The 60948-nt window shown below is 38.9% G+C and overlaps 1 protein-coding gene across 1 annotated transcript; it reads right to left on the bottom strand.

The window, feature by feature from the left end:
• Nucleotides 1-18246: 18246 nt before the first annotated feature.
• Nucleotides 18247-55464, bottom strand: ADRA1B (adrenoceptor alpha 1B). Its single transcript, XM_001369780.4, has 2 exons — nucleotides 54468-55464; nucleotides 18247-19416 (listed from the first exon to the last, which is right to left on the bottom strand). Exons 1-2 carry the CDS (start codon nucleotides 55414-55416, stop codon nucleotides 18848-18850), a joined length of 1518 nt encoding a protein of 505 aa, XP_001369817.1. The 5' UTR covers nucleotides 55417-55464; the 3' UTR covers nucleotides 18247-18847.
• Nucleotides 55465-60948: the final 5484 nt, after the last annotated feature.

The following is a 60948-nucleotide window of genomic DNA, read 5'->3' as shown; positions in this document are numbered from 1 at the left end:
TACTCACTATATCTAGCTAGAAGGAGACCACCAGACCATGTTTCATTCAGCTACCCAGACTGTTTTGCTATTTACCCTGCCAACCCATCCATAATCCAATCAATATGTGTTATCATTGCTTCTGGAAAAGGAATATATCAATTGAGTGCCCTAAGGATCAATTTACTTTTTTATTTTTATTATTATTTTTTTAATTAAAACCCTTACCTTCTGTCTTGGAGTCAATACTGTGTATTGGCTCCAAGGCAGAAGAGTGGTAAGGGCTAGGTAATGGAGGTCAAGTGACTTGCCCAGGGTCACACAGCTGGGAAGTGTCTGAGGCCAGATTTGAACTTAGGACCTCCTGCAATCCACTGAGCTACCCAGCTGCCCCTTCCAAGGATCAATTTAGAGGTACATCTTAGATAGCTCAGTGGATGGAGTGCTGGGCTGGAGTTAGGAAGACTTGACTGGTCAAATTTGAGCCCAGGACCTCCAATCTCTAGGCCTGGCTCTCGATCCACTGAGCTACCCAACTGCCCCCTAATACCATGCTTGAAAAACTTTTATTAGGCTCTGTTGTTACATCAAGCACCTTATATCTTTCCCCTCTCAGCCAAATTCCTAGAAAAAGCTGTCTATTTCTTGCTTCCACTTTCTTTCCTCTCACTTATTCTTCAACCTTTGCAATAGAGATACCAGTATCTTCTCTCAACTGAAACTTCTCTCTGCAAAGTTATTAATGGTCTTGTATTTGCCAAATCTGGTGGCCTTTTCTTAGTCCTAATTTTTTTTGACTCAGCTGCTTTGTTTGACACTGTTGACCACCCTTTCCATAATACTCTCTTCTCCCTAAGTTTTTTTTATGACATTACTTTCTGCCAGTTCACTTATTAGCTATCTGACTGCTCCTCCTCATTCTTCTTTGCCAGCTAATAATTTTTATCATATCCTTTAAATGTAGGTGTCCTCTAAAGCTTTGTTCTAGGCCCTCATTTCTTTTCTCCTTACATTTAATCTCATCAGCTATCATGAGTTTAACTCTCATTTCTACGCAGATGACTCATGGATCTATATATCTAGTTTCTCCTTATTCTTTAGTTCCAGGTTACTGTAAACCTTTCCCCTTTCCTAACATCTCTGTTTCTGTTAAGGCACCATCAAATCTTCAAAACTTGAAACTTACAAGTTTTTCAAGTTTGTAGTCTTGGCATTATCTGGACTCCATACTCCTTCATATCCAATCAATTGGCAAATCTTGCTATTTCCATATTTATGCCACCTCACACCCAAATCCTTCCCTCCACTCATACGGCTATTATCTTAAGTCAGACCTTTCATAACCTCTTGTCTAGACTATTTCACTGGCATCTCAATTTGTTTCTCATCCTCACTCTAGTCCATCCTACACATTGATGTGAAAGTAATTTTCCTTAAGTACAAATGTGACCATGTGATTCCCCTACTCAACCAACTTCAGTGGCTTCCAATTTCCTCAAAGATAAAACAAAAATTCTCTGTTTAGCTTTTAAGACCCTTTAAAACGTGATCCCAACATATATTTCCATTCTTATTGAATATAACTTCCCTCCTGCATTTTGTGATCCAGCCAGGCTGACTTTTCTGTGTTCTTTACTCATGATAGTCTGTGTCTCATCTTTGCATCTTTGCACTGTTTGTTTGTCATGTATGGGGGACTTTACTTCCACATTAAAATGTCCCTATCTTTTAAAAAAAATGCAACAAAGGCATCATCTTCTTCTGCTTGAAACTTTTACTGATCCATCCCAGCTGCTGATGTCCTCCTTCCCAAACTACCCTGTATTTAACTAGTTTGTGTATGTGTGTGTCTGTGTGCACGCAATACATATTCACCCTAAATGTACACAATGCTTATATTTACATGTAATAGTTATCTATCCCAATTAGTATATAAGTTATTTGTATGTAGGGATCATTTCATTCTTTATATTTGTACCCCCAGCATCAAGCATAGTGCCTGAAACATAGTATTGATTAATTGACAAAACCCTGGAACTTTGCAGAGACTCCTAAATGAAATACAAAATTGCATAAAAGAGTCCATCTGTTAACTGCCCACATAGGGAAATCCTGAAATAATGAAGAATATCTCTTATCCAGAAGAATATCTGCATTTGAGTGTGTAAGCCATAGAGTTGGTCCATCTTTTTAAATGTAGATTTTTTCTTGGATTGACACAGAAGACTGACAAAAAAAGTATGGTCAAGAATTGAAAAGGAAAAACCAGAGGATTGCATTGCACCCAGGAAATTTCACAGTGCTGCAGAGACTATTTCATCTTTTAAAAATCAGTATTCTTCTGATGATACTCTATGGCTGTGAATCCAAAGGAGAGAGTGTGAATCATAATCTTTGAAGAATCCAAATTTGGTGACCCAAAGGTCACCAAAAGGATAATGGCATGATTCATGGTATGCACTAATTGGATGCAGTATAATATCCAAAGAAGAATTTTCTACAAAAAGTGATATAAACATATTATGAAATAGATGTGTTATGAGAAAAGGAAATTGAAGTTAGGTAATCTGAGGAAAGGTTAATAGATATACAGACCACATATTCCATTGATACCCAAATAATGTCAAGAGTCTCAGAAGAAGGTACCTAGAATATTGGGTGGAGTTACTATGGAGAATTTGAAGGAAGAAATGAATAAAAGTCACATAGGATGAGAAGGTCTGGATGGATTGTGAGCAATATTTTTTGAAGGATTGCCCACATCAATGAAACATGTATCCATCAAAATATTGAAGAATTGATTTTTAAAACATTTATCTAAATAATTACATATATTTTTTTCAGTGAACAAAAATCTGCCTTCCCACTTTTCTACCCATCTCTCCAACTTGAGATCTAAAGAACACACATGTATAGTCAAATAAAAACAAATTTCCACATTGTCTAAAAAAAAAAGTCTCATTTTGCACTCTAAGTTCTTTTACCTCTCTATCAGGGCATAGGTAATATGTTTTGTCATTATCTAGTCCTCTAGAATTATGGGTGGTGCTTATGAAGTTCTAATTCTTTCAAACATTTTTGCCTTTATCATATTGCTGTCATTGTATAAATTTTTCTTCTGGTTCTGTTCAGTTCACTCAGTGACAGATCAAACAAGTCTTTCCAGGTTTCTCTGAAGTTATACCCTTCATTTGGAGAATATGTTTCATAGAATCATGGAATTTGAGGATGGAAGGGTTCCTAATTACCAATTGGTCCAATCTATATACAAAATAAATCTAAATAGCAAATACAAGTAGTAATCTAATCTCTGATTGAAAATGTCCAGGAAGGAGAAAACCAGAATCTCAATATGTAACCTATTTTATTTTTAGATAGTTCTAATTGTTTTTTTTTCTGATATTAATTCTAAATTGGCTTCTTTGCAACTTTCACTTATTGCTACTGCTTCTGTCCCCTTGGACTAAACAGAATAGGTCTAATCATTATTCCAAATGATAACACTTCAAATACTTGAAGATAGTTACTATGTTCCCCTAGAGCAGTAATAGTAAACCTTTCAGAGACAGAGTGCCAGGCTCCACCCCCACCCCACCTTCCAGACAGAGTGCTAAGCCTGCCTCCCAGAATCTGTATGCTGTGCCCCTCCCCTCCATTGAGTCCTGCGTGGTTTGCTCCCCCCCTCCCCCTTAACCCACACAGGAGAGGGAGAAATACTTCTATTGGGCTGCTGGGTGGAGAGGTGAGTGAAGTGAGGAATGTCTTCATTGAGTGTAGAGAGGGGAAGTGGCTTGAGCACTCCCCTCCCCCCCAGCTTTGCCAGTTGTGAGTTTACCCCCTGTGCATTCCCATTGGGATACTGGGCAAAGGGGTTCTGATGTGAAAAGATGTCATCAGGCACAGCAGAGATAAGAAGGGGAGCAGCTTCACCTGAATTCTTCTGCCTTTCTAGTAACAAACTCGGGGGGTGCAGAGTGGGGGGAACATGGCCAGGTACCATCACTCTGTGTGCCATCTTTGGGGCCCATGCCATAGGTTCACCATCACTGCTCTAGAGTCTTTTCTTTTCCAGGCTAAATTTGCCTAGTTCCTTTGATCAATTCTCATATGACACAGATTCAAGGCTCTTCACCCATCTTGGTTGCTCTTCTCTGGAACCTCTTTAGCTTATCAGTGTCCTTCAGTTGAAGTTCCTAGTACTAAATACAATACTCTAGATAAAGTCTGATGAGGGCAGGGCTCAGTGGAATTTATCCCCTACCTTATTCTAGATAATTATTTTCAATTAAATTAATTATTTTTAAATGTAGGCCAAGGCCACATTAACTTCATTAAAAAAAAATTTTTTTTTTGAGTGTGTGTGTGTATGTGTGCATGGGGTGGTGGTATTATATCACACCCTGACTCATTTACTTTGTAGATACCACCAGATCATTTTCAGACAACTTCTGCCTAACCATACCTCTCTTGGTGTATTCTTGGGAATTTGGTTTTGTTTTTTTTTTTGTACCCAAGTGCAAACCAAATTTGTCTCTATTGAATTGCATGTTAATAGATTCAGTCCAATGTACTAGCTTGTCAAAATTCTTTTGATTCCTTATTCTCATTCACTTTGTTATCTATCCAAGCTTTGTGTCATCTATAAATTTGATGAGCATGCTGTCTACCTCTTTATCCAAGTCATTGATAAAGTGTTCAATAGCACAGAATCAAGTACAGATGCTTGGGTCATTCTATTGAAGACTTCTGGTCACATTGACATTGAACTATTAACAATTAATGTTTGAGTCTGACCATACATTGAATTCTGAATCTTTCTTATTCAATACATATCTCTCCATCTTCTCCTCAAGAATAGTATGAAATACTTTACCAAAAGCTTTGCTAAAATCTAGTTAAACTGTGAAAGATTTAGTAACTGATGAATACAATGATCCACCACAACTCTCATGAAAAATGCTATCCACCTGCAGAGAGAGAACTAATGAATTCAGAGTGCAGTTTGAAGAATATTTTTTCATTTACTTTCCTTGCTTTTACCTCCTGAAAATGGCAATACATACACACACATATATATATATATATTACATGACTTCATAAATATAATGGGTGTCATATTTCTTGCCTTCTCAAAGGGTGGGATAAGAAATAGAGAGAAGGAAAGAATTTGGGACTGACAATAAATTAAAATAAAAATTCAACTAAAAATCTAGTTTTACTCTATTCATAATATTCCCATAATTTACATAGTCCTGTTAAAAAGGGGGGGGGGGGATGAACTTAGTCTTGTATGGTCTATTCTGAATAAAGATGTGCTGGCCCTTTGTAAGCACCTTTTCTTTTTCTAGATGTTCACTAGTCACCTCTGCAAGGATTCATTCTAGAATTTCCCCAGGGACTGAAGTCAAGGTCAATGGACTATATTTTGTTGACATTTTCTTATCTTTTTTTGGTTGTTGTTGAAAACTGAGATATTTGTCTTTCTCCATTCTTGTGACATCTCTCTCATTTTCCATGGTAACATGTGTTGTCTCTTCCAATTAGAGTGTGAGTTCCTTGAGAGCAGGACTGTCTCATTTTTTCTTTTTTTTCTCCAGTACTTAGCATAGTATTTGGCATATAGTAAATTTTTAATAAATGTTTTTTAATTAATCAATTCAAATATTATTGATAATGTCTCAGCAATAACATTTGTCAGGTCTTTCAGGACCCAAGAATGCAGTTCATCTGAGCCAACTGACATGAGTTTATCGAGAGCAATCAGATGCTTTCTTAATATAGCCTTCTTTATACAGGCTATCAACTTTCCTAGTCAATTTATTTTTATTTTTTACAGTATAAAGGCATGAGGAGATCCTGGATGAGGTACTAAAAAGGAATATAGCATTCAGGAATCACAGACAGCACATTACTCAGATACAGGTCCCTATCCCTTCAGTTCCACAGGCAAACATGTGTGGTAGCTTTGGTATACAATGGGATTCTCCAAGGGAGAGATCTGGGTTTCTGCTCTCATAGCTGATTGTTGCTGGACAGATTCACAGAAACCAAATGGGTAGGAGATCTTAAGGAACAGTTTTTTAGCAGATGACAGATTGTGACTGCCTATCATCAATCATTGTGATTGGGAAAGTTTGCTAATCATCAATTAATAAAGTTTCATAAGCTGGTTACAATCAGAAGAACCTTATATTCCTTACCTAAATTTTATTGTTGTTGTTCAGTCATTTTCAGTTGTGTCAATTCTTCATGACTCCATTTGGGGTTTTCTTGACAGATATTGGAGTGCTTTTCTATTTCTTTCTCTAGTTCATTTTACAGATGAGTAACTGAGGCCATCAGGGTTAAATGATTTTTCTAGGCTCACACAGCTAGTAAATATTTGAGACCAGATTAGAATTCAGGAAGGTGAGTCTTTCTGAGTCCAAGCCCAGTGCTCTCTATCCACTGCATCATCTAGTTGCCCTTCTACATAAAGCTAACTAAATGAATTATTGGATATTTAGGAAATTCTTAATGAATTGGGGTAGGGTGAGAATCAGTCAATGATCAAACCTAAATCACTTATTAGGAACATGGGAACTTTCTGGTACATAAACTAGTCAAATAGTGATTAAACATGGAGTCACTTTTGTCAGTTATGACCCAGCAAAAGGTTAATTCTTAAAAAAGGTCATTGTCTTTTACAGAGGAAATAGAAACAAAATAAGAATTAAACAGCTCTATCTTCTCTTTTTTTTTCAGTTTTTTTTCAGTTATCACCATCCCATCCATTCCAATTTTAGGAAGTTTTTCTTCTCCAGCCCCTGTCCCAAAGTCATTTGCTTTGGGACTGTTTCTTTAGGACTGTTTCTTTATTGGTGGAGATGAATGCCCTGAGGAACTGAAAAAAGATGAAAGAGCTTCAGTTCTTAACCAGGTCCCCTTCAGGACTCTTGAGAGCTAAGCTTCAAGTCTTCTTTCAAGAGTTGAGTTACTTTGGGCACTCCTGACTCCTAGTTTTGAGTGAGAAGATGGAGGAGGCCAATTCCATTCTGGGAAGACACAAGAGGAGCTAGCAGTCTCCACTATGTCTCTATTTCCAACTTGCTACACTAAGAGACTGTACTTGGATGAGATCCAGGACTCTCCCCCCTCCCCTTTTATTTTGGAAAATTTTATTTAGTCAATTTAAAACATTATTCCTTGGTTACAAAAATCACATTCTTCCCCCGCCCCCTTCCCGAAACCAACATGCAATTCCACTGGGTTTTACATGTACCCTTGGTCAAAACCTATTTTCATGTTGTTAATGTTTGCACTAGGATGATCGTTTGGAGTCTACAGCCCCAATCATATCCCCCTCGACCCATGTAATCAAGCAGTTGTTTTTCTTCTGTGTTTCTGCTCCCACAGTTTTTCCTCTGAATGTGGATAGCATTTTTTCTCGTAAATCTCTCTGAGTTGTTCAGGATCACTCTGGCATCAGGGGATGCCACTAATGGAGAAGTTTATTATATTTGATTGTACCACAGTGTATCAGTCTCTGTATATAATGTTCTCCTGGTTCTGCTCCTCTCACTCTGTATCAGTTCTTAGAGGTCATTCCAGTTCGCATGGAATTCCTCCAGTTCATTATTCCTTTGAGCACAATAGTATTCCATCACCAACATATACCATAATTTGTTCAGCCATTCCCCAATTGGAGGGCATCTCCTCATTTTCCAATTTTTTGCCACCACAAAGACTCAGCTATGAATATTCTTGTACAAGTCTTTTTCCTTATTATCTCTTTGGGGGTACAAACCCAGCAGGGCTATGGCTGGATCAAAGGGTAGACAGTCTTTTGGTGCCCTTTGGGCATAGTTCCAAATTGCCCTCCAGAATGGTTGGATCAATTCACAACTCCACCAGCAATGCATTAATGCAGGATTCTCCCTTTTGGTTTGAGCTGAGTTATCTTGTTCTCAATGGGAGAGCACTTTCATTCTGTATTGTCTGGTATATACTCTCCTATGTATATCTTCTCAGATTTCTGTTTTGCTATAGTTTGGATAAATGAGCCACTTTGCTATTTCCTATGTGTGTTATTGTGAAATTGGTATTTGATGAGGAAGGGGTCAAATCTTATAAAGGTTTTAGAGTCTCCTTTTACCTTCAAATGACATGACCAGCAATTAGATGGAATCCAATAATATTCTTTAGACCAGTGATGGTGATTCCTTGGCACAAATGCCAAAGATGGCATGCAGAACACACTCTGTGGGCACTCGGCCCTCCCTTCCTCCAACCTCAGAGTTTGTTACTAGAAAGGCAGAGGGACTAGGGTGGAGTAGCTCCCTTCCCCCTCTCCACTGAGCCTGATGACATTTTTTCACATCACCCATTCCTCTGCCCAGCCTCCCAGCAGGAGCACACAGGGGGTAAGCCCACAAGTAGCAGAACTAGAGAGGAGTAGAGCTCTGACCATTTCTCTCCCCAGCTCCACACATGCCTCTCATGACCTGTCCCTCTGCCCAGATGTCCAAAGGGAGCACTTTCTCTCTCTCCTGCCTGGGCTAAGATGGAGTGGGACATGGCACTCAGCCTAGGTGGTGGGATGGGCAAGGGGCCTGGCACTCTGTCTCTAAAAGGTTTGCTATCACTGCTCCAGACTAACAATATTTAAGGGAGAAGACAGATATACTTCTAGTCCAGCAGCCTCTCTCTAATTCCATACCTCCTTGCCACCCATGCTAGCAGGAATAAAATTCTTCTTTGGAGAAGGGTGGGAGGAGAAGAGGCTAGAGATGTTTATTTTGCTTCTCTTTGAGCCACAAAATGACAGCCCCCCTCTCTACTCATGGGCCTCACCAACTATGTGGGACTCATTCTTTTCCTTACACTTATATTAAACATGAATTTATCCCCCTGCAACTCTCAACCAGTGCTCCTTGTTCTGACCTCTGGTGACAAGCAGAACAAGACTATCCCTCTCCCATATGACAGCTCTTTAAATACTATTATATAGTTCCTCTTTCCTACTCCCAAGTCTTCAGGCTAGATAGCACTAGTTCCCTCATAAAATAATTTTTTTGTTTATGTTTTTGGTATCATATTTGAGAGCTTTGCATTCCTATTGAACTGACTTGTAAAATTTTATTTTATTAGTTTCAACCTATTTTTTCTCTGAATGCTCTGAAATTTAGGATATATGTCAGATAGTGTTGGACTTTCCTCTTCATCTCTACCTCTAACTCTAAGGTGGAATGGTCCCTTGCCCTGAAGGTTCCTATTATTGGCATATTATTAGCCAGTTTTTTTTCTTATTCTTTTGTTCAGAAACAGACAAGCTTGTTTTTTTCTCTACCTTTTGAAAAATGAAGTTATTTTCAAGATAAATCAAGAATAAAGTCCTCCATCACTACTATGTCATATCTCCTTGCTTGCTTTGTGATTTGTCTTTCATATTCTTTGTTTACTTTCCTTTTTCCTTTGAGTGGCCTGTAATGTGCTGCATGACAATATTGCTTCTGTTCTCCATCTTGAAATATTCTCTGTTCAAGATTTTTTTTTCAATTTTGTTCAAGATTTCTAGATCTCCTCACATAATATTATATTTTTAATATTCCATGCTATTCCATCTCCATGCTCCTTTTGCCTCCACCATGCCTTTTTAATAAAAGGTCATATTTTCAGGGTCATATTCTGGTCAGGAGTCCCATCATACCAAATCCTAGTCATATGTGTTTAATTTTCCTCCTTGCTTTAGCATATCTTTGTAACTCTATTGCTCACACTTTGTGCATTTGTATATAGTTATTTGAGGCCATATCTTTTATTGCTAGAACTCTTCTTGTGTATTGTCTCCTGTGAATGACTAATCATACACACACACACACACACACACACACACACACACACACACACACACACCTTCTATCTTAGAACTGATTCTAAGCATTGTTTCTAAGGCTGAAAGATAGTAAGGTTTAGACAATTGGGGTTAAGTGACTTGCTCAGCATCATGCAGTTAAGAAATGTCTGAGGCTAGATTTGAACCCAGATCCTCCCTACTCCAGGTCTGGCACTCTATCCACTGTGTTACCTTATTGCCCTTTGTCTATCATCCTCTCTATGGTATTTGTCTTGGCATATACATCTATATGTATATGTATATATGTGTGTGTGTGCATCTATCTACCTGTCTATGCAGTTTTCTTTCTTCCCCCTCATTTTCAATTTTCAATTCTATTTATCAGCTTTACAAGGCCTCAAGAAAATATATTTTTATGGGCTCTCATTCTATCTTGGGCCAATAGTCCATTATTCTTTTTTACCACCTATGGTCCAGAATTTTATTCTAGGGTATCATCTTCTTAGCCATTTGCAAATTCCTTCTTTTTCTTTCATGTTCTTTAATTCAGCAGTAAGCCCACTTTAAATCAACTGCAGTGATTAAGTATCACCTATACTTCTGCAGTCTTCAGTTTCTTGTCCAGCACCTCACAATTCTTAAAAATGTTTTCTAAGTTTCTTCTGGTGATATCATTTACTCCCAACCTGAATGACCAGTAGTGCATAATGAGTATTAAGCTTGACAAGTCTTGGAGGTTCTCTGTTGATTCTAGATATCATAACCTTAGAAAAACAGCAGACTTTTGTCAGATTTATTTCTTCAATGGAGCTTTGTTCTCACTTTGGGGTTATTTCCCTCCATCTAATAAACACACCGTATGATAGTATCCAAAAAAGTACTCAACAGGCAAGAGCATTGGACTGAAACTACTAAGATGAAATTCAATAGGGAAAAACATAAACTCTTATACTTAGGCCTAAGTAAATCAACCCCAATAGTACAAGATGGGAGGAATGAATGTGAATAAGCATTTATTAAGTACCCTCTATGTGCTAGACACTAATATAGTTAAACTAAAGCTTGTCTGAGAAAGATCCAAAGATTTTAGTGGACCAAATATGAATCAGTGTTATGATGTTGTATTCATAAAAAACTCAAGAAGATTTGGACTTCATTAAAAGAGGCTTTTGTTGTTGTTTATTCATTTTTTGGTACTGTCCAACTCTCTGTGACCTCTTTTTGGGTTTTCTAGGTAATGGTATTGGAGTAGTTTACCATTTCCTTCTCCAGTTCATTTTATAGAAGGGAAAATCAAGGGAAACAGGGTTAAGTGATTTGCCCAGGGTCACAGTAAATATCTGAGGCCAGATTTGAACTTGGGTCTTCCTGAGGCCCTGCAGTGCCTCTATCCACTGCGCCACCTAGCTGCCCATAGCTTTTAAGGGTAGGCAAGTGGTGATCCTTACTGGACTCAGGTCTCATTAGATCTTACCTGAAATATTTTTTTTCCAGTTCTGGGAGCCACTTTAAGAAGGGTGTTAATAAACTGGGTAGGCTCCAGAGGAAGACAATCAGGATGATGATGTGTTTTGAGCTGATGACATACAAAGACTGTTTGAAGGAAATGTTCACATTTAACATGGAGAAGAGAAGATTAAGGAGGGATAAGATATGTGTCTTCAATTATTTGGAGGACTGTTGTATGAAAGATGGATTAATCTCATTTTGTTTGACCCCAGAGAACAGAACCAGGAACAATGATAGAAATAGTGAAGAGGCAAATTTCAACTGGATATCAGGGAAAGTTCCCTAATAATTAGAATTGTTTAAAAGGGGAATGGATTACTTGGAGAGGTGGTGGTTTCCTTCCTAGGGGTTTTTGATTGACTGAAGGAATACTTGTTAGGTATATTTTAGTAGCAGTTCTATTTATGTAATAGATTGGACAAGATCACTGCTGCTATCCCTTCTAATTCCCAAATTATAGGATTCTGTGTAGATGGCAAACCATCCATACTTTTTTATTTTGTATAGTTTTTCTCATCCTCCAATATGCTCTTCAACTAGCTAAGGGTCTTCCTTTAGGTCTTTTAACATTCAGTGAGATTTAGTATGATATTCAGGCTGACCATTTATCATCCTCTAACACTGCTACATGGGTGGCCTAGCCCTTTTTCTGACAAATATTTCATGGATGATACTTTTATTCTATGTTTTGCTTAGAAGTTATTATTATTGCTATTGACACCTGCTCTACTCACTGTATAAATGTAGATTTTGAACCTTTGGACTTCATCCCCTAGAAGTCCCTTAGTATTGCCCAAAATTCCATTTTCCTGCGACCCCACATTTTGTGTGATTGTATTTAAGTGGTTGTAACTCCTCCCTCTTCCTCTCTTGGACCTGTGACAGGGCTGAAGTCAGGCAGTTCTTTTGCTTTAGTTATTATTAATAAAACTTTATAAAATATAATATTTAGTTATTGATTATTAATTAAAAAACCCACATTTTGGCTTACCATGAAGGGATTATGAATTCCCAAAAATTTTTGAGCAGTTAGCCTTACAGTAAAGATAGTAAGTTTGCCAGGTCGCTAGTGAAGTGTGCCTATGCTCCTGCCCCACCCTGCCACCTGCCGTGACCTGCTGTTTCTCCTGTCCATTTGCTTGGCCAGTATTCCTCACCACTTTCCACCCAACTTGGAGCCTCCTCTTGCCAAGACCAGACCCACCACAAGAATCTGCCAATCCCAGCCATTTTTTTTTCCCACAGAGGGTGATGTATAAAAATCTTTCTTCCCCAATCCCTTTTCACACTCCACATGTGTTTCTAGCCTGCCATAGCCATTTTTCAGTGTGGATAAAAGAAACCCACACCTTCTAATTTTCAAGCAGATTAAAAAAAAAACTGATCCTGGACTCCTACTTTAGAAGGCTGTTTCTAAAGATTTTTCACAGGGAGGGGAGTTAGTTCCAAATCAGTAGATCAAAAATCAGTTTTGGGGAATAAGCCATCCCCCCCCCTTCTTTCTCTTGACCAAAAACACCAAGGGGAAGTATTTTTTCTCTCATATGCAAATATGCTACTGTTTTTCCTTAAAGTTTTGCTTCTTTCTGTTTACTCTTTAAATAAACCCCATTAAGCACCCTTCAGGAAAAATGCTGTTGCAAAGCATGCTTGAAACTGTTGGGAGAGCTAAAAAGTACACTTTAGATCTGCTTAATTCTTATCCTGGGACTTTTTATTTTCATTGGAGATTTCCTACTTTATTTTCTTCTCCTCAAGAATATGTCACAAGCTAGCCTGCTTATGCTACAAACTAACCTGAAATATTTTGACAAAGTTCTAAAAGTCCTAACTGCTCTTAACATGCAGAGTGGAGATTCTTCCCTGTGATTCTATGAAGACAAATGAAATCTAAATAGATAATAAATATGAGGGGAGGGGAAGGAAACTTTAAAAGAGATCTGGGAGCTTATTGCTAACTATTTTGAGTTTATTCTCCTCCTATAATAGTGAACAAATCTATTGGGAGTGGTAAAAAGAATTTTGACTGCACTGTCTGTCTGCACCTTCTCATTGATTTGTATTATTACATTTACTGATTGCTTTAAGGTTTAATTTTTTAAAAGTTTATCTGTTTTAAGTTAATCAATATCTTTCTGTTATACTGAATCATGTTAAGCTATGTTTTGCCTATATTGATCTCTAATTTGTACTGTTACCTTTGCTGAAGAACAAAATATCTCTGTAGAAGCCCATAAACATCTTGCCTAAAACCTTTGTCACTAGATCCATTGAAGATCACATGTTGCCTTTGTTAATTGTCACAGATGATGATGGATGGATTTCAACAAAACTGGTTAAATTTTGTGCAACCTTTGGAGAATTTATTGAGCTAAGAATTTAAATGGTAATTCTAAGGGGTCTTCAGAAATAATTTTAGTAACTAGTAGTTTCTGAATGGATAATTTATATATATGTATATATTATAAAGAATGTTGTATTAAAGGTAGAGAAACAAAGAAATGTTCCTTCCAAGGGGTTTCATCAGGAAGCTAAAAAAAGAGCTCCTGCAAAACTCTTCATTTTATTTCCCCCAGAACAATCTAGATTTCTTGATGATGTTCTAGACCCAAATAAGCTTTATTTTAAAAATGTTTGCCAAAGTTAAAAGATTTGCTACATCTGTAAAAATTGTGCCAAATATCCATCAGGTCATAGGTTTTTTATGTCTCATAGCAACTTATGTGAAATATGATAGCAGGTTTGTTTGCTATTGTAATTAACTTGGCTATTGTGAATTTTGGGGACTTGGGTATTTTGTTGAATGTGCATTATCTACTCTACTGTATTACTATTTTATTCTGAAATCATTTGTATTCATACATGGCTGACACAGTGTTTCACTGATTTTAAGCTATATATTTTTGATTTTTAAAACTTTTTTTATTATTGTTTTTCCTTGCATGTGTAATATAGTATCTGAGTTTTATTTTTTCCTCTCCTTTTTTGTATTTGAAGCACATGTCAACAGTATTGAGAAGTTTTTTTTCATTTTTTTATTATACAGTAATATAAGTTTAAAATACATTTGTTCTAATATTAATTTAGACTATAAAAATGATGCCATTGATTGTTTAAAAGAATTATGGGACTTTGCTTCATGATTCTGATTCCAGAAGAAGGGAATATGCAAAAAACAAAAACAAAAACAAAGCCCTGTACAGTGCTAAAGAAACACAGAGAATCTGCATAGTGCCTATGGAGCTCAAGGTCAAAGAGACAAGATCCCAATGGGATTGATGAAAATTTTGAGCCAAGACAAGAGGACTTGAACTTGTTTCGGGTCTGAGGTTGCGGCTGTTTAACATGTGTTAAAGGCAGATCTTCCTTGTCCCACTTTCTACCAAATATCTCAAATTTGGCACCAACCTGACTCCTATAATCTAGTCCCTTTTCTGTCTTTCATGGTGTGGCAAACTTTCTGTAGTCCTGGCTACTGATTGGATAAATGCATAATTGCTTAAGTGATTTTAATTGGGTCCTGATTCAAGGACCTGTTATAGATTTGTTTTTCCTTTACTTAGACTTTTTTAGACATAAGACTTTTACATTTTGTATTTCATCCACAAGTTATTTTCTCTGCTATTTGGATTTTTTCATGTTTTTGATTTTCTTTTGCAAACTGATTCATATACCTCATAACTGAGCCATTTATTCCTGAGTGATCCCTGTGTTTATTATTATTCACTTCAGGGGGGACAAGTTATTGTTTGAACTTTGATTTAAATTTGAGCAATTTTAGGATAAGAAACTTGCTACCTCCCAGAATCCAGAATGTGCCATGAAGATAGATGCTTGCAAAGATCACATGCTACACCAGAAGATCCAGAGTGAACTTTGGGATGTGAATTGAACTAAGGGGGGTTGAAATGCTTTTGTTTTGAATGTATACTCTTATGCCAAAGGGGACTGCCTCCAAATTGGCTTTTTGTCAACCCAGTAATCATTGGTTTTGTTTTCTTTTCCTTTTATCCACAAATTATTGTAATTTTTAAGTTGATTATGTTTTCATGATCCTTTTGGGGAAATTGGTTTCCCAATAGGATCACAGGGCAATATGTATAAATGGAGATTTTGAGCCTTTGGACTTCATCCCCCAGAAGTCCCTTAGTATTTCCCAAAATTCAATTTTCTTGCATCCCCACCTTTTGTGTGATTGTATTTAAGTGGCTGTAACTCCTCCCTCTTCTTCTCTTGGACCTGCTACCAGATTGAAGTCAGACAGTTCTTTTGTTTTAGTTATTATTAATAAAAATTTATAAATATATTTAGTTATTGATTATTAATTTTAAAACCCACATCACCATATACCTCTTTATTTCCCTTTGAGATGCCTGTGATTTTCATTCTTTAGAGAGTGGGATTTTGATTTCCAGCTGTATATCATCACTGGAAGAATATTATTTTTAAGGTAAATAATAGCTTTCTCCATATGCAACCAATGCTATTTGCCTCACTTTTCCCAGATGATCATTCTTTAGAACCCAAGAAGTTGCTTTCTCTTAAGAGGATTCACATCTTTCCTCTATGAGAGGAAGCATCACACCAATTATTTAGCTCCAGTGCTCAGTAGTCTTTCTTTTCTTATTCCTCCAAGTAATGGAGAATTGGCCCCTGAAGGCCTAGTCATCAGACAATGTTCAGGGGACCCAAGGGGAAGGTTTATGACCTCTTTATGTCTGTGAGTGATGACAGAAGGGAGCAATCCAGCCCTTTCACTTTAGGCATGCATTCTGTGTCTGGTTTTTTATTGGCTGAGCCGACTTCTTTTCATTTTTGGTAGTGAGTGAGTCAAGAACTGCTCTGAGCCTTCTGATTGGAGAAAGTCCTTAGGCCTTTCACGCTGGGGTTCCATGTGGTCTGGAACACTTGGTTCCTATATCATCTTTGTACAGGGTTCTATGTAGTCTGGAACATTTGTTTCCTATAACATCTTTGTCCCTATGAGTATTCTTTTCATTATTCTCAAGGGAGGGCTAATTGGAGATGGGACTATGTTATGAGCTTTGCAAGATTGGAATAGCCAACAGAGTCTGTCAGAAGCTGTAGTCACTTAAGAAGAACTACTTGACCAAGTCTAGCAGTGAATCAACCTGGTAACTGAGATTGTGTTGCGTAAGCAAGGTAGATACTCATCTATTGACTAAACTATACCATAAAGTGAACTTGGTGGTGGCAAGCCACTTTAAATTTCAACCCAATCTCTCCAGGCAACATGTGCCCCAGTATTTGGATAGGGAGAATTTTGTAATTTTGTTCTTGCTATAGCTTTCCAGCAAATATCCCTTCATAAAAGCTAATTTATTTTAATTGGTTAAATGATATCAGGGTAGTAGTTACTATCAATCAGTTTTGGTAGGGAATGCACACCAAAATGGGGGTGTGAGCTGATAGTATCGGAGAGAACCATATAACTCTTTCAGGTTACCCTGAGAACTCTAAGAGAACTGTGGCCAATCTGGAGTACTAGCAGTGTGTGTATGGCTTGCTAGAATAAGTCCAGGGCTGCATATATTTATATCAAATTTTATACCCTCTATCTTTCTGAAACAGGTTAGGATTCTCTTACTTGAAATCTTTCTTTCTAAAATTTCTTATAGCAATTTATCTGGGCCATTCTTTTGTTTTTATTATATTTTGGATTGTGTCATGTTTATTCGTATACATATTAACCCTTTGTTTAATGTTTCAACATAATAACTATATACATTAAAAAAATCTTTGTATCCTTAGTACCTGGGATTGTCCTTTGCAGTAGGATTAATAAATATTTGCTTAATTGATTTGAATTGCTGGCCCCCAAGCCTGATGGCCTACCTCATTAGCTTTGCATATAAAGACAGGTGAACTGTCCACAATATCTTTGGATTTATGGATAATCTGGAAGCATAAGCGAATTGTGGTAAGCTGTGGGCCCTGGATTTCATGCTGGAAAATATGGTTGGGAAGAGAACCCTTGGCTAGCTCCATCCTGGGTCTTGCAGTAGAGTGGTCTGGAAAACCCCTGTCCTATGAGGAGTCAGTGCCAATCAAGAGATTAGGTAATCAGAACATAAAACTACCCAGAGCCAGTCTGGGAAGTACACTTATTTGCTGGTTATCATTGTGAATGGGAGGAGAAGGGAGGGAACTAATTTCCTTTCATTCTACAGGCTTCTGGGCTACTGCTTACCCTGTGAGGTTGAGGTTGGATTTAGGTCCCTAAGGGTAGCCAGAGACTATGACATCCTGGTGAGGTAGTTTGGTAAAACGGTCAGAATGGTAATGCGCTTTAGTGGAAAGAACACTGGAGCAAGATTTGAGACCTACTTTTAGTCTCATCCCCACCATAAGCAATCTGTGTTGACTTGGGTAAGGGATTAAAATCATCCTCGGATCCCTAGTTTCTCACCAGTTAAATGAATGAATTAGTTTAGATTATCTTTTAGTCTGTGCCCAGGGGTGCTCAAGAGGAGTGTTGTTCTCACAAGTGCCAGGTCATTGGGAACTTGTCTGAGTATGCACTGGAGACCTCTTCCTGCTATACTTGTGTCTTCAAGTTTGAAGGGCAGCTTACAGAGAGGAGAGGATGTTCAATATTGGTGATCTAAGAAGAAATTCACAGAAAGGTTTAATCTTTCAGGTAGGGTATTGGATTGGATGAGCTTTGAGAAATTTTCAAGTTTTCATTCATATCCTAACATTCCAGTATATTTATAAAATCCTTGATTTTATAAAATGAGAGCAGTTGAGCCCAACTAGGGAATGAAGGACACATTTAGAAAGATAATAGTAGCATAGAGGTGAGCAGAGCATAAGGAAAGGGAAGGGGGATGGAACAGCCTTGGAAGAGGAAGAATCCAAAGCCCAGAGCTTGAATTAGAACAATAAATCACAAACTACAATTGTGAACACATGAGAAATGACTTTTAATGTCTGACTTGTTTCCCCCCCTAAAGTGCCAATGTTCGGTGAAGTACAGGGAAGGATTGGACAGCGATCACCGAGACCACTGAGAGGTACAAAGTTAAATCACGAAACAAAACGCCACTGGTTTCCTCTTCAGCTCACACGCGTACTTTCCCCACTGGGGTGCCCATGCACACACACACACATACATGCATACCACATACATAGACACTGTATATCTACTGTTATATACATATATATATATATAGCGCGACTCATTTCATATATGCTTATATTGTGGCTGTCACCTAGCATTTCCACAGCAGCTGAACATGGGGCTGCATGTGTTTCTTTTCACCTGCTCTGGGCCTAGATCTTCCTTGTAATTGGAAACAAGTCTGGCACCCGTGCACCCGCCAGAAATGCAATTAATCCTTTGCTCACTGCTCCTCTCCCTTCAATTTCCCCTTGGGAATCTGTGTCTATTGAGTGTTGAACTTCCTAGCTCCCATATGCCTTCCCCAGGGCAGGAAACCAGGTGTGGGATCTGCCAATGAATGATGGAGCAGGATGAGGGGGGATATAAAGGATGGTCCCTTAGAACTGACTTGGCCCAAGGGGCATATTCTTTTTGAAGCCAGCTTGGCCATTGGCCATGTTGGCAGCTACCTCGCAGCCCCCATTGCTGTCCAGCCCTGGGTGTCCCTCATGTTCTGCTAGATATTTGAGGGTAAAGAGGTGGCCTGTGTCTCGGTGACGCCCTGGTGGCTCTGGGTGGGGTGGGCTCAGGAAGGTACCAGAGCTCTTCCATTCTGAGAAAGTGTACATCTCCACCTGTGGGTGGGTGACCTTGCTCAGGTACCCAGGGCTGGGGGTGGCTGAGTTTAGGGTCCTCTGGCTACCACTCAGGCAGCTCCCACTGTCATCCAGTGAGTCCTTGCGAGATTGCTCAAAGGAGCCTCGATTCCAGGCTCGGTAGTTGTAGTTCCACCAGCCTAGTCGATTCCGCCGATGGCACTGGCATTTAAGGATGCGGAGGAAGGCGCGCTTGAATTCTTTGCTGGAGCAGGGATAGATAATGGGGTTGATGCAGCTGTTGAAGTAGCCAAGCCAGAAGACCACTTTGAAGACAGTGTCTGGGGGCTTCAGAGTAGCAAACAGGGACCCTGCAGAGTAAAGAGAGAATGGTAGAAAAGTAACAGTTCATCAATACCTTTCTCTGTAACTCCCACTGAAATGCTATCATTTGCCATTGCTGCCCTCATAAACATTTTAAATTCAATGATTCATACAAATGGCAGTATTCTGGCAGATGACTTTTCCCTATCAGAGTGGACTTAGAATGTCAGTACCCAAGGGCAGGAAGGAACTGTACTCTAGTGAGTGGTTTGGTATAGCACTCTGAATAGTAATGGGATATAGTTAGGCACCACATAGACTTTGTAAACTTAAAGGGAACTCAGAGATCATTTTAGGCCACCTGCCTATCCTAAAGATGAGTGAAAATTCATAGCAGACCTGAGGCCTTAACTCTGGCTTCCTGCCTTCCAGTCCAATGCGCTCTCTCTCTCTCTCTCTCTCTCTCTCTCTCTCTCTCTCTCTCTCTCTCTCTCTCTCTCTCTCTCTCTCTCTCTAAGTTTTATTGAAATAGCATGGTTATTCCTATGATATTTCTGTGATATTCTCACAGTGATTTAAAGAAAACTGATGGACATGGTGACCTCCTGTTGTAGAACGTGCGAGATTCTATGCTCAGAGTTTGTTTCCCTCTTCTCCAAACAGAAGAGAGAGATATATTTCCTCCTCTTTTCTTTGGGACTATGAGTAGGTATTATAATTACACAGTACTGGGCTTTGTTTTATTGTTCATTTAGTTTACATTATTTTAGATAGTTTCCTTAGTTTGCGTTTATTTCAGAATTTATTTCTTTGGAATCATAGATTACAAGCGAGCTAAGATGTTATAAGTTAGCCAGCTCAAAACTTTAATTTTACAGATGAGGAATTAAATTGACTTCTTAGAAATATCAAATGATTTACCTATGGTTTTATAACTAGTAAGTGTGCAAAGCAGGATTCAAACTCAGACCTTGTGAATCTAAATCCAATATGTCTTCATTTTTATTTGGCATTGAAATTGTATTTTTCCCCTTTCAGCAAATTCACCTTTTTATATTCATGTGTCTTGAGTTATAGGCAGAGCATACACAGGATACCTTCAAATGCCTTGAGGCAAGATTTGAACTCAGGACTTGGGACTTTGAATTTAGAATTTCTTCATTTACTAGATGGCCTTTCAATGTACATCATGATTTTTTTTTTATCCTATCAGAAAATTTACCTTCTTAACACATGACTTATTTGAAAACAAATTCAAATCCATGAGCTTACTCACTCTAACCAATGTGTTAAGGAGGGAGGGATACGGTTTTTGTTATTTAGTTGTTTCAGTTTTGTCTGATTCTTTGTGCCCCCATTTGAGGTGTTCTTGGCAAAGAATGATTTGCTCTTTCCTTCTGCATTTCATCTTATATATGAGGAAACTGAGGCAAATGGGGTTCGGTGAGTTGCCCAGGATCACAGTATCTGAGGCCAGATTTGAACTCAGGAAGAGGAGTCTTTCTGACTCCAGGTGCTCTATTGACAGCACTACCTAGATGGCCCAGGGATGTGATAGGGATATGGTAGAAAGGCCTAGAAGTAAAGTACAGTCCCTTCCTGCCTTGGGTAGAGAAGCCTAAAATGAAAGTGTTGGACTAGAGTCTCTCTAAGGCTTCCTTCTGGTTTTCATACTGTATTAACCTTGAGCCAGAGGCATGGACAGTATGGGCATTGCCTATAATAGCCACTGGAGAAACGCTTTAATTGAACTGAGCTGCACTGACATCCCTATTCCCCATCTCACCACAGAGGGGCAGTGTCTGCATCTCTCTTAGTTGGGTAAGAGACTGAGTCAGCAATAGCCTCCCAAGGCCTGGCCAGCGAGGGATAAGATTCCAAACATATTTGCCAGCCTCTCTCCCCCTACAACAGAACAGTAAAAGGCAGGAGCAGGGGCCCCTTCATGCTATTCATTCTTTATTCGAGTGGTCAGCATGAGGACTTAGCTAATTAGGGAAATCATTGGCACTTGGTCCAAGTAGGAGTAAAAAGCCTGCTAATTAATATTCCATTCTGTTGGGGTTTGGGGGTGAGGAGTCTCTGAGCCCCACAGTGTATTTGTCACAGGAACTTGGAAAAGCCAGGAGAAAACAGACCAGTGCTTTTCTAGCTGGATGGGTATTAGGGTCTTATGGAAACAGGCTGGGGCTGAGAGTCAGGTGATGCGACTTCTCATGCTGATTATATCACTAATTCACTTGGGAAAGTCACTTGGTTTCTTACTCTTTTAGCTTCCTTCTTTATCAAAGGGTTGTTGTGGGTATTGAATGAAATAACTGAAAAGTTGAAGGCAGTATCTACATGTTCAGTCGTTTCAGTTGTGACTGGCTCTTTGTGGCCCAATTTGGGGTTTTCTAGGCAAAGTACTGGAGCGGTTTGCCATTCCCTTTCCCAGCTCATTTTACAGATGAAGAAACTGAGGCAAACAGGATTAAATGACTTGCTCAGGGTCATACAGCCTTTAAGTATCTGAGGCCAGAGGCACTCAGGAAGATGAGTCTTCTTGATACCAGGTCAACCCTCTGTACACTTATGGCACCACCTAGCAGCCCAGTATCCACATATGAGGTATTTATTGCTTCTTTCTTGTTTTGGGAGAGGGATGAGGTGGGCCATGAGTACTTGAATAAGACTATGTACATCACTTGAATATTTCTATGACATATTTGGCTCTGGAGAAATAACAAAGAGCAAAGACAAAAGAATATTACTATTACATGTTGAAAACCTTCCCTCTGACCTCCCCCCCCTTTTGAACCTAATCTTTAATTTCATTAGTATAAGGAACTCAGTGAGAAAACTTCTTCTACCAATGAAGGTAGGTAACTTTGGTTTCTATTCTTGTTGAGTCTAAGAGGCTGCCCAGTGTTGACCATTTAGAATGTGTCCAAGAAAGGATTTCAACTTAGGTCTTGCTGACTTCAGGGGTAGCTCTCTAGCCCTACACTAGATCTCACACTACTTCTCTCCTGTTGTTAGATTAGGGAATACTCTTTTTCATCAACTTTCCTAGGATTATGAAGGCATCATCCACTAGGACTAAGTAAGAATTACATGGTCCCAGAATTTTGGGAGTTTTTATTATAAAGGTTATAAAATTGGTTTGGCTATTCATTAAAGCTGGGTGTTGAATAGAGTCATGGGGAAGATTTGATTGAATTGATGCAGAAGGAAGAGAACAATAAACATAATGATCACAATAATGAAAATGGAGACAAAATAGTATCAGACTTCAGATACAACAACCAATTTTGGTTTCAGAGGACCAGTGATGAAATACAATTCCTTTTTCTCAGTACAGAGGAGGTAGAATCTCTGTGGAATTTGGCATACACTCTCAGGACTATTTGCTGTTTTTGTTGGTTTTGCTTAATTGTTGTTCTGTGTTATAAAGGAGGATTTGTTGAGGGAGGGGGATTTATTGAAAAGTGGCTATGATGTATAAAACAGAGAATTGGTATATTTAAAACTTTGAACTACAAATCAGGAGGGAATAAGAGAGAGTGCCATCAACTCCATGTATGACCTTTTATTGTTGAGTTGATTAGTCATGTCCAACTCTTCTTGATCCCATTTGGAATTTTCTTGGCAGAGATACTGGAATGGTTTGCTATTTCCTTCTCCAGCTTATTTTATAGATGAGAAACTGAGGCCAACAGGGTTAAATGACTTGCCCAGGGTCACACAGCCTTTAAGTGTCTGAGGCCAGATTTGAATTTAGAAAGGTAAGTCTTCCTGACTCCAGATCCTGTACTCTATTGCATCACCAAGCTGCTCCTGTAAAATCTTATTTAACCATTTTTGTATCAGTTTCATCAATGGGAATGTTAATCCATGTTCTATAGGCAGGGTTGTATAATGACAAGAATGGTGAACCTGGAACCACAAGTTTGAATTTAAAAGTTGGTTCTGCTATTTAATAATTATATGACCTTGGATAAATCAGTATTTTATAAGAAACAGCACTGGTTAGAAAATGAGGAGTGCAGAGTTTAAATTCTACCTCTGCTGCTCAATGCTTGCATGACCTTAGACAAATCACTTTACTATTATGGTTCTCCATTTTCTCATCTGTAAAATGTGATGCTTGAACTAGATGGCTTCTAGGTTCCTTTCCACTTCTAAATTTATGACCCACAAGGAATATTTCAATTTCTTTTTCAGTAAAACAAGGAGGTTGGACTAGATGGCATCTGAGGTCCTTTTGAGCTCTTGATCTGTTATAAATTTAGCCAGTCTCTTAGCTTCTCTGAATTTAAGTTTCTTCATCTGTAAAATGAAGGAGCTAGACTGCATGACTTTTAAAGTCTCTTTTATCTCTAGATCAGTGATCCTTCTTCCCAAGGTCATATGATGATATTCATAGAATAAAATAAAATGTTTAAGGAAGTATTTTGGAAGTAGAGAGTAAATGGAAGCTCTCAAAATTATTTTTAATAGTAGTAACAATACAACACTACTGTTGCTGCTGCTACTACTACTACTACAATCACTACTACAACTCCTACTCCTACTCCTTCTCCTACCACTACCACTACCACCACCATCACCACTACTGCTACTACTGCTACTACTGCTACTACTGCTATTACTGCTATTATTGCTACTACTGCTACTACTACTCCTACTACTCCTACTACTCCTACTCCTACTCCTACTCCTACTTCTACTTCTACTACTACTGTCAGATAGGGAGCTTTGTGCCTTGAGCTTACTATGATAAATGCTGAGTTAGTAATAATAGCTATTTATATGAAATTTTACAACCATAGTAAGATAGACTGATTGTTGTAGGGTGGCAGTAGGTTGAGTGGTAGGTAAGTAGGGCAGAAGTCCCCTTTAGCACACCACATTATTTTAAGGATTAGGCTCTTGAATAAATCCCTATAATAAAAACCCAATATGACAGCCAGCCTCCACAGAAGCTGTTGGTCCTGTCTCCTTTTATAAAGTCCATTGGATGTAGGACTTTCTGCCAGGTGTTTACTCAATTCTAGGAAAAATGACAAGAGTAATTGAAAGTGTTGTTTATAAAGTCACCATACCTGATTTGAAAATGTGCTTCTAGGCTATGTAGCTTTCAAGTTAATATGTTCCTATTGTAGGCTTTCAGGATATTCCAAGACAGGCACCAGCAAAATGGAGCAAGGGCCATATCCAGTGAGCAAAGAGTTATTTTTACATTTTGAAATACAATATAATTTTATTAAAAATATTAATACCCAGAGGTAGCACAAAAACAGATGGGCAGTAATTGGCTTTCAATGAAGGCACTAGTTTGCCAACCTCTGCTCTAAGGTTTCCTTTATTCCTAGGAACTTCTCTTTCCTTTCAGGTAAGCAAGCACATCCCAGGATAGAAACCAATGGCCCTAGAAGCCAAAAGATTTTTCTTACCCATAGACAAAATAGTTGGTCACCTAGGTTCTGTAATTACTAGATTTCTGTGAAGCTTTTTCTTCTCTGTCTTTCTTTCTTAAATAAGTCCTCTCTCTCCTCCTTCTTCATCCTCTTCCCAATCAAAGCTTTAAAAAATTTCTAATGGTAACATTTCTTTATATTAAAGGCTTCTATAATTCCCCCCTTATCCTCCTGCCAAAGGAAATACTAAGCTGCTATCAGTTATTTTAACTTTAATATGAATGTATTTCATGACAGCTTTTCATAGAGTGAGAAGAAGGCACTGAGTTCCGGAATGATGAAAGAGGGAACACACTAAAAAAAAAAAAACAAAAAAACCCCCAAAACCCAGAATGGAGATACTGGGAAAGCAGAAAATGCTGTGTATTTTACCAAATTGCTTAGGGCTGGTGGTGATGATGGGACTCTTTCTCTTTCAAAGGATTCCAAATTTAGAGCTAATACCTCAACCACAGTTCTGCAGCTTCTTTCTCCCTAAATTAAGACTATATGGCAGACACCTAATCCTAAACTCCAGGGCAATTTCCTCTCCCATTGAATTTTACCCCAATGTTTCAGTTGATTAACATTTAAATGGTGGTCACTGATAGGCAGCTCTCTTTGTGTGCTGAGGCCTCAGAGTAGCAACTACTTATATGCCACTCTCCTCAATAACCTTTCATGACTTCCCATTCACTAGGGAATAGAAGTCCAAATTCCTTAGCTTGGCACTCAAAGCTCAATAATCTGGCCCTATCTATATGTCCCAGTCCTTTATGCCTTCTTAAAAGCTGACATATGCTCTTCTTCCTCTGTGCTTTTAATCACATTATTTCCCAAAGCTATACCATCCCATTCCTTTCTATCCTATTGTTGTTCAGTTGTTTCAGTTGTGTCTGACTCTTTGAGACTCTACCTGGGGTTTTCTTGGCAAAGATATTGGATTGTTTTGCCATTTCCTTGGTCAGTTCATTTTCCAGATGAGGAAACTGAGGCAAATGGGGCTAAAAGACTTGCTCACTTAAGTGTCACATAGCTAGTAAGTGTCTGAGATCAGATTTGAACTTGGAAAGAAGAGTCTTCCCGACTCTAGGTCCAGCATTCTGTATGTACACTGTGCCACCTGGCTTCCCTTTCTACTTGTTTAATTTTTATCTATTTTTTAAATCCCTTAATTAAGTCTTATGTCGGTTAAGTTTTTTTCCCCACTGCTTTAGCTTGCAAATGACCTTTTCTAATATTTGTTTTCCACCCCACCCCACTCTTTTAGGATTATCCTAAATGAACCTCTTAGTTAGCTTTTCCTGGGCTGGAAGAATGTCTTCTCTTCTCTTAATAACATCAAACTCCTTGAAGGTAAGGACTGTACCTTATACAACTTTACTTCTCTCAGTGCATGTAACAGTGATACTGAGCAACATTGTTTCATGGTAATATTTATTATTTGACAGGATTCTAATTCTCTACAACTTTACTCATGCTGATCATTGCATATGGAATGGACTTTTGGGCTCCTCTTCTTTTATCTAAATCTTTAGATAAGTTTAAATTTTATCTAAATCATTCTTCAAGATTCACCTGGAGGTCCTTTTCCTTCATGAAATCTTTTCCAGTCACTCCATCCTATTTACATCTCCTCCTCCTCCTTTATACTGATTACCCTTATAGTGAATACTACATAGTTTAGCATTTTGTTTCCTAATCTATCAGGCTCTCAGGTTCTTCCTCTGTCAAACAAGTGGGTTGGATTGGATGATCTTTAAGGTCTCTTCTACATTATTCATCCTGTGATTCTCCAAAACTCTCCTTTAATATTTGATAAGAAATGAAAAGAAAAATAAATTTCTCTGAGTCTGAACAATAGGATTTACAGAACTTGCTTCCTTCTTCCCAGGGAACAGATGAATAAGTTAATGCTGGTTAAGGACTAGGAATGGCTCTTTGGATAAAAGCCTCCATTTAGAAACATACCATGATTATCGTCTCTAGTGTTTGGCAGAGGGGGCAGAGAGAAAGGAACCAATAAATTAATAAGGTACTTTTTGTTTTCCTATCATTTCTTTCATTCTTCCTTTTAGCATTCATTAATTTCTCCTTCCTTCTGACTCACCCATTTGTTCTTTCCTTTCACTGGTAGTGCATTGATCTAAAGCTTTTCTTATAACCAAAATAGCATTCATTGCATTAGATTTGGTGGGTGACAGCCTGGAATGGTTATTCTTGTTTCCCTTTGCATGTCTAAGTTCTACTCACCCTTCAAGGTACAATAAAATCTTTTCTTTCTCATGAAGCTTTCTCTGACCACTCAGCTTACAGTGAACTCCCTTTAAATTCCTGCACATCCTTCTCATTTGACAATAGAAACTGGTACTGTTATATTCTTATATCTTCCTTACTTCTTTTGATTTTTATGAGGCATCATGCTAGCAGAAAGATCACTAGAGACAAGGCTTGAGTTCTAAGTCTACTACTTAATAGGGATGTAAATTGGAGCAAATCACTTTGTGACAATCAAGCAAGGTATGAAGGTGGTTTCTAGAATGTACATATACATGTAAACTATTATTGATAAGATAGACAATAATATCTTGGGAAGAATAGTTCACAAGGAAGTTGAATGACTTGTGAAAATTAGTTTAGCTTGTTAGTAGCAAATTGCTCACTTTCACTTGTCCAAAAATATTTATAGCTGCACTCTTTGTGGTGGCAAAAAATTGGAAAATGAGGGAGTGTCCATCAATTGGGGAATGGCTGAACAAATTGTGGTATCTGATGGTGATGGAATACTATTGTGCTGAAAGAAAGAATGATCTGGAACAACCTCTAGGAATTGATGCAGAATGAAAAGAGCAGAACCAGGAGAACCTTATACACAGAGACTGATACACTGTGGTACAATCGAATGTAATGAATGGACTTCTCTACTAGCAGCAATGCAATGATCTAGGACAATTTGTAGGGACTTATGAGAAAGAACACTATCCACATCCAGAGAAAATTGTGGAAGTAGGAACACAAAAAGAAAAAACAACTGCCTGATCACAAGAGTTGATGGGGATATGTTTGGGGATATAGACTCTAAGTGATCACCCTAATGCAAATATTAATAATATGAAAATAAGACTTGATCAATGACACATGTAAAATCCAGAGGAGTTGCTCATTGGCTATGGAAGGGGGATGGGAGCAGGGGAGGGAAAGAACATGAATCACATAACCATGGAAATATATCCTAAATTAATTAACTAAATAAAAATTTTCAAATAAATTTTTTTTTTAAATTGCTCACTTTCAGAGTTGTAAGCTCTCTTTTGGTGTTTGTGGTTCAGTAGAAAGAGCATTGGACCTGGAGTGGGAGGTGCTAGATTCTTACCCTATCTTTGAAACTTAATACTTGTGCAATCTAAGGTCCCAGTTTTTCTCATCTATAAAATAGAGGCATTGAATGAAATGACCTTTGAAGCCTCATCCCATTGTAGAGATATTATCCTATGAAGTTTTATTCACCATCTTTATAATGAGAATGGAATTAAACACGTAATCCTTAAGCTATACTCAAAGAATTTCTTTGTACAGTGGAAAATTTTGGAATCAGATCTAGGCTCAGCTCCCTCTCCTCTGTTCCCTACTGTGTTTAATTTTAGCTGAGTTTTTAACTACTATCTATGTAACCCTGGAGAAGTCAGTTAACTTCCCTTTGCCTCAGTTTCCTCAACTGAAAAACAAGAAGGTTGATCTATATAATCCCTCAGACCTTTTGCAGCTCTCATTCTATAATCCTAAGAAGATGGGGAAGAATACTCTGCACTAGCTGATTCCCTGTTTCTCCCTCCCTCATTAATTTTCTAACTGAACCTGCCATTTCAATTCCAAAATAAAGTTTAATAAAGTGGGGTAGATTCCACAGGGGAATGAAGGAAGTTAAATTAAGAAAAGGAATGCTTGGAGGTTGGATTCAAATAAAATGGTGGTTCTGGCTAGCCAACTTCAGTAGAGGCTGAAAACCATTCTTCTACAATATCACCACCTCATGAAAGTCTGTACGGGAGAGCGTCAAGGGACAAGGGATGTTTAGCCCACAGATTCTTCCTTGATGTACAAATGGCAAAGCCAAGAGCTAAATTCAGAGGAGGAAAGGAAAGGCAACATTTTCACAGGACAGGGAAACAAAACAAAATAAAACATGAGCTCAACAGAGAGGAGAGAGCCAGGCAGTAAAAGAGCAAAAAAGACTGTGATTCTGAAAAAAAAAGGATAATTTTGTTATGCCTCATTTTGGATAGAAAGTGAAAGACAGATAGATGGACAAGAAGGCCAGAGAGGGTTTCTTGGTTGCTCTTCAGGATGAGTAGGAGATTGTTTACCTGACACTTAGGAGAGCCTGGCTGCCACAGCCTGCCCATCTTCTGTAGTTCACTTCTCTTCTTGGTCATGTAAAAAGGCACATACCCAGGAATAGAGAATGTTTCCTTCCCTATTTCTCCTGTCTCTTTCTGCTGTGATATTTCATCCCTGATCCCGAATATGTCACTGAATCTCAGCGGTTTGTTATGAAAAACAAAACCATTATTGCCAGGAGCAAGCATTTAGGGGTGTGTGGGGAAGAAATGATCCCTCTACCTATTTAGAGGTAGCTTTTAGAACACACTAAGTCCTGGGCTCTTAGTTGTTCCCTTTCTACCATTTCAGACTTAACAGCTTCAGGCTGGAGGGAATGACAGCAGTATCTCTGAACCATAATTGAATGGGATCCAAGAGAGACAATGAAAAACACTTATTTGTGAAGAATTACATTTGGCAGAAGAATCTCTATCCTTTCAATCATGCTTCCTAAAAAACACAATTTGAGGAGCAGCTGGGTAGGTACTGAGAAACAGGGCTAGAGACAGGAGGTCCTAGGTTCAAATCTGACCTCAGACACTTCTTAGCTATGTGACCTTGGACAAGTCCCTTAACCCTCATTGCCTAGCCCTCAGCATTCTTCTGCCTTAGAAGCAATACACAGTATTGATTTGAAGACTGAAGTTAAGGATTTTAAAAAACATACACACACACAATTGGAGAAAATACCAACACTGGTCCATTCACCCATTTTCCAAACTCTTGATGATTTTGGTGAAATGGTGGCAAGATATCAGATATTTTCATTTTAATCTCTGCAAGTCATTTTCAGATGCATCCTTTAGCATACTAGGACATTCTATATCACCAATTCATTCATTCGTTTACCCAAATGACTAATTTGCTCATTTGAATACTTATGGGGAAAAGGTGTTGGAGATTAAAAAAAAAGAATGAAGTAAAATTTCTATTCTCAAAAAGTTTGCAGTCTGACTACAGAAGCATTAGAAAGATCTGTTATTTCAGGATGTAGGGAATACCCAGAATGGGAATGCTCCACCAAAGCAACTAAGTGGCTCAATGGACTGAGAGCCAGACCTAGAGATGAGAGGTTCTAGGTTCAAATCTGCTCTCAGACACTTCCTAGCTGTGTGATCCTGGGCAAGTCACTAGACCCCCATTGCCTAGTCCTTACCACTCTTTTGCCTTGGAACCAATACACAGTATTGATTCTAAGATAGAAGGTAAGAATTAAAAAAAAACAAAAAACTCATTTATGGCAAGAGGCAAAACTTGAACCTAGATTCTCCTGACTTCAAATTCAGAGCTACCAATATATCACAATGTTTCTATTGCTTTCTAAAAAAGTAGAATTTGAATAGATAAAAAAAAAATAATACTAAGAGAGAGAAGTGAAGATACCACAAAAATCACAAAATGCTTTGCTAGTTCAGAGGAGAGAGAACTCACCCCTACCTGCAGGAATCAGAGGCTTTATGGCAAAGAGAGCCCCCAAAAAGGACAAAAGAATTGTTAATAGAAGATTCCAGATAAGGCAGGAGCTTGGAAATTGGATTAGTATTCTGTTTTGTTCTGTTTTTTGTTATTTTGGCAATCATTATGCAAGGTCCAGGAAGTAAATACACAAAACTAATTCCTTAGGATCACAGGCCTTAGAACTGAAAGGATATTAGACATCATCTAGACATCCTCTTCATCTTGTAGATAAGGAAACTGAGGCTTGGATTTATCCAAGGCCAGATAGTGAATGTCAGAACCCAGATCTTCTGACTTTAAATCTAGGATGAGGGTCATCTGAGAATGGTAAGGCATTTTTCAGCTGATGAAAATTGGTCTGCAAACTGTTAAATTGCTATAAACTAATGGGAAGATACAGCACTGTGTAGTAATTAGCAAATAGCAATGTAATTAATCAATGCAATCCCTCAATGCCACATGGTTGAAGATCATGGGTACAGTTGACATCCCAGAAGACATCCCAGAAGGCTAGTGAGAATGAAAAGCTCCTGCAGATATTAATGTGGTTAATCTAGATTGCTTCATTAATTGTCAGTTCTCCTTCTTAATAATGTATCTGGTGATACTATTTATGTTCCATACTCTGTCTCGTGACCAACATTCTTTTGTTCAGAGATTTAAATTGTGCCCATTCATTTCTCTCTTGAATTTACAGCTAGCATTAAACTTTCCCTGGCTTACACAACCCTTTGCCTCTTGAATAGAAACAAATTTATGCCCAGATTTCCAATTTAATTTCTAAACAGCCCGACTCTTATTTTTATACTCAATATGTTGCCAAGAAGAAAAATAGATCCACTAGAAGAAAAAATTGCTTATTTTAGCCAACTATTTAATTTTCTCTACCTAGGCAACCTGGCATAGTGAAAGGAGTCCTGGATTTGGATTCAGAAGAATGATACTATGGGTAAGTCATTCAATCTCACAAAGCTTCCATTTTGTCATCTGTAAAATGGGGATGATAATATTTGTACTGCCTATCTCAGAAATTTTTTGTGCTACTATTATTAGAACAGGGAGGATGTGATCATGTTTTTTTTTTGTGGTTATATCCTCAGAATTTGGTATGATAGTTCAGTTGGTGATGATGTCTCCCAAGAACCTATACATGAAAGTTTAGTAGGTGAGATTGGTGAAGATTTTATTCAGAACTAAGCAGATACAAACTGAAGGAGAAAGGGAGAAAGAGAATAAATGATCACAGAAGTACAGGAATTATCTGGGCTGTGTCTCCTCCTCCTGGTGGTACATATTAGGTTAAATTTTTTATTGTGGTATTTTGTTTGGGCATTCCTTTGAGATTTTAATGACTAGGGGATCCTGAAAATTCAAGCACCAGGGATAACAATATCCCTGGCATCTTGATGCAATGCCCTCAGTGTTTATCAAATGGACAAGCCAGTAATATGCCTTTTATTGCTCCCATATCTTGAGTGCTTCGTTGATTTAACAGCATGGTTTGAGGGCCAACCAAGCTCAAAATCTTTAATTCCAGAAGGTGGGAAGAGGTTTTGTAAACTAGGTTGTAACAGTTTGTTGCTTATCCTTATTGTCAGGTAATTTTTTTTTTTGCATTTTTATTTAAATAAATGTCCTTTGCATCACTTGGATGTGTGTGTGGTCCGATAAAAGAACCATTGCTAATTGGAAATTCAGGAAGGATTGAGCAATGATTAGGATGGACATGGAAAACTGGTTATACATTTGTCTTAAGACCATCTTGTCTCACCATGCTGAGTACTTCAGACTCTAGATCAAAGACATATATTTACTAGCTAGTCTAGAAGATATAATAGCCATTAACTTTTACTTGTGGCCAGAAGCAGCAAATAACTCAATTAGGTTCTTGAACATAGTTTGCCCAGTGAAAACTAATTAAATTAGGGTGTTATTAGGTGTTGCAACTACTTTTTAATGAATCCTTATTACATTTAACTATGCAGCTCACAGGCCATTGTATTAAATGTTGGCAATTAGTTTTTGATTTCATTTCTTTTTGTGGGATTCCCACCTATCCGAGACTCAGATACCTATTCTTCCTTTTATTCCATTACTTACTTCAAAAACGCAGTACAAGAGTAAAAGAATCCCTTACTTTCTTAGCTTTCATGCCTTTCTGTTTCCCTGTCTAATAGGGTGATGGCCTTAAATGGAGGGTCAATTTGAATGTTGTAAAAAATCCCTCCATGCCCCAAATATTTGTCTTTGCCTAAAATTCCTGTCGACTGCACATTTGAGTGCATTAAAATACACTGAAGGTTTCTGTTAAAATTTTGAGGAGAGATGAACCTGTTATTTTGTTACCTTAGTACACAATGTTAATTTATTTTTTAGCCTAGCTGGGAGATAGGAAAGTTGGGTTCTAATCCCAGCTTTGCCACTGATTCACTTTCTGAACTTGACCAAGTCCATTTTTTGAGTCCTTAGCAATAAAATGATGGCATTATACTAGATGACCAGCATGTTGCAGTGAAGTTTTGTAGAGTAGGAGACCCTGGTTTGAAACCTGGCTCTCCAATAACTATGACCAGTGACTAGTATAGTGGACAGAAAACTGGGCCTACAGTCAGAAAGACTTGGATTCAAATTTGGCCTCAAACACTTACTAGCTGCATGATCCTGGGTAAGTCACTTAACCCCTGTCTCATTTTTCTAATCTGTAAAATGGGGATAATAATAGCACCTACCTCATAGATTTGTTGTGGGAACCAAATGAGACAATATTTGTCAAACATTTAGCAAAATGCATGGTACTTAGTAGGTGCTTTTGAATGTGTGTTTCCTTCTTCGTTTCCATCTGAGACATCTTGAATATATCATTTCACCTCTTTGACTTCTTAGCTTCCTTCTAGCTTTAAATGTAAATCTCTTCCAGCTCTAATAAACTATTCTGTCTTGTATCTGTGGGCTAATATTTGGGTATGATTATTTTAGACCACACAGAAGCAAGCAGAAAAGTTACAAGGCAGATTTCACCTTGATACAAAGAAGAGTCTCTCTTAGCAATCAGACCTGTCCATTAGTGGAAAAGGCTGCTGCAGAAACTTTGCAGCAGATTCACCATCAATGTAGGACTTAATTCAGAGCCTAGAAGAATATGTATGTATCTGGATTGTTGTAGAGGGGATTCCCACTCAGACATGGATTGGACAAGATTATCTCTGATAGTCATTCCTTCCACTTCAGATTCTGGGATTTAAAAAAGTGATCAAGAAAAAACCAAAAACCAAAAAAAGGGACAAAGGAAGGAAAACATGCATGGACCTGGACAGCCCAGATTGTAAGAATTCACTCCCACCTTCCACTCTGCCCCCTATCACAAGAATGACTATGTTCCTGATGTTATTTTATGTCCACACCCTGCCTTGTAATGAGTGAATCACAGGATCAAGTCTTGGGCCTCCTCTGCCCTATCTTTCTCTTTTCTAACCTTCCCTAGTTTCTTTTTGAGTTGGATAGGTTTCTTTCTGTTTTGTTATGAGATTGCTGTTTTTCAGGCATTTCAGTCATGTCTGACTCTTTGTGACCCCTTTTGGAATTTTCTTGGCAAAGATACTAGAGTAGTTTGCCATTTCCTTCTCCAGCTTATTTTACAGATGAAGAAACTGAGGCCAGAAGGGTTAAGTGAATTGTCCAGGGTCATACGACTAGTATGTTCTGAGGATGGATTTGAACTCAGGTCTTCCTGACTTCAGGGCTAGTACTTGCCCACTGCATCACCTACACGCCTCTTCTTATGAAATAGTTTCTTGTTAACAGAGACAAATGTCCCTTAATAGCGTAGACATTTGATTAGATTGTATTTTTCTTGGTAGTACACACTAGAAGGGCAATACTCTTCATGTTTATATTAAAATAATTTTTGTGGTTTAAATCATGCAGCTTTGTTGCTGAAAGGTCAAAAACAAAAGGTGAGGAATGATCAGGTCAGTCTCTGAGTGCTTCTACTTAACCCATTAACCTGAATTTAGCAGGATTAAAAAATTAACTTTTCACCTTGATTTAATTAGAGTGATAAACAAATCCCCTTATATATACAGAAATAGTTTTGAAGAGTGTTTCCTTTCATCCTTCCCCTATCAGGAAAAATTTATCTATGTTTATTTGGTGTAAATATCCTATTCCCTAGCAGGTGAGCTCCTTGAGAGCAGGGACTATGTTACTTTTTGTTTTGGGAATTAGTCACCTACAAGAGAGCCTTGCACTTAGTAGTTCCTTAATTAAATGCTTATTTAATTGAAATGAAGAAAGGAAATAAATTTATTAGGTAGAAGTGAGGAAAAAAGGAAGGAACAATGTGGGGATTTCTAAAGGTTGATCATGAGTTGTCTTCAAGCCTCACTTGGTCTACCATCAAGTGGACCCTAGCCTCTCCACCATAAAAAAGATTTGAAGCATTCCTCCTCAAGAAAAGACAGAACTTGGGGAATGTTGTGTATAGCAATGGTAAATCATTTGGGCACCTAATAATAATAGCTAAGATTTAAATGATGCTGTAGGGCTAGCAAAGCACTTGACAAATATTATGCCATTTTATCTTCATTGGGAGGTAGATGATACTATCACTTATTATTTCCCCTATAGATGTGAAAACTGAAGTAAGTAGAGATTAATTGACTTGCCCTGGGTCATATAACTATTAAGTATTTGAAGCTGAATTTGAACTCAGACTCTCCTGACTCCAGGGTTAGTGCTCTATCCTTTGTGCCACCTTGCTGCCCATCTCCCTTATTTATAAGGCAAGATTTTGAGATCTCTTAGTAGATTGATTGGGGATCCTCTGATATAATATTAAATAATTTTTTCTCCCTGCCTTTGTGGATGACATCCTGGGAAGGAAATGATGGCTCTGTAGTTAAAAGAGGGTTTAAATTAAATTAAATTAAAAAAGGGTTCAAATGCTTGCTCTGCTCCTTACTTCTTGGGTGATCTTGGATAAGTTATACTCTCCAGACTCAAGTTTCTTCATTGATAAAACAAGGAGGTTGGACTAGATGATTTCTACATTGGTTTCTGGCTCTAAATCTGTCATCCTGTTAAGTTTACATGAATTGCTTCTCTCTGCTCTCCTTTTGTAGGAACATCTCCCAATTTAGCATCATCAGAAAATAACAGGAATACGCAGGAAACTTCCTTTCCAGATAGGCAATCATGTTCAAGATCATGATTAAATTTCAACTTGACCTGAGTGAGATAAATTGGCTATTACTTGAGAAGCCTATTCTGACTAAATGGGACTCTCAAACCAACTATTCATTTTTCTAGAGCAGTGGTTCTTAACTTTTTTTTGTGTGTGTGCCAAGGACCTTTTGGTAATGTGGTAAACTCTGTGGATTCCTTTTCAGAATGTTTTTAAATGCATAAAAAAACCATTGTTTTTTTAAAAACCCTTACCTTCCATCTTGGAATCAATACTGTGCATTGGTTCCAAGGCAGAAGAACTGTAAGAGCTAGGCAACAGAGGTCAAGTGACTTGCTCAGGGTAATATACCTAGGAAGCATCTGAGGTCAGATTTGAACCTAGAACCTCCTGTCTCTAGGTATGGTTCTCAATTCACTGAGTCACCCAGCTGCCCCCCAAAACCATTGTATTATGTATAATTATATCAAAATACATTCTACCTATCATCTATCTTTGAAAGTTCATGGAATCTCTGCTGTAGAGGGATGCTTAACAGTATTTAAAATTTTTGTTTCTATTCATCCTTCTGAGCATTGAAGTTTATATGGAAATTTTGTTGGTGTGTTTTCTGTGTTCAAATCTAAATGTAGAATGGTCACAGTTTTTCAGAGGACCCTCAGTCCTCTACTTTGGGAAGAAGCTTGCCTAGGTGTCTGGAAGGCATCTTTCCTAATGAACTTATCCTTTCTACTGCAACTTTTATTCTCTCATAGGTCACTCTCTTAGACCTATTCTGCCCTTAAAAACTGCTCTCAGATTCAGTGTCTTGTAATTCACTGATGGATGCCACCATAACATTGCTAAAATGTGAAAGACCATGTGCAATTTTCACATGGTGGGTACTTCTTGGTTTTGGGGTTCTCCTATATCATTGCTGCAATGGTTAGTGTGTCCCATTCCAAAGGAAAACAGCTTCCAACTTTAGAAAGTCAACTTCAGCTTAGCTCAGGTGCTAACTTGTAGGTCTTTTTGTCTTCTCTGTGGTGAAGTAAACGGTAGGAGAGGTGTCTGAACAAGGTGAGAAAATGTTCCAGATCATAGGCAACAAGGAGCTATGTGTAAAAAAACTATGTGGATGTATAACCCAGACTGAATTGCTTGCCAGCTCTGGAAGCAGGGAAGGAAGAAAGGAGGGAGACAATTTGGATCATATAACTTTGGAAAATTTATGTGGAAATTTGTTATTAAAATAAAAAATAATAAAAAAGAGTACTATAAAAAACCAATGTGGAAGCAGACAGATTCATCCTAAACAGTGTTTAGTGAGTCATATGGGGGGGGGGAATGGAAGGCTTAGGATACATTGTATTGAGTGTAGCACTGCTCACTAGCATTTGTGTCTAGATGCAATCAGGTCAAAATGAAAGTCAAGAACAGACTAGAAAGGGAAAAAGAAGTCAGAAGAAGAGACATCTTAGCATACTGGATTGAGAGCAGTTCTTGGAGACACGAAGACCTCTTGAATTTTCTTTTTTTGTAGCCTTTGACATTGTTGATGACCATCTTCTCCTTGGCATATTCTCCTTTCTAGGTTTTCATGACACAGCTTTCTCCTGGTTCTCCTCATATGTGTCTGACCACTCATTCTCAGTCTTCTTCAGATCTTCATCCAGGTCATATCTACTATCTGTAAGTGTCTTGCAGGCTTTTGTCTTGAATCCTTTTCTCTTCTTCCTCATTTGGTAATTTCTCATCTTTTTTGTTACTGTTTCTCAAATCTACTTGTTTAGCCCTAACCTTTTTTTTGACCTACAGTCTTATAGCTCCAGTTGCCTCCTGGACATCTTGAACTGGATATTTCATAAATATATTGGGCACAACATGTGCAAAACTCAATTCATTATCTCCCCCCTGACTGCTCCCCTATGCTCCCCATTTTCCTTACTTCTCTATTACTATTGAGGGTATGGCTACGGTCCCAGTTACCTGGTCTCATAACCCAGGTGTCATCCTTTACTAATTACTTTCTTTTTCACTATCCATATCTGGTCTCTTGCCAAGGCCTGTCAATTTTACCTTTGAAATATCTTGTAAAGTCCCCATCTGTCCTCTGACATTGCCACCACCCTAGTACAGGCTCATATCACTTTATGCCTTGACTATTGTGAGAACCTGGTGGTTGGAGTCCTTGCCTCAAGACCCTTTCCACTCTAATCCATCCTCCACTCAGTTGCCAGAATAATCTTCTTAAAGTGCAATGCTTCCTAAAATACTTAAATTCAGTGACCACATCATGCCCTCTCTATGACTTACTAAAGTCTAGTGGATTTCTATCACCTCAAGGATCAAATATATAGTATTCTCTGTTTGGTGTTCAAAGTCCTTCATAACTTGCCCCATCTCTTATCTTTTCCAGTCTTCTTACATCTCAGACTCTCTCATATACTCTGCAGTAAAGTGGCACCAGTGTCCTTGCTTGTTTGTCGCACAAGACACTGCATCTCTTGACTGGGAATTTTCACAACCTAACCCCTATGCCTAGAATTCTCTTCCTCCTCGTTTCCACTTCCTGGCTTCTTTGAAGTCCCTGATAAAATTCCACCTCCTACAGTAAGCCAGTTTCCCTTCATCCTTAATTCTAGCACCTTCATTCTATTTATCTATAATTATATATATATATACACATAGTTATAATTTATGGCCTATCTTTTGCATGTAATCTTCCCCACTGACTTTGCTTTTCTTTGTAACTTTAGCACTTGGGACAGTGCCTGATTGCAGATGATTAATAAATGTTTATTTTGTTATTAGGTTCAAGACCTATCTCTATCATATATTAAATATGTGATATAGGGAAAATCCCTTCTCAGCCACCATTTCCAAACTATTCTGCCTGAGCTCCAACCATCATCCTTATCTTTCTTCCACTGTAACCTTGAACTCTGCCCCTGAGACACTAGACTCTGATAGATAAGCTATCTTTCTATCTTGCAAGGGACCAGGCCCCTAGCTTATTTCCTTTATTTCCAGCTCCTCTTAATGTGTTATCTCCCCCCCCCCATTAGAATGTAAGCTATTTGAATGCAGGCACCATCTTACTTGCTTATATTTTTATCCCAGGTCTTAGTATAGTACCTGGCACATAATATTTAATAAGTTTTCCATCCATCCATCCATTCATCAATCCATCCATCCATCTGTCCATCCATCCATCCATCCATCCATCCATTCATCCATCCATCCATCCATTCGTCCATCCATCCATCCATCCGTCCGTCCATCCATCCATCCTTCTGTCCTCTCTTTGTCTTTCTCTCTCTGTCTCTGTCTTATCTATCTAATCCTCTCAGAGATGATAAATTGGGGAGCCTGTGATTAGCTGTATTGGTAGAGGGGGTTTCCTCACTAGGAATTCTCTATTCTAAAAAAAACAACAACAACAAACCACAAGTCCTAGTCAAAACAAAGCAAATATATCTAGAAAAGGTATGCTCCTGATGGAATATAAGCAGGAAGCCAGGGTGGTTCCAACAGTGGCTTTGGTGATGAATTTAGAAGCTGTGGAGTTTTTAGATTGATTCAACGTATATGAGCTTAGGATTTTATTATTATTATTTTATCCCTGCTGGAAGGACCTGTTTATTTCTTCTCTACTATCTGCCATCTTGTGTTTATTTGTTAGGATCAGCATGTTAGGGTTCTTAGCATCTTTTTCCTTTATTCATATCCTAGGTATGGTTCTTGGAGTATGCCTTACCCTGAGCCACAATTTAACAGCAATCTGACACATTAAGTACATTGTACATTAAGTTCCGTCTTCAGGGCTATATCTATACACACCCAATATGAAACAATTTTAAACTAGAATTTCTAGAACCACGAACAACCCAACCCCCCAAATATGCACCGTCCAGAGACAAAACTGGCTTAGCAAGAGACCACTAGTAGCAATCACTGAAAAGGACAAATAGGGATCTTTGAGAAACGGCTCCCCTTCCTTGTGCTGGAACATTCTGTTTCTGAACATTACACTCTGAACTTTCAATGTTGGAGTCAATGTAATTTTTACAGGGCTTCTAATAGGCCTGACACAACAGAAGGGGTACGTGAGCATTCAAATGGGGCTCAAACATCCTACCCAGAGCTGACGCCAAAATTGCTCTGTTGACAAGAGCCCTTAGCAACACAAATATGCCAGCAGAAATGACAGACTGACCCTATTGGCATACTGGAGGATTTTCTCTCTATTATGCCCATCTTCAATGAAGATAGGAGGTGGGAAGGGTGGGTGAAAAAGTGTTTCATCTTACCTGGAATGCTTTCCTCTTACCTCTTTTTCTTTAACTCTTACCTAAACTCTGAGGCCTAACTTATAGATCATCTTGTATAAGAAATCATCTCTATTTTGTCCCTCTCTGATGCCTGCTTCCCCTGAATTCCTACAGCTTTTCCATTTTTTTCTTTCCACAATCTATCATTTGGTTATGTCTCATAGTACTTGCTATTTGCTAAATGTTTGATTCTGTTGCCACTAGGCTAAATATATATGTCTGTGTTTGGCATTTAAAACCCTTTACAATCTGGCTCTAGCCTACCTTCCTGATTTATTATATACATCATTATCCTTCACATTTGATATTATAGTAAAACTGTCTTACTCGATGGGCTTGTTCATGAGACTTCATTTCTAGCCTCTTTGCATTTGTATAGGATGATTCCCATGCCTAGAATGCTCTTTCTCCTCATCTTCATTTCACAGAATCCCTAGCTCTTTTCAAAATAGAGATTAAATCCCACTTCATACAGGAGTCCTATGCTGATTTGCCCCAGCTCTCTTCCCTCACTTTCCCCTGCCTCCTAGCCAAGTGCTTTCCTCAAGTTGCTTTGAATACTTCCTTGATAGTGTCTTTATTTACATATATACACATTGTTTCCCTTTAAAGTCATGGGTTGCTTTCATTTTTGTCTCTGTATTTCCAGTTCACTGGACCCCATACATAGTAGGAGTTTAATAAATGCTCTTTAAATAAATAAATATTAGTCAGGAATGCATCCTGACCTTTTGTATTTCAAACTCTTGGTTCATAAGCACAGCCGAACCCTTGCTACTCCAATGTGCACATTTAGGATAGAAGACATGGCCTCTTATTTCCCTAAGAAGCCCAAGGTCTACCCTGGGAGCATCATCAACTTCCCTCCTCTCCTCTCAAAAGAGGAGAGCATCTTCATCTTATCTCTTCCTTTCTGTAGACACAGAAGCGCTATCCCTAAGGTTCACTAAGGCTAATCACTTTGCATCCTTGGTCTCATGACTTCCTACCTCTTCCAGGATCTTGCTTTAGTACTGCCCCTCTTCATGTATCTTTTTATTTATTATTATTATTTTAAAACTCTTACTTTTTCTTAGTAACAACTCTAAGACCAAAGGACAAGAGGTAAGAAAACAAGGTTAAAAGACTTGCCCAAGGTCTTAGAGTTGTTACTGAGACAAAGTAAGAGTTTTAAAATAATAATAATAATAATAATTAAATTCTTTTGCAATCTTCCTTTGCTTACTACAGGTCACACAGTTAGGAAGTGTCTGAGATCAAATTTGAACCCAACTCCTCCTGATTCCAGGTTTGATACTCTATCCACTGTGCCACCTAGCTGACCCTGTATCATTTATCTTCAAATTCTTTCTTGCTATTGTGTCCTTCCTACATGTTTACAAATATGGTTTTGTCTCCCCAGTTCCAAAACAAATAAATAACTTTCCCTGATGCTTATAACTCATCTAACTATTATTCCATTTTGCCCCTATGCTTTACTGCCAAACTTCTTGAAAAAGTTGCTTAATATCTGATGCCTCAGCTTCTTGACTACTAGTTCTCTTCTCATTTCCTGTAATCTGGTTTCTGCCCCAACTAATCTATGAAAATGATTAAACTTTGATCCTTCTCTCTGAAAGGTCACCTCCAAATTGCTAAATCCAGTGGTAATTTTTTTCAGTTCTCATCTGCCTTGACTTTTTTGTGACTTTTGTCACTGTGAACTATCATCTACTAGATATTATCTCCTTCCTTAGCTCAAAGACGTCACACTCTTCCTGATTTTTCTTTCCCCTTTCTTACTTTCTTTATCTCCTTGTCCCTGTCCTAAACTCTTAATGTGAATGTTTTCTAGAGGTTTGACTTTGACTTTTTTCTCTCTTCTTTTCTCACCTCTTCTTTCTTGGTAATCTCATTGCAAATATGTGAATATTTTTTGTTGCTATTTGTCTGACTCTTTGAGACTGTATTTGGGGTTTTCTTGGCAAGATACTGAAGTGGTTTGCCAGTTCTTTCTCCAGCTTATTTTACAGACAAGGAAGTTGAGGCAAGAAGGATTAAGTGATTTGCCCAGGGTCACACAGCCATTAAGTAAGTATCTGAAGCCAGATTGGAACTCAGGGGGTCTTTGAACTCATGAGTCTTTCTGACGCCAGGCTTGGAACTCTTCACTGTGACACATAGTTGCAAATATTACATGATTGTCAATTTGAATTGCTATTCCTACCTTCTTATCTCCTTAATCCCTAGCATAGTGCTCAGTACTCAATAAGATGGAGAAATGAACTGGGGAAATTCTGTTCTGGTCTTATATTTCACAAATAGGGAAGAACTGATTCCTGGGTAGAAATGATGAAAATTTGGGGAGGAATTGACCACTGCCTCCTAGAGTTTGTGATAGAGAAGAAAAGAAAAGTAGGCTTAGTCTGATATATATCATAAATGACAGAAAAACAGATATGTAAGGAAGGATGAGCAGCATCTTGTGTACTATAATTGTACAAGGGGATAGCAGTCCAGGAGGGAGAGGAAACTCTCAGAAATGAAATGCAGAAGATACAAGGAGAGATAATTTAAATGAGGAGGAAAAAGGGGAGTTTGTCTAAGGAGACTGATGTAGATGCACAGGAACTTCAAAAAAATATTTAGATTTAAGAAAAGATATGTGGGAGATGGAAGCAAAGACAGGCAATGAAGACAATAAAAAATGGTGTCATGGCTGGGTAAGACTAGTGTTAGGAGATCTAAAGTGCAGAATAAGGTGAAGCTAGAGAGGAAAGGTATTGGCAACAAGAAGCATCTTTTTTTTTAAACAATTACATGTAATAAAGTTCCACACAAGTTTTCCCAAGATATATGATTGAACTTATCTCCCTCCCTCATTTCCCTTCCTCCTCTCTGTGCTGGTAGGCAATTCAATTTGGGTTATATGTGTATTATTATGCAAAATACATTTCCATATTTTTCATTTTATAAGTAATTAATCTTATAAAATATATAAGCAAAATCAAAACCCCCAAACATAAACCTGAATAAATGATAGAAAAATTATATGCTTTCATCTGTATTCTGACTCTAACAATCCTTTCTTTGGAGGTGGATAGCATTCTTTGTTGTAAGACCATTGTAACTGACCTGGATCATTGTATTGCTGATAATAAGTAAGTCTGTTACAGTTGATCATTCTGCAATACTGCTATTACTGTGTACAATATTCTTCTGGTTCTGCTTATTTCACTCTGCATCAATTCATGCAGGTCTTTCTAGCTCTTTCTGAAATCATCTTGTTCATAATTCCTTACAGAACAATAGTATTCCATCACCATCATATACCACAATTTGTGTAACCATTCCCCCATTGATAAAGAAGCATTTTTTCAAAAAAGTATATTGTGGAAAAAGAGGAAGATCACAGAAAGGAGAGTACCACTGCTCAGGGTAGATGAAATAAAGCTAATTGAGGATAAAGGGAAAGTAGAAAGTCGCTCTTATTTTGCTTCTGATTTTCTCTGCCAAAGATAATGATCTCTGGCCTGGAAAAGACTGAATAAATATGACTAATACAAAATTGATATCCAAGATGAGTAAGAAAATCAGAAGAGAATGTCTTAGAGAAGAGTTCAAGTCCCCAGGACCAGATAAAGAAAAAACCATCAGATGTAGGTGGTGAGCCATATCAATGAACTTTGAAAGATAGTAGAGAACAGCAGAATTAGAGAAGGCCAAATTTCTTGCTTTTCAAAAAAAAGGAATAGAGTGAAACCTGCAAACTATATAACAAGGAAAAGTAAACTCCTTGAAGGCAAGGAGATTTTCATCTTTGCCATTATTGTTAGTGCTCAATGCAGTGTCTTAAATGTAGTAAGATTTTAATATGTTTTTTAAAATTGAAGTAATTGGAGCCTGGTTGAAGTTCCTCAAAAATTTTAGAGCATATTATAAAATCAATCAATAAACATTTGTCAGGTGCCTACTCCTACTGTGTGCCAGGCACGATGCAAAGTGCTGGGAATTTGTTAAGCTAAAGGAGATGGCTAGTGAATAACTAGAAAAGGAAGTGGTGATATTAGAAAGCCAATATAGCTTCAAGAGGATGATATAATTCTAGATCATTTTCACTCCCCCTCCCACCTAACATTTTTTGAAAGGGTTACTAAATCAATAGGTTAAGGGAAAACTGTTGGTAGGGTCTACCTAGATTTTAGCAAACATTTGATAAAGATATTTTTTGTTGTTATATGGAAAAAATGGAGCAAAGTGAGCTAGAGGGAAAGGGGAAAGGAAGGAAACAAGCATTTATTGAGAGCTTACTGTGTGCCAGTACCTGATTGAGTCTAGGATGAAATAATTAGATGAATTTGGAAATGATTGAATGGCTGGACCCAAAGAGTATTTTTTAATTATTCCTTGTCACCTTGGAAAGTGTGTGTGTGTGTGTGTGTGTGTGTGTGTGTGTGTGTGTGTGTATTTATTCACTCCCATACTTGGTGTTGTGGAGTATAATTTTTTTTTTTACCATTGCCATTGATAAAGACATAAATGTATGTTCATCAAATTTACAGATAATACAAAGTTGAGAAGGCCAAACATATTTGTTGACAGAGCTATAGGTAAAAGAAAATTTTTTAAACCCTTATTTTCTATTTTAGAATCAATGCTATATGTTAGTTTCAAGGCAAAAGAGTGGTAAGGGCTAGGCAATGGGAGTTAAGTGACTTGCTCAGGGTCATACAGCTAGGAAGTATCTAAGGCTGGATTTGAAACCAGGATCTCCTGCCTCAAAGCTGCCTCCTCAAAGGAATCTTAATAAACTAGAACATTTCATTGAACTGACTATTAATAGAGATAAAGGTAAAGCCTTGTACTCAGGTTAAAAACAAAAATTGATTTTATAAAGGATGGAGAAGTCATGGAGAGACAGCAGCTTGTCTCACCATAATCTGTGAGTTTTAGAGGGTAGTAAGTGATAAAATAGTTAAGAGAGTAAATGAGATTTTAGGCTACATTAACAGACACAACTTTTAGGAATAAGGAGCTGTCCTCTGAACCTGGACAAACCACACCTACAGTGTTGGGTTCACTCTGAAGTGCTACCATTAAGAAAGGGTACCAATAAGCTATAGATCATTTACAGGGGAACATCCAGGGTGGTGAAGACTTTGGAATTGATATCATGAAAGAATTGAATGAAAGAGCTGGGGAAGAGAAGAGAAGATCCAGTAGGACTGGGAAGGGGCACACATGATAGTGATCTTCAAGTACTGAAGTGCTGCCATCCAGAAGAGGAATTCATTGTGAACAGGACTTGGCGACCTCTCAGAAGCAGGCCCTTCCTGACTCTGGTTCATCTGGTATCCGTAAGGGAGGGGTATATTGGAGACTTGGCTTTGGTTTTTGTGATTGGGAGAGGAGGAGGGGTATGATGACTGGCTTTGCCATTTACTACATGTATGACCCTGGGCAAATCACATAACTTCAATAGGCCTCAGTTTCTGTATCTATAAAATGAAAGGGTAAGGTAGACTTTAAAATCTCTTCCAACTCTGCATTACAGATTCAGATGATAACATATTATGATAATAATTATAATAGATTTGATTTACATATTTGCCCATTCATTCATTCATTTATCTGCCAACTTCTTAATTTCTTACAAGGAGGATCCTGTCTCCACCATGGAGGAAGAGAGCTTTAATCGTTTTTAAAAAAATGTATTGGTCCCAAGGCAGAAAAGTGGTAAGGGCCAGGCAATGGGGGTTAAGTGTCTTTCTCAGGATCACACAGCTAAGAAGTATCTGAGGCCAAATTTGAACCCAGACCCTCCCATCTCTGAGCCTGGCTCTCAATCCACTGAGCCACCTAGCTGCCCCCATTTATTACTAATAAAGGTTTATGGGAGGGAGAACCTGAAGAAATCAAGTGGCTAGATTTAGCCCTGTATTTTAGCTCATCCTTCTTAAGAACTGCTATTATCTATAGTGATGTAAATTTTACAAAAATACTCTATATATGTTATCACATTTGATTCTTACAATAACCATATGAGGTAGGTTCTATTATTATCCCTATTTTATGGATGAAGAAACTGAAGCTAAAAAACATTAAATGTCTTGTCCAGTTACATAGCTATATAATCAGGGCAAAATTTGAATTCATGTCTTCCTGACTATAAGTTCAACATTGACCAGCATGTTATGATGGGATATTTCTATGATGATCTTTCTGAAGCAGATTCTCCTTAACTAGAGGAGAAGGGACTAGTGAACAGGTCATATGTCCTGAAAATTGACCCCATACTATCTTTGGAAGGCATGATGTCGCAGGTTCTTTCCCTCCTGTTAAAATGTTCTTTTCCAGCTACATGCCATAAAACTGTGTCCGAGGTGAAATAATGTTCTAACAAGGTCTTTGGGGTATTTTTAGTAACTTTCCCCACTAACCAAATCTAGGATAGTCCACATTATGTGAAATCCTGTGCTGCTGCAATAAATTGTGTTACAATGAATTTCCAATACCACTCCCCTCCTGCCTTTTTGAATGTTTATCCTGTCTCTTTTTAGTACATGTGAATCCTTGATAAAAATGACCTTTCCCTTATGGTGGGTGGAGATTAATTGTGATATTACTACATGTGTAAACTACCGGAATACCATAAAATTGAAAGATATGATTCTTGGAAAAGACTACTCCCTTAGGGGTGATATAGCCAATCAACAAAGGAGGGGCTAAGACAAGGTTGTCTTGGAATAGCTCAGAGGATGCTGAGCTAAGAAGATATAGTGCCAATCATCTCATCCTTTGGAGTTTTATTCAAGAGAGATACCTTTGTACCTTGCAGGGTACTCAACACTGTGAGTACTCAATAAATGGGACTGGGAGACTTTAGCTAGGAGTTAGGACATGGAAAGAACAGCAGGAAGTAACAATGATTAGAGGATGCAATAATTATCATACCAATTGGCTGAATTTACATGCCCTAGCCTCATTGCTCTGTGGGCAATTCTTAAGTAAACATACCTCCTCATTTTTCTTTGCCTGCCCCAATCCTCTCTATCTATGTTGATGGTGGAACAAGTGGGGCTTAACCTGAAAATAATGATTCATTAAATTGAGAACATAAGGAAGTAAGTAGTGATGGTAACTGGGACACACATGTACCAGTATAAAATGTTCATGGGATCCAGTGGGTGTCAGTCTTAGGAAATGAGTCCAATGAGGTATAGCTTATATGCTAGGAAGAAGGCTAGGGAAGCCAACCATGGAATGGTTTTGCTCTTGGACTTAAAAATGACATGACCATTTAAAATCCTAGGGACTGGCTCTGAGAGAAATAGCATGGTACAATGGAAAAAGCTATGGATTTGGAGTCAGAAAAACTGCGTTTAAATCTTGGCTTGGACTCTTAAGACCTATGAGATTTTTAAAAAATCAAAGGTAGTAAGGGCCTCAATTTCCTTATCTGTAAAATGAGGTGGTTAGATTAGATGACTTCTGAGATTCTGTTCCTTTCAATATCGATGAACCTATGAATGCTTTGTACAATGGATTCAGCAGTTGACCTTGTTTCTAGTTTGAGAGAGGCACTCCCCTTCAAAATCCTTCAAGGATAGGATTTCCTCCTCTTCTTCCTCCTTGTCATCCTCTTCCTCTGGCTTTTCCAAGTGACTGTTCCATTAAATGCCAGTCAGGAAGATTTTTAACATTCAGCAGCATGTCTGCCAAGCCTTTTAAAGACATTGGTTCTTGCTTAAAAGGTGTCTTTTCCTTCTCACAAGCCTTTGTTTCCAGGCATTCCTTCATTCCCCATGCAGACTGGCATGTGGGATCTTTGGCTGGGAAGGATTTCAGTTCCATACAGGTAATTAACTAGATGCAATCTGCTCACAGGCTCTCTGGGCAGCATAACAAATCACTGATTTCTTTTCCCAGTTCTTTACTGGATACCCTCATCCAAGTCTCTCAGCATTTCTTTGGTTTTACATTGTGCCTATTGAATAGTGGCTACAAACCATTCCTAGTGTCTTGACCCAAGCATCAAACCAAAAGTGTCCATAGAGCTGCCAGTGAGGAATACTATTGCCTTGAAGGACAATGTGGACCCATGTTGCTCATTTAGGTGTGAGTTTCTGGGATGTGCCCTTATAGCACAGCTTATGTATGATTGGTAATAAGTGCAGAGAACTTGTGTGAGAAATCCTGAGACTGAGCAATAGGACAGATGGGATTCCCATAGATGGAGTCCTATACCAGCAGTCCTGTTTCCAGCTGGCCCCCTGTAACCATCCATAGGAGAGCAACTCCTATGGAAATATGACCTGGAAACTTCCTTTGCAGGTACTGCACTTTTGTTCTTCACAGCCCCAGTTGTATAATCTCAGAAAATAATGTTCAGGCCACCAAAGATTTTAACATTGTCAAATGATATGGCATCAGAGATGGGAATGGTTTTTCCAATAGAAATTACACCAAATAAATTGAATGAACATATTATATATCCTAATTAACATACATAAACCCCCTCTACCCTAAGAATGGGACCTTTCCATATGACTTGCAGATGAAATCGCCTATGTACATTTGTTGTCTCTGTCTATTGGAATGTGAGCCCCTTGAGAACAGGAACTATCTTGATTGCCTATTTGTATCCCCTACCCCCTTAGCACAGTGTGTAATAAATCCTTAATAAATGGCTTTTTCATTCATTTTTTCATGGCACACTAGATTTTTTTCAGATCTTTCTCCTTTAGGAGGGAAAGTCAGGATTCTCAAATAGGAATAGAGTCCATTTGCAATAGGAACATTCAAGATTGACCAGAACCTTTTGCTGTTATAGAAATGGTTGGATTAGAGAGTGAAAGAGACAGAAATCTTATGGGGAGTTACCCTCCTCCATGAATAAGTACCTGACTGTAACCCTTCACAGTCACCCCATTGCTCCCATCCTAGGACACCCTCCACATGAGCCACTCCTACTCCAATAAATTTAACTATCCTGTGGTTTAGAAACCATATGACTGGAGGGCTAGTCTAGAGTCTTGTCGACAAAGAGAATTATTTTTTTCCTTTCACATGACCTAGGGGTGGAAATTCATAAACTTAGTATTTGAATGAGAGAGTTAGAAAAATCAATGGTGAGGGATACCCATTTGGTTCCAAAGCTATAGGGAACACAATTATTTCTTTGAAATTGACCTTCATTTATTCAGGAGAGGAAGGCAGTTAGTTGTTTAATGGCTTCCTGGTGCCTTTCAGCATTTTAAAAGAGGGAAGAATGATTTGGAGTGAGGCAAGATTCCAGTGTTTTCTAAACAACTCACTAAGCCCAGCTACCAGTTGGCTGCTTGGTTACTTCCTAATGCTCTCCACTGCAGTGTGCATCACTTAATAGCACAACCATTTCTCCAGGCACTGACCAAGCATTCACAGTAGTGGGTAGGATCAGGGCTGTAATTATAATGCTGAGCAGCTGATGATTCTCTTAGACATCTTGCCAACAACCCATCGAGTATAAATTCCCCTATATTATATTCGGATTATTTCCTGTCTTTCTCTCTCTCTCTTTGGGTCTGTGTTCCAGGGCCTGAATAAAGGGATCCTTGTCTCTTCGTGCCCTTTTCTTATTCTGGAGACTACTCCCCTCCCTGGTCTGACTGTGTTTGGGGCCACACTGGAGAATATCGAGAAGAAAGGAAGTGGGGGGCTGTGTGTGTTACAGGTGGAACACTGTAGGAACAGAGAAATGGAGCCCTATCTGCAGACTGGCTCCCACTCTTTAAAATAAAAACAAGGGAGAGAGAGAAAACAAACGGGGTTCTAAGCAGAATCCTACTGTGGGGTATGTTGTTTTCCCTTTTTCCCTGGGGAACCCCTCCTCTCTTTCACAGAAATAACAAACACAAATATGGAGATCTCATTGAGCCCAGGCACCTGTAAGTCTATCTTCAATTTGGAAGTAACTCCCACCTGCTCCCTCTGAAAATCATTTTACCAAAAGCTACCCTCTTTCCTGATGAAACTATATGATGAAAAGCTTGTGTGGACTGAGAGAGAGAGAGAATGGGGTGATGGGTAGAGGGTTGGCCTAAGAGTATAGAAGACTTGGCTCCACATCTCAGTGGTTAAGTGACCCTGGGCAAGTCACTTAATTCCTCATTGTGCCATACAGCCATCTAAGACTATAGGTTTCAGAAAAGATAGCAATCTGCAATAGTAGAGGAAATCTCACTGGGAAATCTCCACAGTAAAATTGCAGGCTTCATTAAAAAGGAAATCTAAGGTAATTTATAATTTATATTGCCAACTCAGGATTCTATGAACTTAGTGTTTTAAGTGCAGTTTTCACTCTTTGCTTTGTCATCATTGGACTCAACAGAAGTTTAATCTGGATAAAAGTGACTTCCTTTAAGCTCCCTTTACCTAAGGATCCTGTCTAATTCCAAGTCACTTCCTAAATGTATACTTTCCCTCCTCAACAGTTTCCTCTTTGTTAGTTATCCCAGGTAGGAACTAGCATTTAAAAACAAATAAATAATCCCACCTTTACCTTTTGCCTCTGTATCAGTTCTAAGACAGAAAAGTGTCAAGAGCTAGACAATCTGGGTTAAGTGACCCAGGGTCACACAGTTAGGAAATGTCTGAGGTTAAATTTGAACCCAGGTCCTCTGGACTCCATCTATCTCTGTGGCACTCTTTCCACTGTGACACCTAGTTGCCCCTAAGACCTAGCATTTCTTAGCAAGAAAGATATAGCTATTCAGCTCAGGAGTAGTATAATACCAATAAGACTTCCCATTTATAGCATTTAAAATCTTCTCAAGCATCTTCCTCACTATAGTTGTGATACAGGTGAAAACAGGTACTGAGACTCAAAATGGTCCCTAGTCCAATGTCCTCCAATTTATGGCTCATGGGCTTCAGAGCCAAAGGGATCCTAGAGTCATTTGGATGAATTCCTTCCTTTTATAAATACAGAAGATGAGTTGAAGAGATGCAAAGGAACTCATGAGAGGTCTTTGGGCAAAAAGTAACAGAAATAATAAGTAGTGGAACTAGGAATTGAACCCAGGTTTCCTGGCTCATAAACTCTTTTCAGAAAGCTGTACTTTCAAGAGACCCTCATCCCACCACTATGTGAATGTTCAGGAATCTTTCAGTGACTGGAAAAAGGATAAGAAAGAGATATAACTACCTCAGTGTGATAAGTACATCTCATTTTCCATTGGGCATATGCAAAGGGCCTGAAATATTAGGACAATGAGCCCTTTGGAAAGGCATCCAAGAAAAGGAAGAAGAGAGGGAAGAACCAGTTTTTGCCAGGGTTGGGGTGAGAAGACTTAGGAAGAAAAGGGGGTTGGGCAGAAGAGTGGAACTGGGAGTGGAGAGAGGAAGATTGTCTTATACCAGGGAGTAGCCTGGCAACTTTTATGCTTTTGTTTACTTAGAATTATTGGTTCTTCAGGATGGAAAGGATTTTAGGGATCTCATCCTTATTAAATTATAGGTGAGTAAACTGAGACCCATAAGGGCTAACGTTGGGGAAAGTCAAGGTTAGGGACCAAGTCCCAAGAGTGCCAAGATTTCCAGGCCAGCACTCTTTTCATTCTGCCCCTGGGCCAACAATGTCTACCGGTGGCTTTCTGTATCCTACTATTGCAGGACCCCTAGATTTCAAGAGACCTGTTTCCTATACAGACATTCCTGCCCTTATTTGGTTCTAGCACTTTCTCACCCCTGATAATGCTCAAGGTATTTGCCACATCATGAAGGAAATGACAAAGCAAGAAGAGGAAGAAAGACTAGAACTGCAACAAGGAAGCATGAAATGAGAAAGGGTAGAGACAAGGTGGGAGAAGGAAGGTGAGTGGCAAAGTAGGAAACAAGTTACAGAAGGATGGGAAGGAGGCAAGTGGGGATACCAAGAGGAGGATCTGGGTTTGGGCTATAGAAATTTTTATGTTCATTAGAATATTCCTGATATGCTGTGTTCAACCCAGTGAGGGATCTCTATTCCACTTATAGCTTAGGGTCCTAGAATTTGATGATTAAAAGGACCTTTGAGATCAAACTAGTCCAGCCCCTTTCACTTTAGAGATGAATTAACTAAGGTCAAGTGACTCATACATGTTACACAGGTGGTAAGTAATATATATATAATTCAAATTGATCTTCTGATTCCAAATCCAGAGTTCTTTTCACTATACCATGGTGCAGAGTCAAATCTTAAGAATTCAGAATGCTTGGAAAATGGGGTTTTGGTTAATAATATTTTCCACTTAACTGATGGTAACTTGACAAATGCTTTTGGATTCAACCTTTACAGTTGAAAAATTTTCTTAAAAATATTACTCAATTGTCCTTTGTTATTAAGTACCACCAGGTAGTAAACATCATCTTTTCTGATGGGGACCTTCTGAGATAACTTTAGGCTCATCATTCTGTGTTTGAATTCTCATTGAACAAGACTACAGGTAGGAGGCTAGGCTGGTTCCAGGATATAGAACATGGAAGGGGCATTGAAGATCATCTGGTCTAGGAGTCCTTAATCTTTTATTTTTTATCATGGACCCCTTTGACAGTTGTATGACAGGGCTGGGAAGCCCTCCTCAGAATAATGCTTATAAATGCACAAAATAAAATACAAAGGAAACTAATTCTATTGAAATACAGAAACCATTGGAAAACAAAACAAAACAAAAAAAAAAACATGCATAGACTCCAGGTTAAGAACCCCTGATATAGTCTAACTCTTATTTTATAGCTAAAGAAACTTACTAGACAGAAATGAATTGCTCCAAATTATATTGCTAGTTCATGGCATTAATAATTTGTTTATAATGCAGTGGCATTACCCAAGAAGATAAAAAAATCTATACTAAATACCTCATAGTTTGCTTCTTTGCCAGCTTATTTTTCTTAAATACAAAATGCAGTAGCATGCTTTTATCTACAAAACATAGTTGGGTTCTGATTAACTGTGGTTTTACTCTAATTTAATATCTTCTGTGGTCCATGACATACACAGCCCCTACCTCTGCTTATGGGAATAGCAGAACCCAGTAAAATGCACATTTGCTTCCTGTCATGGTATGTGGCTTCCTCTAGGGCTATGAGACAGGATATTCAGAATATGCACAACGGTTTCAGATGCCATGTGGATTGTATGTCACAACTCTCTTCTGATGCAGGATTATCTCTTCATTAGTGCTTGGGCTTCTAGGGAAGGCATACCTTAAAAGAAACACAGGGTGCTTTTGGACCCATTCAATTTGTGATAGTGACAGACAAAAGGGAACCTAAACAATTGGACATTGTAGCCAGTGAAATAGCTCACCTCCTTATAGGGCCATCGATGTTACTATCTATATGGGGGATGAAAGCAAGGGAAAAGTTTAAGCTTGATTCTGGGGCATTCCATGAATTGTCAGTTAGAAAAAAATTTCTGGGTGAAAACTGAGAATGTGTGAACCTCTGTGCTTCAGAGTTATCTTCCTTCCCTTTCATATTTTAGTCAGCTAACTGAAAGACTTTTGGACCAAGGCATCAGGGAACAGTTGTAAAATGCCTTATGAATTGATAACAAAGTGCCTTTCCTACCCCCAGAAATGCAGAAGGGCTAAACCAGTAACATGAAGAGAAAACATTCACTGAAAGGCTATAGAAGAACCCAGCTCTGGGCAGATGCCTTTGAATGAAAAGCTGCATTTTTTTTTTGTTGTTGTTGCTTGTAAGAGAGCTGCCTCTCCACTCTTTCCCAACCGTCTCTTCTGCAGTCACCAACAAACTATTTTGTATGCAGCATTAGTGACGCTGTCCTAGCCAACACATCGTTACTACCAAGATGATGCCTGTGTGATGTTTGAGCTGAGTATCCTTTTTAATTATTAAACAGAGAATGACAAGTGAATCATTCACTGTACTTGATTTTCCTGTGCCTATTACAAGTGGTAAGGAACTAGCATGTTTAACTAACACCTGCAAGCTACCCATCTGCAAAGTCCTTGCAGAGAAAACTAAACCAGACCCAAAAAGGAACATACTGCATTAAATAGCTTATATAGCACCATCATGGTTGCTTCTACTACCACCTCCACCATCATCAGATCATAGTATCATCTCTTTAGAGCTCAAAGAGCCATCATGGGTTATGTAGACCATATCTTTTATTTTACAAATGAGTAAACTGAGACCCAGGGGAGCTAAGTGACTTGTCCAAGGTCCCAGAAGTAAAGTGACAGAGCTGGGATTTGAACCCAGGCCCTCTGCCTGCAAATTCAAATCCAGCGCTCATTCCACTATACCATGGCCCCTCAAAATTCCCCCATTTGCCCTTTAGGCCCCCAACTTACCAAGCGGTAGAATAATGAAGAACGGAAGCCAGCATAAAATAAACATGCCGACCACAATGCCCAAGGTCTTGGCTGCCTTCTTTTCCCTGGAGAACTTAAAAAGTTTGACAGCTATTGAGTTCCTAGGGTTGTGGCCCTTGACCTTGGTGCTACTGAGAGCATCCTCATGAAAGTTCTTGGAGTGGATCCGTAGGGTCAGCTCCTTGGAGTTGGACATCTCCTTCATGACTCCTGCCTCGAGGTTCTTGGTGGTCCTTTTGGCCACAATGTAGACTCGGCAATACATCACTAGGATAACAGTGAGCGGGATATAAAAGGAGCCCAAGGAGGAGAAGAGGGCATAAAAGGGCTCTTCAGTGACACCACACTCCTTCTCATCCTTAGGCGCAGGCTCCTTCCACCCAAGAAGAGGGCCAATGGAGATCACCATGGACAACACCCACACACTGAGGAGGGCCAGAATGGCCTTTTTCCTGGTGACTAGCGTTGGGTACTGGAGAGAGTAGCGGACCCCGATGTACCTATCGATAGAGATGGCACAGAGACTCAGGATGGATGCGGTGCAGCACAGCACATCCACTGCAGCCCAGATGTCACAAAAAATCCTCCCTAAGACCCAGTAGCCAAGCACTTCAAGGGCAGCAGAGAAAGGCAGGACTGTGAAACTCAGCAGCAGGTCCGCAATGGCAAGGTTAACTATGAAGTAGTTGGTGGGTGTCCGCAGGTGACGGTTGCATGCTACAGAGAGGATCACCAGGATGTTGCCTACGATGGCAAAGAGGATGAAGGCGCCCAGCACAATCCCCACAGAAATGGCCCTCCTGATATCTAGCTCAGGAGGAGTGGAATAGCTGGACGTCTGGTTGGGGCCAGTGAGATTTCCAACACTCGGTTCTTCCCAGTAAGCAGGTGCTGATATATTGTGGCTCACGTCCAGATGGGGATTCATTTTAAAGCCCACCCTCCATAGCCGGGGGGTAATTAGGCTTCAAGGGCAGCGCACGAAGTACCTCAGCTCTCCTGAAACTTTCCCTCCACCTCAGCCGTCACTACTGGGCAGGAGCCACTCGCCTCCCAGGCAGGCATTTCCCAGAGCAGACGGGCAGCAAGCGAGTCCCTCCTTGCCTGCTCCGAATCTTCGGAAGCCTGTTAAAAGGAGGAGAGAGGGAAGAGGTAGCTTCAAGTTTAATTGTCCACGTCAGGCAAGCCAGGAGCTGTGGTTGGGGAGGGGGCAGTGGCGGGGAAGGGACTGGAGCTGGCGCTTGGGAGGGGCGCCCCGGGTTCTCTCCCCCCTGCCCTCTGCGGGTCTGGAGGGAGCGGCGGTGGCGGTGGCGGCAGCAGCAGCAGCAGCGCCTGGCTCCGTGGAGCTGCGAGGAGGGTCTGCAGGCAGCCTTCAATGAGCTGCTGGGCTGGCTCTGCATGGCAGTGACATCAAGAAGGGGAGAGCCGTTCTGTCCTGACACGACGAGGCACTAGAGGGCAATGCAGTTTCAGTTAAGGCACTTCCCGGCCCTGACAGCTGAAACCACAGCCACGCACACTAACCCGGCTTAATTAAAATATTTGTCACTGGGGAAAGAGGCCTGGAAAACACCCTACTTCTGCTTCCCCCCCCCCCCCCACTTTCCTCCCCACCCCTGCCCGCAACCCTCCAGGTGATAGGGGAGAACTTGGGGAGAGACTGGGAGAAGTTCATGCTGGGACCCTGCTTACACTCTCCTAAGGGACCCAAAGCCCAGGTGAGGCAACTCTTACCTTGACGGGGGAGGTGGGAGGGTGACTGGGTAGGAGCTTTGGTAGGTAGGAAGCACTTGGATGGTGACAGTAGAAGTTTAGAACATCTGGGTGTAAGATAGATGAAATTTCCCGGACCACCTAAAAGGAGAAAAATCCAATACTCAGAACTACAACCCCTTTAGGCCCACTCCCTTGTCTGAGATTGAGTCCCCCCAGTTTGATCCAACCTCTATTTTATAAATCTTAGGAGGGGCCAGAGTTGATGAGGATACCAAGCTTTTCCCTAAAGCAAAGGTCCATTAACCTTTTTTAGACATTTTGCTGGATCTCTTTGAGCCCTGAAATACAGTTGTCCCTGAAGAATTAAAGAAGCTTACCTGAAGGCAAATGGAGAGTTTCTTGGTAGGTGTGAGTATTCTGTAATGCATTACAAACAAGGAGTTGCAATTCTGTGTTGAGAAGAATGTATGTCAGATGTATATGACTGGAAAATGAGGAGGGGATGGGTTCTGGTTATTCATTGAGAGTGAGGTATAAGCAGTGGATAGGTCATATGATCTATTGATATACACAATATCAATGCCAAGAGTCCCTTAAGTGTTGAGTGGAGACTTATAGGAGACAACAGCAGCCACAAATCGGATGGCAATCATAAGAGGTGAAAATGGGTTGTGATGGGCAGTACCTACAAAGCTAAGAGGAAATACATATTCACACTAATACATCAAAAGTGAAGACTAGGCTTCTTGTAAAGATTTTCCCCACTCATTAATGATGCAGATGTCAGAAAATTTAGGGAAGGGAAACCCTCACACTAGTAAATCAGGACAATTAGAGATGTGAAAAGGTTAAACTAGGATAATTCTGACTGAGGTAAAGAGAGTTGAGGGAGAACCTGAATAAGAAGGCTTTTTGAAATGTTTGTTATTTAGTTCCAAGTGATTTAAGAGCTTTAAGTTCTTTGGTAGAGAATGCTGGTGCTGTCCAATGGACAGCTTACTAGCTAAAAAAACAATACTTGAGGTACCTATATGTGAATTCAATCCTTAGTCTTCTTATCCTCAATATCACTATAGTCTCCTAACCCAAGTCTCCATGTTGTTGTTTTAGCTTGAAGGCTTTCCTTAGCATTATTTTTTCTTTTTTCATTAAATTAAGTTAATTTTGTTTTTTTATATTCATTTTTTGAGTAATCTTGTAAAATCAAAACCTCAAAACATAAACCCAAATGAACAGCAGAAAAATTGTATGCTTTCATCTGCATTCTGACTCCAACGGTTCTTTCTCTGGATCCTTTATCTTAAATCTCTCAGAATTACCCTGGATTTGTATTATTGGTAATAGTTAAGTCTATCACAATTGATCATTCCACACTATTGCTATTACTGTGTACTATGTTTTTCTGGTTCTGCTTATTTCACTCTGCATCAGTCCATGAAGGTCTTTCCAGTTTAGCATTAATTTTTAGTCTGGTTTCACTAGTAAAAAAATTGGGGAGGAAGAATTACCCAGTATGATTTTCCCCAGATCTCTTACCACACTAGAGAAAGCTTTGTGGCTTATTGATAGTGAGTTCTTCTGTTTCACCTACAGAACTGGTCCTCATGGCAATATATTTGACTTAGGTTAAATAACATTTATAGCATGTCACAGTTGGAAGGGACCTTAGATATCTAGCCCAGGCCCTTTATTTTATCAGTGTAGAAACTGAGGTTCAGTTCAGGTGACTTGATCAAAGTCATTCAGCTGAATAGTCCCAGTGGCAAAACTAGGACTAGAACTTAAGTTTTTTGGCTATGCTTCTTGTGCTTCTTCTACCACACTATATTGCTTTACAAAAAGTTTTTCCTGACAAGGTATGATATTAAATGTTGAAAAATATGACTAAGGTTGGTTAGGGCAGAAAAAAGGAAGGTAGATTCTTATTTATTCATAACCTAGAGATAGGGGAATGGACCAATAACCACTTATGGTCCCCAAATCCTAGAATTTTATAAACTTCCTTGTGCTCAGCTGGACAAAAATCCCACATTTAGCACATGGTTCCTGTATACTGTCATTGGTTAGTCTTTAGTGTCTGAGGTCACTCACTTTTACACATGCCTTTAAAGCTTAGAAAGATTGATTCTGATAGACTTGCCATTGCTTGCAGAAGGAAGAAAAAAGAAGTAGCTAGTTGTACCACAGACAGGAAGGCAAGAATTCCTAGAGTAGTCTGCAAGATAGACCATTTAAAAGAGATACAAGCAATGAGTCTTAGGGTGGAATAACTAGTTATAGAAGTTTGTGGAATGTTAAAGCTTTAAGGAACCTTTGGGAACATCTTGTCCAAGACTTTCATTTTGTAGGAGATGAAATTGAGGGCCAAAAAGCTGTGGTCCATGTTTTTATCCTGATCTGCCCCCTTGCTTGTTTTAAATTATTCTTTACCTCCTTCAACCTGAATTTTGCTGTGATCCACCAAGATGTAGTACAGTATAGTGAATCCAGTGCCAGCTTCTAAGCCAGGAAGACATGGGTTCCAGTGTCACTGATGCTACATACCAGTTTTGTGACCCTGGCAGGTCTCTTATACTCTCAATAATCTAGGCAACTCTAAGACTATTAAAGGTGTCAACCTGCATTAATGAAGGGAGTTTCCTCACTGGGAAGATCCCTATATTCATGAAATCATAGATCTAGTCCCTAGACCCTTTTTAAAGAACAGTTTTTTGAAATGCAAAAACCCCCAATAAATTAAGTAGAGTTTTACACCATGGCCATAGAGGAGAATAGTTAGTGAATCCCAGAATCAGAGATCTTTATATGCTTTCTTAATGAAGGGTAATACTTTCTTAGTTTATTTTTAATTATTCTTTTTTAGACCCCTTACCTTCTGCCTTAAAATCAATACCATATATTGGTTTCAAGGCAGAAGAGTGGTAAGGGCTAGGCAAAGGGGCTTAAGTGACTTGCCCAGGGTCACCCAGCTAGGAAGGGTCTGAGGCCAGATTTGAACCCAGGACCTCCCATATTTAGATCTGGCTCTCAACCTACTGAGGTACCTAGTTGCCCCTTAACACTTTCCTATTTTAAGTGCAATTCTATGTCCTGAATACAGGTACTGGTATGTGAAAATGTTAACTGAGTGTAAAGTTGAAATATTTTTATGGAATTCAAATGTTCTCATTTACAAATCTCCTTTAAAAATGATAATGAAGGGGGGCAGCTGGGTGACTCAGTAGATTGAGAGTCAGGCCCAGAGATGGGAGGTCCTGGGTTCAAATCTGACCTCAGATACTTCCCAGCTGTGTGACCTTGGGCAAGTCACTTGACCCCCATTGCCTAGCCCTTACCACTCTTCTGCCTTGGTACCAATACATAGTATTGATTCCAAGACCAAAGGTAAGGGTTTAAAAAAAAAGAATTATAATGAAGGTAGAGCATCTTACCACAAAATAGGCAGTCATATTAGTCTTGAAAATAACTATATAAACAGGACTTTAATAAATGAATTTAAAATTTTTATTTCTGGTTACACCAAAGTTCCCTGACATATGCCTAACAACCACTTGGAATGAATTTTAACCTACTGAGTTGAACATTTATTTCTTCAGTTATCATCACAGGGAGCCATTTTCTCTGCATTCACTGGGACAGAGCATACCACAGAGCTCTGATTCCCTCTACAATCAAGAAGGAGGGGGAAGTTGTTCATTCTCTTTATTAAAGCATTACAAACTTCCAGTCTTTTAAACTGTCTACCTCAACCCTTTGGCTAGTTCTGTGATGAGCCTTTAGGATCCTGTAGGGAAAACTTTCTTCCTATATTATAGGCAGAGACATTCAATCTTCACTCTCCCAATCCCTCCCACCCCCATTCTCTACCTTACCACTTGTTCTCTTAGACAACAAATAGCTATTGAACACCTACTGTGTATACTTATGCCTGACCCTTGTTAGGTGCTCTGGATTACACAAAATAAGAAGACATTATCTTTGCCTTTGATAGGACCATAGATTTAGAGCTGAAGGGACTTTAGAGATTACCTAATGTATTCCTGTCCCCTTGTATTTTATCAAGAAGAAACTGTCCCAGAGAATGGGTCTTGCCCAAGATCATGCAGATGGAATATGGCAGAAAAGGGATTTAAATTCAAGTCCTTTATATTCCAAACCTAGCTCTTTTCCCAAAACACCTTTTTGCCTCTATACTCGACATTTTGACCTTTGATGGATCTGTGATCCCATTCAGGTTTCTATTCCTTCTAGTTCTATGATCTCTCTCTAACCTACATTCTCAGACACATCAAATACCAACTGCCCCTTTAGAAACTCTACATTCTTGGCAAACTGGACCTGTTCCTTGAAGTGTTCCACTTTTGAACTTTTGCACACAGGTCGTTACATTAGGCCTGGACCTCAGTCCATTCTCATTTTGGTTGCTTAGTGCTTCTCTTCTCCCTTCTATGGACATTGATTTACTTTTTCACTCACAAAGAGAATGTAAGCTTCTTGAGGTACATATTTTGGCTTTGTATATATACAAATGACATATGCACACACACACACATATACACATATATACAACCCACCTACATCTTTTGCAATAGCCAGGAAGGACCATTGGGCATTTTTACCAGATCTGCCTAAAACACCCCTAGGCATTATCATTTGCCCTGCAGCTGAACTCCCTTATATAAGTCTCTCTCAATAAAAGTGTGAGATACTTAAGAACACGAATTGTCTTACTTATACACGTTCA

The sequence above is a fragment of the Monodelphis domestica genome, chromosome 1, assembly GCF_027887165.1.
Source record: "Monodelphis domestica isolate mMonDom1 chromosome 1, mMonDom1.pri, whole genome shotgun sequence".
NCBI lineage: Eukaryota > Metazoa > Chordata > Mammalia > Didelphimorphia > Didelphidae > Monodelphis > Monodelphis domestica.
Note: the sequence above shows the minus strand (reverse complement) of the source record. Positions and strands in the feature narration are given on the sequence as shown.

Bases quoted from the DNA above. Each gene is read 5' to 3' on its own strand.
- ADRA1B (XM_001369780.4), bottom strand. From the start codon at position 55,416: ATGAATCCCCATCTGGACGTGAGCCACAATATATCAGCACCTGCTTAC. The intron at 19,417-54,467 runs GTAAGTTGGGGG...TTTACTCTGCAG, and splicing joins CTTCATTATTCTACCGCTTG to GGTCCCTGTTTGCTACTCTG.